Here is a 72089-nt window from a genome sequence, read left to right as displayed (position 1 = left end):
CCATCAACTTTTACATTTCTAACTGTAGCCTCCATGAGGACTTTATCAACAGGTTTTGATTTTACAGTGCTAGGTAGAGGAAGTGTTCCCTGGCCAGATATAATATCCATTCCCATAAAACTTGCAAGTAAAGTTGATACAACCTCTTTATATAATATCTGCTTAAACATTCTGACTTTCATAATGCTATTAACTCCTGCACTTTTACAGTTTCTCATTCTAATTGTAGCCCAAATCAGGGCTGCACAAATGGATTTTGGTACCACTCTTGTTGAGACCCTAAATCAAGAGGAAACTTCCCTAAACCCTGGTCATTTTAGCCACTTTTGGGAAATCCTCAAATCCTTCCCCAGAGGGATTGATGGACCCAAAAAATAATAAAGGAAAAGTTACACTAGAACAAATGGAAATAAAATCATAAATTGGCATATGTAAACCTAAATATATCAGTAACCACAGAAATGTGAACATATTTGTTTTGTTGAACTTGAGTAAATTAAAGGTTCATGAGTGTAACCACTAAAAAAATAGTGAAAGAATGTAAAACTAACAATAAAAGTACTGGACTTATTCAAAAGAAGGGGAAAAAAGGAATTGAATTAAAAGCAATATTGAACATATGGAACAAATTGAAGAAAAAGTGGTATGCAAATATAAATGTATCAGAAATAAAAATACAGAATAAATATTCCAATTAAAAGCTTTCTTATAGTTATGAATATATAAAACCCAACTTATGAGCTTATAAGAGAACCACTTTAAATATAAAATACAAAAAGTTTACAGTACGGTGTTTCCTCAAAAAATTAAAAATGGAATTACCATATGATCCAGTAATTCCACTATTGGGTATTTACCCAAAGAAAATGAAAAGACAGCTATGAAAAGATATATGCACCCCTATGTTTACTGCAACATTATTTACAATAGCCAAGGTATGGAAACAACCCAAGTGTCCATCTATAGGTGAATGGATCAAAAAGATATGAGATACACACATACATACACACACAATGGAATATTACTTAACCATAAAAAAGAATGAAATCTTGCCATTTGTAACAGCATGGATGGATCTAGAGTATATAATGTTAACTAAAATAAGTCAGAGAAAGACAAATACCATATGATTTTACTCATGTGGAATTTAAGAAACAAAACAAATGAGAAAAGAAAATAAAGATACAAAAAAACCCAGACTCTTAAATATGAACCGACTGGTGGTTGCTAGAGAGGAGGCAGGTTGGGGGATAGGTGAAATAGCTGAAGGGGATGAAGTACACTTATCATGATTAGCACTGGAATAAGGTATAACATTGTTGCATCATTATATTGTTCCCCTAAAAGTAAAACACTGTATGTTAATTATACTTGAATCAAAAAAAAATTTTTTTAAAGATATGTAAAGTTTGAAAGTACAATGATATTGTTTCAGTTAGGGTTTATTCAGTGACATAGAACCACTGCAAGAAAAAAGGAGTAAGGGCTTCCATAGGAATTAGAATTTATACAATTAACATGGGAGGAGTTAGGGTAGAATTTTCTGAAAGAACATTACCTCTGTATGTGGTGGTGGCCTAAAGTAGGCTAGCAAGGCAGGCACTTGGGAAGAAAAGCTGAATGTGAAACTGGGGAAAGTGAGGACAAAATGGAAGCCATACAGATAAACTAGAACCCCTGTTTGTGCTTCCCCCACCAACTTTGATCTCACGTATGGCTTGGAGGAGAAGCCAGCATCCTTTACCATGGAGTGACATGCACACGTGGTTCAGGACTTGGAGAAGCTGAAGAAGGACATCTGGAAGAAACTACAGGAGCTACAGTCCTGGCCATGGACCCATAGCAACAAATGAGCCAACAGATTAGTAACAGTGTCTGTAACTTTTGCTTCATTTCTGCTTCCAAATCCCATGGAAATTTCTTTTATGGCTAACCCAAACTGGGAGCCAGTTCTAACAAACATAAATCAGGTTCCGTGGTTAACTTAGTGCTCACATTCTCTGCTAGGGCCTGTGGAAAGCCACAACACACACAATGGAATATTACTTAACCATAAAAAAAAATGTTTAAAAAAAAATGCTCTGCAGAGGATGGGATAGCTTGCTTCAAAATCCTAAAGGCTTGTACTGTTACTGGTTTACAGAGAAGGGACCCATAAAAGATACCAGACAGTGTTCTTATCTGCTACCATCACATCAGGTGCCGTTGAATCTTTGTCATGTGACTTGAGCGGCATAACAGCTTGCAAAGTGGCCTGGACAAGTTACAGAGCCTTTTTATTCGGGACCCACTGAAAACTGGCCAACTTTTGGGTTACTTGGTAAACAGGTATAAGGAGTATGCCCACATTAATTATATACTGCCTCAGAAATCCAGAGAGACTTAGTATGTATGTGTTGTGCCCCTTTTCCAGTGGTAGGATGGACCAGATGCCACCTTGTTTTTCACCTTGGAAGGAATATCATGACATACTCCAGATAACTGGCTTTACAAGTTTCATCAAGGTCGAAAGCTCCTGAATGTTTGGGGGATTTAGGCATACATATGTCTTACAAAGTATCTAAACTAGTTGCTGCTTCCTGCTCATCAGATTCAATTAGAACATTATCATCAATGTAACAGAGCAGAGTGATATCCTGTTTAATGGGGACATGGTCAGGATCCCTACAGACTATATTATGATATAGGACTGGAGAACTGATAGACTCCCTGAGATAAGAAAGTGAGCTCAGTGAACTACAAAAATCCTGCTTCTGATGGTTTTTACCAAGAGATGCAGAGGAAAAAGCATTCGCCAGATCTGCAGCTACATTCCAGGTGCCAGTGTTTGTACTGATTTTACTCCAGCAACGAAACCACATCTGGAATTATTAATAGCTACAGTTGGAGTCACTACCTGATTAAGTTTAAGATAATCTATTGTCTTTCTCTAAGATCTGCATTTGGTCACACAATGCACACAATGGCGGGTGTGGGGATGCTCAAGAGAGAGTGCTTGGGCACCCACATCTTGGGTTGGGTTCCATGCCCAAATCAAGAGTTGTAGACTTAACTGACTGAGTCACCCAGGCACCCCAACACATTACTTTCTATAAGCGCTTAGTTACAGGTGTCTACAAGTGATCATTTGAATGACTGTTCTGCTCCTGCACGCCATATACCATCAGTGTTCCCTTTACCTCTGGACAACATAACCATTGATAACCTTAATTCTCCTCAAATCAGAAAACCATTTCTGGATAAGCCAGAGAACTAAGTTAGAGAAGCCATACTTGTAGTTCTGATCTGCTAGAACTACTTCTGGTACCAATTTCTGTATCAATTAGGAGAGCAGAGCCATACTGAGTGATATGGAATAAATAATTTATTGTAGGAATTATATTGGACACAATAAGGGAGCTGGTGAAGAACCCTGTGGAAGACTGTTATCTCTGCATCTGGAAATTGAGTGTGGAGTCACTGCAGGTCAGCACAGTTGGTCATCAAGAGCATTTCGACATGAAATGGGGAGGGAGGACAAACTGGGATCCATGAGAACACGGTGGGATCTGCACCTGTCTCTTACCATCTCCAATCTGATAATATCATTGGCCTGTAGAAGCAGCTTATCCCTGTTATCATGGATCTACAAAAGCATCTGGTCCAGGACTCAAAACCTGAAGAAGGAAATCCAACAGCTCTTGGAGGGCTGGCTGCTTTTCCACACTGTAAAGTGAGCCAGCAGATCAGTTGCTAAGTAAAAGAAATAGGAACTTATAATTATTAGTAAATAAGAAAACTAAACAAAGGGCACTCATACAGAATATATCAGATCCTATTATTAGTAGTAAGTAAGAATACTAAAGCAAGGACATTCATAGAGAATATATCAGATCAATTGATCTGCTGGCTCATATGCTACAAAGCATCTCATACTGCACACCACCTTTTAGAATATAATGTCAGCTGCCTCACTTTCATTTTCCCAATCTCACACAATTTTCTCCTGTTGCTAATGCAGAACCATGCAGGGAAGGGAATTGTGGGAAATATACTTCCAGTTTAGCTAAACAGAAACTCAACACATATGGTTTGGAACCAGAGATGGTGGTTGAAGAAGGGAGACGCAAGGTGGTGAGACTAGTTAACAAATTTTAACAATTGAGAATAAAAGTAATGAGAACCTATAATTATTAGTAAATAAGAGTACTAAACCAAGGGCACGCACATAGAATATATTATAAAGGAAATACCCAAAAGCTTGTTTAGGGAATGTGCAGAAAAAGAAAGAGTGCCAAAGAAAGTCTTCAATCTGTTAATTAGGAAACTGGAAGAATGATATGGGCAGAGACCAAAACATGAAAGGAAGGAAGAGGGGAGAGTTATGGGATATTATGTTTGCCAGGGTAGAGGTGACTTGTAAATATTTAAAAACAGAATTAAAGAAAGTTGCAAGGTAAATGGCTCTGAGATGGTTAATATATTAATAACAAGTTTCATAACAAGTACTTAAATCCATAATCTAACTCACAAGGGTCATACACACTGATTGGTGTATCTATCTTTGGATAAAGATATAGATATGGACATCTAGATGAGTGTGTAGATATCTTTTATATATGTCCAATGACATGGCATTACCTGAGAGTTACATTAAATTTACTTTAAGCTCCCGTTACCATCAAATGGAAATGCTGATGTACTCTCCAAGGTTTCTTCAAATTCCAGGGAGTTGACATTCTTATGATCAGACCTTACTGTAAGTTCTTATTCTTTCTGAACTCCTCATTTCACTCGTGCCTCATATCCACCTGCTATTCTCTTCCATTGGTATATTCCTGGGATGCAGCTTGCTTTCCTCAATTTCCCCACATCTCTACCCACACAAGTAACATCTGTGTGTAGAGAATTAGCTTAAGTTTGGAATGACAGAGAAGAGGTGTTCACCAATATTTAATGTCATCTGGTTATCCCTGCCCCCAAAAGTCTCTCTCTATGTGATACTGTTCTGGAGGTCCCTCCTGCCATTATGATCTGCCCCTTCTTCTTTTCATTCCCTTCCCACCCCCATTTTTTTGTGCTTGCAAATTCCTTTTTATTTTGTGTTTGTGGAACAGTTTGTTCTCTCTTTATACCTGTCTCCTTCCAAATTGTTATCTGGGTGTCCAACCTAATTGATCAGGGTATTTGACCAAACAAAAAGCCGTCTTCTCCCCTAAGGGTCAATAAAGCCACTGTAACCCAGTTATGGGTTAAATGGCAAATATAAGGTAATGCATAGATAGATAGATAGATTAGATAGATAGATAGATAGATAGATAGATAGATAAAAGAAAGGAGAAAAGAAGGAAAGAAAAAGCCAGAAAGGAAGACAGGGAGGGAAACAGGGAGAAAGAGCTGACTATTCACCTACTCCTTTCACTATTACTCTCCTTCTTAAATATAGAATTCGTCTTTTCTTCCTTTCCAAAAATGTCAGTACTGATAAACATAATAATAAGCCTTTAAAAACAAACCAAAAAATGAAACTTACCCTAGAAACAAGTTTTCAGCTTGCAGCTGATTTATTTGAAATGGGGCAAAGGTCCACTTTACCACTGCCCAGTCTACAGGAAGGCACAAAATGTCCTGAAAGAATTTAAGAGTGAAATTCAGCTCTCAGAGTAAATCCATGGGTCTTGTATCTCCAAGCCTGGAAAGTAAACCAATTTCTTTAGGAAACAGGTTCTTTTAGGTGGGCACAGCTGAGGTCTGTAATGACAAATACAACTTGTATATGGTGGTGGGGATAGAGGGAGTGCTTATCCTACAATGGAATACAGTGTTATTAGTAGAGAATACCATCATTAAACAAGATGAACAAACAATGTTTATTTTAGGTTTGGGTTATTTGGTTATTTTTATTTTATATTTTTATGTATATATTAAATGTTTTGTTTTATTTATTTAATTTTGTCTTTGACTTGGTTATTTTTAGATTTAGATACTCAGTCACTTCCTTGAAAGTCATTCAGCCCTAAACTATGTCTTGTCCCATCCTATCTACTACTTTCCCACTGCTACTTCCCACGCATTCCTATAATAATTAAGGACCACTTACTTGCAGCTCTATACATCCTCTATGCCTGCTTTGGTATAAATTCTCATGCATTTTCACTACCTTTCTTCCTTTTCACTTATCTGTAATCTACTCCTACTTTAAGACCCAGGTGGAGTCCCATCTCTTCCAAGCAGCCTGCTCATTTTAACCCAGAGCACTCTATTAGTCTCATTACCGAAGTCCTGTATTTTCAGTTAGTCTCACACAGATTGGAAAATAATCATTCCCTAGGCCTTGTTTTTCTTTTAGAGACCCTATAATGCTCCCTCCCCGACCACACATACACACAAAGAGGGTCCATAATTTGATGATCAATCTTAACTAATCAGGTTAAGAGACTAATAACAGAATGATCAAGTTCTCATGTGCTTTGACTGTTCTCCAATAAGACTAAAGTTTAGCCATGGCCAACATTAACGCAGTGGAATTTTCCAGTGAAATTCCATTTTCAACCAGTGTTTTTTCAAGGAGTAACAGTTCAGTTTTTAGATGGGAAGGATTCTAGAGAAATAAGCAAAAAGTGATGCAAACTGTGGAACTCCACAAATGTGTTGACATCTCTGTGCTTGGTAGAATGGGCCCTGATTAAACTTATTACCACCATTGTTGTAGAAAGTAACGGTTTTCCCTGTAGCACTGAAAAGGAAAAGAGGGAGGTGGGAAAAGCATGGTCAGCATGGGGTAGTGAAAAAAGAGTTCAAATGGAGGCTAAGGGATATAGGTTCTGTTTCTAGTTTGCCACTTAACTGCTTTGTGACCATGAGCACGCGCCCAAATCTTGGAAGCCTGTTTCCCTCTTCTGTTAATAAAAACGCGGACTTTCACAGTCCTCTAAAAGCAGCCTCCCTGCACCCAATAGAAGATGCCTTTGGTAACGGACCAGAAAGCCTCTCAGACTCTTAGCATCGTCATTCCAAACAACACAAAAAACAATCTAGGGTCAGGATGAGGGAAATTATTTAATTTGATAGCATGAGTATGTATACCTAATGCTTCATGGAAAAATTAATCTTTAAAATCATGGATTCAGAATTGTAAAATATAGATGTTGTTACAGTTTCTACAAAAATGACTTTACAACTGTATAGAATTTTATGTTTTTTCTTTTCCAAATTAATCTTGAGAAGTCTTTTACGTTAGGGACAAGAGAAATTTAAAGCTAAGAGGAATATATAATGGCTTCAATGAAAGTCTCAGTAGATTTGACTGCCATTTGCAGATTTTGATACTTAATGGAGACCTGAATATAATTACACAATTTTTTATGTGTCTATATCCCCATGTATTAAATGGGGAGAGTACTTTATGAAAGACTTAGAGTATCACAAAGTCAAATGTCTATAGAGACCAGACAGTTAAAGGAAATAGATAAAATGAGCTGTAGTAAATGGGAAGAGTACTTTATGAAAGACTTAGAGTATCACAAAGTCAAATGTCTATAGAGACCAGACAGTTAAAGGAAATAGATAAAATGAGCTGTAGTAAGTAATAGGGAGTAGTGGGGAGTGTGGCGCATTAGAGAGTTCAGGCCCAGTTTAACAACTTGACTGACGTCAGGCAAGCAAATTGCTTGGCACAATATTGTAATGTCATTTGATTTTTCATATATATTTGATATGTGATTCTTTAGATTTTTAGCATTTTGTTTAAAAATTTTAATCACTGTGCAGATCAAACAAAACCTATGTATGGGTCACTATGTGAACTCTACCTTAAAGTGTACCATCAACAAAAGGACATTAAGAGAAGATTATACCTGATTCTGTCTTCAGTTCATTTTATAAATGCAGAGACAAAACCCCAAAAGATAACCTGACCAGTAAACATTTTATGTATTCAACAAATATACCAGACATTATGCTAGAGACTGGGAAATATTTAGTGAACAGGAGAGAGGCGTAGCCTCTAATACCATGGAACTGTTCAGCTGGACCAAGGAAATTATATCCTAGATTGTCAAGACTCTTAACAGCCAACTTGGATTCCTTCCAAATCCATTCCCACCTGCCAAATACTGAATCTGATGTTGCCCTAGGCTGGATCAGGCACTCTCAGTCACTGGAGTGTTCAGATAATCTGAAATGTGCAAGAAAATTGGGCTATGTCACAGCCTCTTTCTTCTTTCTTCACTACTTTACCAAGAAAGATGAGTAAATGGTAGTAGAAGAAATGTATTGAAATGACGGAAAAAAAATTTTTTTACATACTTGATAGAAATGGCATTCATAACTTTAGCTTACATGGTAATTTCCTAATGTGATATGGCTTAGATGTTTTTTTTTTAAAGATTTTATTTATTTATTTGACAGACAGAGATCACAAGTAGGCAGAGAGGCAGGCAGAGAGAGAGAGGGGGAAGCAGGCTCTCTGCTGAGCAGAGAGCCCGATGCGGGACCCTGAGATCATGACCTGAGCCGAAGGCAGCGGCTTAACCCACTGAGCCACCCAGGCGCCCCTGGCTTAGATGTTTTAAGGAAGTCTTTGGGAAATAAAAATTTTTTTGGAGATAAGTATTGTGTTACCACTTGGAGAGTAGTTGTAGAGATAGCAGAACAATTAACACCTTGTTTGTACTCACATGGTTGGTCTCAGTCCCTTCCCACTTAATAGCTTTTGCTCATTCTGTTCTCTCTTTACCTCTCTTATGCATGTTTAAATCCTGTCCATTCATCAAGGTATAGCTCAATGGTCTCTTCAGTAAAGTGGGTTATCTCTTCCTCTGCTCAATACCCATTTGTGTTTATTTCTTATTTCAGTAACATCATGAGTTTCTTAAAGGCATAGATATGTGATTTTTTTTGGTCCTAAATTATGGAGTCTATCCTCCTATAATTAGAATAGTAGAATCATCTTAAACTCTGTGTTCACTTATAAATCTATTCTACTGAGGTTCTACTAGTGAAAAGACATAAATACAATAAATCAGGTCATGATCCTGGGGTCCTGGGATAGAGTCCTGCACTGGGCTTCTTGCTCAGTGGGGAGTCTGCTGCTCCCTCTGCCTGCTGCTCCCCCTGCTTATGTGCTCTCTCTCTCTGACAAACAAATAAACATACCAATAAATAAAATCCTTAAAAAATATTTATAAAAAGCAATAAAAATTAAAATAAGTCCCCTATGGCACTAGGAAGGGCATACATAATGCCCCTCTCCCAGCTTGAAAGGAAAACAAAATCTGTTTGGAGTGGAGGAATAGGAAGGGCCAGGAAAGAAAACCACTCTTTTAAAGAAAAACAAACTAACAAACAAAAGCAAACAAAACTAATTGGATATTAGTTACTTCAGTTTAGGCAATTCCAGAAATAAGTCATTTCCTCTTTGTTGCAGAAGGAATATCGTTCTGCTTCTCAGTACTTTTTACATCATTATTCCATTTTCTCTTTCTTTTGTAAAGATCTGCTAGGTTCTATACAAACAGAACTAAGTTTGTATTATGTCCTAATCTAGGTGAGCAGAACATCTGGGGAAAGAGAAAATATTGCCTTATCCATTCTACTCATATCACAATATGCCCACTCCTTCATAATAGCAGAGCAAACATTACATGATGAAAGGACAGAACACAGAGCATGGGAAATAGGGAAAGGAACTTTTGGAAGGAAGCTGTTGGAATAACACAAAATTGGAGGACATAATCAGCTATATAAGTTGTGAAACAGCTCATGGCCCTATTTCTTCTAGGAAGATATAAAAATTAGATTTTTAAAAACTAAGGTCAAAGAAAAAATATGAGCACAAGCTTGCAGAGAAACATGGATTAGCTCTGAGGTTAAATTGATCCAAGACCAGTGTCAATATGTAACTTCTTAGGGCTGTTACAGAATAAAGGACTAATATAAGACCAAAAAATTAGGAACTTCTAGCAGTGGAGAGAACCATGGCATCAGGAACTTCATTTGAAGGAATCTTTAAGGTTCCCTAGTAAACTTTAACCATCAATTGCTATTGGAGTCAGAAAGAGAGCTAGGCTTAAAGACAGAGCCAATGGTGCCTTCCTTTCCTAAGGGACGTAAGGGATCTTTAAGGCCTCAGCTGCTGAAGACAGCTGCAGGTTCAGACTGAGATAAAACACAACTCATTTCTGTAAGGGCCTATTTAGCCAGAGCCAATCCATCTTGGATTAATTGGTCATTTTGTTATTTATGCAGTAAAACTTGAACTGACCCTACCCACCCGCAGGTAACAAAGTCCAAATACAAGGGTGGGTCAGGCCAGATGGAGGTATCCAATCAGTGGGGGCGCATACTGTCTCCCTAGCTACCAAGGAGTGTGGGTCCCACCTTTTGGGTGCCAATTCTGACCAAGGTGACAGGCTAGTTCAAATATCTACTATAGGGTAAATTGTAATTCAGTTGATTCAACTGGCCACCCATGTGTGACCTAGCATGACTGTGCAGCTTTCTCTGTGTGTTACAATCTCATTGGCCACTTGTGTGTGGCCAGGCCCAACCACATGGCCTTTGCTCTATAAAAGTTAGTCTGAAAAAAAAAAAAAAAGTTAGTCTGTAAAGCAGGGAGAGGTTGCCTCTTTGTAAGAGACGGCCCTGACTGGTCAGTTCGATTCTCAATGCTTGGTGCGAAATAAAGCTTTGCTTGGTCTTCGCTTTGTATCAGTCTCGCTCCTTTAATCGCGGACCCATTAGTGGGGGACCTTTCAATTTCCTCAGGAGGCTGCTAGAATATAGCTCGATTTTCTAGAGGTACTGAGCCTCATTTGGAAGATTGTTGACCTAATGATCCTTCAGGAAACTAGCATTCCTATCTTAGCTCCTGTGATTATGGAATGAATCTACCTACAAAAACTGCCAAATGACAGTTTTTTAAATCTTACCTACATTTTGAAGAAAGCATCTGTTGAAAGAAATGGATTCTGTTCTCCCTTGTAGACTCTTCCTCTTACCCCCATTTTCATATTCTTCACCTCTAGATCAGCCAAATGTACTCTGGTAATAATTATTTCCATTTAGTGAGTATCTATTATGCATCAGATCCTGGTGGAAGGTGTCTTACCTGTCTTATTTCATATTTTTTTCATCAACCCTACAAAGTTGAAACAGAGGCTCAGAAAAGTTAATGGAATCGCTCAAGGCTGGTTAGTAAATGACAAAGGAAGAATTTGACCCTAGACGTATTTGCTTCCAAAGCCTGCCATACATAAGCTTGGGAAAAGAGTAGGAGTTAATACACCTTAAATAATTAAAGATATCACTTTAGTCGGCTATCCTCAGCTGCACCAACAAAATATCACAAATAGTGGTCAGGCAGCCGCTTTTTAACCACTGCACGGAAGTTTCAAATGAAATACTGTTGTTATGCAGATTGCCTGGTTTAGGAACAAAAAGCAAACAAAATCCAAAGCTTTAGCAAGGACTTTGAAGATAAGAAGCCTTTAAAAAGGAAAGAATGATTGCTTAAAAATGCTATTGAATGAGTTTCCAGGAGTGGCTATTGTTATGTTTAAAATCAAAACAAAACAACTTTGTGTTCTTTTAAGAAGCTTAGGACTGTTTTTATACCAGTACCATGCTGTCTTGGTGATCACAGCTTAGTAATAAAGCTTGAAATCAGATAACGTGATGCCCCCAGCTTTATTTTTGTTTTTCAACATTTCCTTAGAGATTCGGGGTCTCTTCTGATTCCATACAAATTTTTGGATTATTTGCTCCAGCTCTTTGAAGAATACTGGTGGAATTTTGATCGGAATGGCATTAAAAGTATATATTGCTCTAGGCAGTATAGACATTTAAACAATGTTTATTCTTCCAATCCAAGAGCATGGAATGGTCTTCCATCTTTTTGTGTCCTCTTCAATTTCTTTCATGAGTGTTCTGTAGTTCCTCAAGTACAGATCCTTTACCACTTTTGTTAGGTTTATTCCCAGGTATCTTATGGTTCTTGGGGCTATAGTAAATGGAATCGATTCTCTAATTTCCCTTTCTGTATTTTCATTGTTAGTGTATAAGAAAGCCACTGATTTCTGCTCATTGACTTTGTATTCTGTCACGTTGCTGAATTGCTGTATGAGTTCTAGTAGTTTGGGGGTGGAGTCTTTTGGGTTTTCCATATAAAGAATCATGTCATCTGTGAAGAGAGAGAGTTTGACTTCTTCATTGCCAATTTGGATACCTTTTATTTCTTTTTGTTGTCTGATTGCTGTTGCTAGGACTTCTAATACTATGTTGAACAAGAGTGGTGAAAGTGGGCATCCTTACACCAGTTAGAATGGCCAAAATTAACAAAACAGGAAACCGCATGTGTTGGAGAGGATGTGGAGAAAGGGGAACCCTTTTACACTGTTGGTGGGAATGCATGTTGGTGCAGCCACTTTGGAGAACAGTGTGGAGATTCCTCAAGAAATTAAAAATAGAACTTCCCTATGACCCTGCAATTGCACTCCTGGGTATTTACCCCAAAGATACAGATGTTGTGAAAAGAAGGGCCATCTGTGTCGGAGGCAGGCCTCTGGCCAGGGCGGCCTCCGCCATTAAAAGATGGCGCCTGGCTAGTTGCCAGGTTAGGATTGCCTCGTGAGACTAAGCGGAACGCCCTAAGAGGAAGTAAACAGCATTGGTTGCTAGCGAAGTTGTTCCTTTAGGTGCACAGCCTGATTTGCTCCCTCCTGTACCCTGCTCGCTGATTGGTCATGTAAGCGTATATAAGTGTGTAGACTTGCGGAAATAAAGAGAGAGAAGATGCATCCGAACCGATAATCTGTACCCCAATGTTTATAGAAGCAATGGTCACGGTCACCAAACTATGGAAAGAACCAAGATGCCCTTCGACAGACGAATGGATAAGGAAGATGTGGTCCATATACACTATGGAGTATTATGCCTCCATCAGAAAGGACGAATACCCAACTTTTGTAGCAACATGCACGGGACTGGAAGAGATTATGCTGAGTGAAATAAGTCAAGCAGAGAGAGTCAATTATCATATGGTCTCACTTATTTGTGGAGCATAACAAATAGCATGGAGAACAAGGGGTGTTAGAGAGGAGAAAGGAGTTGGGAGAAATTGGAAGGGGAGGTGAACCATAAGAGACTATAGACTCTGAAAAACAATCTGAGGGGTTTGAAGTGTTTGGGGGCGGGTGGGAGGTCGGGGTACCAGGTGGTGGGTATTATGGAGGGCACGGATTGCATGACGCACAGGGTGTGGTGAAAAAATAATGAATACTGTTTTTCTGAAAATAAATAAATTAATTCATAAAAAAAAGAAAGAAAGAAAGAAAGAAAGATAAAGAAGCCTAGGACTACTAGCAATGTCAAGAGGGACGGTAGGAGTCCGGTTCAACGAACTTTCCCAAAATGTGAGCGGCAATGTCATAGCAAGCCCAGGTTAAGAGCTCTCCTGGAAAAGGCAATTTCCAATCAAATGCCATTGTTCATTGGTTCTTTCATTTACTCATTCAGTGTTCTTTTTCATTTTGAAAGTGTTGAAATACACAAAGGAGCATATTAACCACAATCTTCAATGAATTATTTTAAGTCAAACACCCAAATGATAGAAAGAATATACTCTTAGCAGTTCATGCCCTCTGAGTGCCTTCTCCAATCAGGTCTCATTGAGAAGGTCACTTTTGAGTAATGGAGAGAGTTGTGTATTTCTAAGGGAAGAGCATTGTGGCCAGAGGGAGCAGAACTTCTAAAGGCCCTGAGGCAGTAGCAACTCTGGCGTGTTCAAGGACAGTGGAAGTCCAGATCAACTGGAATAAAGATAATGAAGAGCTTTGTGAAATAAAGCCAGAGACAAAATGGGGGACTCAGTTATGTGGGTCCTGAATACATGGGCCTTGTAGATCTGTAAGGACTTTATCTTTTATTCTAACTGATTTGGGAGCTATTGGAGACTTGAGCAGAGGAGTGTCATGAACTGATTTACATTTTAAACGGATCAGTGTGGCTGAGGGCAGAACCAGAAAGACGCTTTAGAAGGATCATTGCAACAATCCAAGCAAAAGATGATGTTGGTTTGACTTCGGGTAGCAGTAATGGAAGTAGCGAGAAGAGGCCAAAATATCTATGTGGTCTGGTCCATATGTGCTTGCATTTCTATTACTACTTACCTATACTTAAATATGTTCACTTATGTGCGCTCATACTTACCAGTTTCTATGCTTTTTATTCCTTCTTGCATCAAAGATACGTGCTCACTTTACTTCTTCCTTTTAGAATCTCCTTTTGTGGGATGCCTGGGTGGCTCAGTGGGTTAAGCTGCTGCCTTTGGCTCAGGTCATAATCCCAGGGTACGGGGATTGAGTCCCACATTGGTTTCTTGCTTGGTGGGGAGCCTGCTTCTCTCTATCCCTCTGCCTGCCATTCTGCCTGCTTGTGCTCCCTCTCTGTCAAATAAATAAATAAAATATTTCTTTAAAAATTGCCTTTCGTGAGGGTCTGCTTTTCTTCTTTTTTCTGAAAATGAATTTATTTCTCCCTTAACCTTTTTGCCCTCTCTTATCTTGGTTGGCAAGTATTTTCTCTGAAAATTGAAGATTTGCATTCTATTCTCCTATAGCTTCCATGATCTCTGTTAGTTGAAATCGTGCTTCTTTGTGGTGATCATCTTTTTCTCTCTGACTGCCTTGAGTCTCTCAGTGGTCTTTGTTGTTGGGCAGTGTCTCTATGATATGACTAGATATGCATTTTTTTTTTTTTATCTATCCTGCTTGGGATTCCTTAAGATTCCTATGTCTATGAATCAATGTCATTTTTCAGGTATGGAAATGTCAGCCATTATATCTTCAAATGTTGTCCATGTCTCTTTCTTCTTCTCCTCTTTCTGGAACTCCAGTTATACGTATGTTACAACGTCTTACTTCATCTTCTCTGTCTCATAGCTATACATTCAGACTCTGCATCTCTTTTGTCTGTGCCACATGTTGAAGTGTTTTGTTTGGCTTATTTTTCAATTTACAGTGACTTTGTTCAGAGGTATCTGATCTGCTGGTAAATCCATTTAATGTGTTTTCTATTGCAATTACTATATTTAACATTTCTGAAAGTCCTATCTCATTGTCATTCAAATATCTTCATCATATTTTATATTTCATATTTCCTGAAAATATTTTTAATCATGTATTTGATTTATTTTAAATCATGAGTTTTTTTATTTCAACATTTGGAAGTTTTAAGAGCTCAATTTCTGTTGGATTTTACTATGAAGACTTATTTCCTTGGACATTTTTGGGTTTTGACTGTGTGCATGCCCTGACAAAAATATTTGTGGGAATTCTCAAGGCCTAGAGTGTTGATACGTTCTTTCCGAGGGGACTTGAAGAGAGGAACATGAAGCACTTAGAGTCTGGAACCTTTTCAAAGATTGCATTCACTTATTTGAATGATTGAGAGGGAAAGAGAGCAGGGGAAGGGAGAAGGAAGGGGAAAGAATCCCAAGTAGACTCACACTGAGCACAGAGCCCACCTTGGGATTCACTCTCACACCCTTGAGATCATGACTTGAGCTGAAACCAGGAGATGAACACTTAACCAGTTGAGCCACCCATGCACCCCTGGAGAATTTTTAAGGTAAAAACTCAGTTTGGGATTTTCAAGAACTCTTGTAGTTAACTTTTTTTTAATTAACATATCCCCTCTCCTACCATACACAGTCTCCCTTACCATCTATATCCTATACATGTGTGGATTTTTATATTTTCTTAGTGAATTTATTTATTTATTTAAAAGATTTTATTTATTTATTTGACAGAGAGAGACCACAAGTAGACAGAGAAGCAGGCAGAGAGAGAGAGGGAAGCAGGCTCCCTCCCGAGCAGAGAGCCCGATGCGGGATTCGATCCCAGGACCCCGAGATCATGACCTGAGCCAAAGGCAGCGGCTCAATCCACTGAGCCACCCAGGCGCCCCTTCTTAGTGAATTTAAATTTAGCTTGCAAACTATCATAATAGCCAACTTTTTTTTTTTTTTTTAAGATTTATTTGAGGGAGGGGGTGAGGGACTCCATGCTGACTGTAGAGCCTGGCAGGGGACTTGATCTTATGACTCTGAGATCACGATGTAAACTGAAACCAAGTGTCAGACATTCAGTCAGCTGCACCACACAGGTCCCCCAGGCCAACCTTTCTTAAACAACTTTTTAGGGACATTTTCCCTGTCTTTTTTCAGCACCCAAACAACTTTTCTTGAAGTATCCTCATGTTGGGAGAAGGGGTTGTTTGCATCTGGTTCAGATTTAAACTACAAATGGAACTTTATGAAGAGAAGGTCTCCTATTAAAGTCCTCAGCTGGCAGGTTTTGACTTTGGCTTCTGTTCCTGTAACAGTGAGGCTGTGAGAACTGACGTTCAAGTTTGCCAGGTTCAGCAAATCCTCCCAGAGTAAAAGTGATTTCCTCTCATGAGGGAAAAACTGTGTTTTCTCCTACAGATAGAACCTGGCTTGAAGAATCGCCACAGTCTTACAAGGTCTTCAGTGCAATTAATAAGGCTTAACAAGTATTTTCCTCAGTCTTTGTAGTTATTTTCAGTTGGATACCTGACCAAACGTTTGCTCAGAAACACAAGTCCATTCATTTTTTTTCTTTCGGTCAACAAACAATATTCGAACCTCTACTATCATCATGCTGGATATTTGAGGAGGCAGTCATGTGCTGTATGTTGTTCCTGTCCTTAAGGAGGTTTCAGTCAAGTGCAAGAAGAAGTTCATAAAAACTATTTAATGTAAAATTTTGCTGAATTATTGAAAAGTTCAATATTATAATGCAGTGTCCCTGTGCTTTCTCCAAATGCATTTGGAGTAATTAAGAACTCAGCTCTGTGGCAAGAGATCTGTGAATCATTACTCTCTGTACCAGCACCTCATTTTTTTCTGGAGATAACCAAGCTCCAACAGAAGAAAACCCAGGAAAGGGGTGGAAATGGGTTTCTTAAGGATATTGTTACTGGCTAAAACTCTATTGGGTTGGGGCTGTTAAAATGCTGATGTATTTTGCTCTTTCTGTCATCTGCACCTGCTTCTCTTATGTGAAACAGGAGTATAACCTTCCTGGGGAGCCTACTATCATCACCAAAATTGTCAAGGAGATCTTATAGATGTCACTTCCACTGCTAATCATAACAATGGGACCCTTACTTTATGCTTTCATGTGATCAGAAGGTAGTTCTATGGACACTGAAAAAACCTATATCAGACCTGCACCTGCCATAAGATTTGAGTTTACTTGCCACTTCCAGTTGTACTTTTTTAATCCCAGGAAAAATACTCAATGCATTTTTCATGATCAGGATACTAGATTTTATTTATATAGCATAGAAAAAATCCAACGAATCAACTTTAAACAGTGACATATTTGATACCATGTCTTTATTTACACAGCATTCTGAGAACAGCAGATCTGAAAGGCAAACCAAGGTTAATGTTCTGGCAATCAGCTAAAGTTAATTGATGGAGACATTTCAGGGTAAAATAAAATTATCTTGACAGCTTTTCATTAGGATAACAACCTGACAGTCAAGGACTACCTAATTTTTTCCCTAATCACGACAAATTATTATTAATAGCAGCTTACGCGTGTATTACATCTTGAGAGACAGATTCATGCAGACCTTAGAGCATAAACTGAGGAAGTATCCCCCTCCCAATTAGCTAGATCCCGGGCATTCTTTAAATAATGATATAAGACTAGTTTATTCCAAATAAAGTTCAAATGGTTTTAGCTTCTTAAATTTAGACCATAAGGCAAAGATCTAAAAATATGAGGAGTGTTAAGAAGTAATGTTCCAGAAACTTTCACCAAATAATTGTAGCTCACATGAGTAATTTGTCTTTTCTGTTTTGGAGAGAATGACTCACTGATCAGAAAACTTTGCTTTATTCACAGAATATACATTATATACCTGATGTGAATAAATGTTTTATGACTTTGGAATGGGTCATAACGTCATAAGATGAAGGGGAAGAAAGAAACTCTTTATTTGGACACACTTCCTAAGATAGACTTGGAAATATTTCCCCAAATTTTTGGTGAGAATTTGATGGCTTTCATTCCACTAAGCCTTGAGATCATGCCTTTATATATTGATGAGTGCTGGGAGAAAGCAGAACATGAAAGATAAAATCCTGGGTGGAAGCTGGAGAAGCTTCATCATCACTTTGGTCTATCTTTATGTCCGTCTGAGAATCCAAGAAAACTCCATAAGAGTAGTACGTGGAGAGGAGCCTGACAAGAGACCATCCAGGTAAAGTGAAACTGAACACAAATTGGGAATTCCTGACTAAAGGTGAACAGGCCTGCCCCTGGCATTTATGTGGCCTAGGAATTTGTCAGTTAAAAATCAGTTGACAAACTGTTAAATAAAACATGTTTTATCTTCCTATCTTGAAATTATACCATGACAAGTTTCAGAGCAGGGCACCCCAAAATAAGCCACTTTGGAATTCTGATGACTTTGAATTAAAGTTACTTAAGAAACAGCCAGTAAAATAAGAACACTCTGACTGTTCTCTGTCCCCCTGAAAGCAGGAAATAAATTTCCCTTGTGAAGTGTACTCTACCTGTACCCTGACAGCAACAGAAATACTCCTCACCAAGGGAGGGAATTCAGGGCCAAGAAAGCTGGATAAACAAACTTTCTTTGTCTTGCCAAATCTTCACAAATTGTTTCTTTGTTTAAAAGTTATAAAAGCTGCCTGCTTTGGTCCCTTCCTTGAGTCTCATACTTTTATGAGCTCCCAAATGTATGAAATTAAATTTCTTTTTCTCCTGTTAATCCGTCTTATGTCAATTTAATTATTAGATCAGTCGAAGAGCCTGGAAGGGAAGAAAGGACAGCTTGTATAATGACAAATAGAACATTCGTGTAAAGCTTTTGTTTTTATACAGCTTCATAAAACTTAATATTCATAGTTATCAATTAAATTTAAAGGAGAAAATATGTACTGTAATAAATATCACATTTTAAATAAAAATAAATGAAGCTGAAATTTTTAAATATCTCAATATTCAATTTTACTAAATATTCTCATAAAAGTATTTGCAATTATATTATTCATCTTCCAGCTAGTTGCCAGTGTAAAGAAATGGTATCCTGCTTCTAGATGTACAGATCTAAGGGAAAAACGAATTATTTAATATTGCAAAGTATTCCTCGGCCAAGTACAACCGTTGTGAATATTGCACCAATCCATGAATATTTTCCAATCGTGAATTGGAACACAAAGAAGAGCAAGAAAGAAGATGTTTAGCATTACTGGGAAATGATGCTTTATTCTGTAGGAATCTATTGCTATCTGAATCTCATCATGCCTGAGTGGAAAGATTTGACAAATTAATTAAATCATCTTTAAAAATTTTTGACAAAAGCGGTTTAAGAATTCCAGAATCATTGAATCTTTTTAGAAGCCTCTGGGAAGCACACCCATGTTACATAAGGAGCTTTCACGGATGACCCGTGGAGGCAAGCACAAGTGTAGCCCCAGGGCACCCTGGAAGAGAGGTTCAGGAGGGCTCCTTGGCTGATGGTTTGGGTGGGGAAGGGGCTGTAGATGGGATCAGGGATGGGAGCAAGGAGTTATTCGGAGGTGCAACTCTTTTGTGAGGTTTCCACATCAACAAACTTTGAAATAGAATTGTAATTGCTCACGTGACCCTCTCTAGATTTGAAGTGTATGGTATGTTTCATGGAGTGTTTTTCCTTCATCAGAGTCTGTCAAGGATTCTTCAAATAACCCAAGACCCTCCTAGAATCTATTAAGAAGCAGTTTCAGGAAAGCTCTCCAGAGCCCCATTTCAGCTGCCACAATAAGGTAAGATCAAAGGAATGGATGCTAACTACCTCAATCATAGGCTCAGTTTTTAAAGTATGTGTTACATCTGGCCATCTGGCTCCTGTGTTTTTGTGTTTTTTTTGTGTTTTTTGTTTTGTGTTTTTTTTTGGTTTTGTTTTGTGGTTTTTGTTTTGTTTTGTTTTGTTTTTGTTTTCTTTGTTTGGTTTTTTTTTGTTTTTTGTTTTTTTTTTTTGGTAAGAGGACAGAGGTTAAAACTGTGAAAAAGAATAGCATAAAGATACATGATAATGAAAAACTTTTTTTTTAAATATATTCTTTTACTTCCAAAGACATCAGAACTCAGAATGAATTCAATTTTCGCGGGGGTGGGGGGTGTGTCGGTGATTTTTGCAACCAAACAACCAAATAATTAGTACTTAAAAATGATAATACTAAAAATTTAAAGAGAAAGAGTGTTGCTATGGAAATTATTCTATGTGCATGTGATAGGTGAGTGTCTTAATTTGAAATGTGAGGGAGTCTTGTTATATCTAGAGCAGCAAGTTATACAGATGGACACCACATTCAGTAGGCCAAACTGAGGAGTCTTCATTAAAGAGTGGGCAGCTGCAAGGGGCTCATGCACTACAAAATCTTGCAGCCCTGAATGAGCTCAGGGGTAGACTTATAAAGGCATAAACTACATCTTGTTGCCAGTTGCTAAAAATTGCCAAGCATAGTATGGAAGCAAAAATGCTGGGTTAAGCAGATATTTAGGGTAGGGGTACATTTCCTGAAATTGTTGTCTGGAGTATTTTGCAATTTTTTTCGTTAAGATTATAATAACACGTGTATAGATATATGACTGTGTTACAAAAAGCCAACTCTTTACAAAAATGGCAAGACTTATGCCAAGTCCATCTCTTAGGTGTCTCAGTCTCAGAAGAAATACAAGTTTAAACTGCATTAATAATACTTTAAAAATTCACTAACCTACATGAGAAGGACACTATTTGTGTTGAAGAAACTCTCACATTATATTTATTCAACAACGAGTATATAATCCTTTATGATAAAAGAACAAAATTCTTTATGTTAAAAAATCCTTTATGTTAAACTAAAATTGTGAAAATTCCCCTTCTGTTATTTGTGTTTTATTAGTTAGTACATAAACATCAAGTGTGGAAGAAAATGAGCACATGTCCCCTTTTAGGACAGGAGTGGGAATGGTTCACTGATAAATACTCAGTGTAGGGGTGGTGTATGTGCCAAAATATCAGGGTCTAAATCAAAATCACTTTACTGAGCAGATACATAGTCTCTAAGGGGGTCTTTCTAGACAAATTAGAATACCCTCTGCTATGTTGAAAGGATTGGGCATGATGAAATATGCTCTAAGTACAAATACTCCATGATACAAGTGGGCTTATGTAGACATTGGAATTCTCACAACACTGAGAAAGAAGTCAGACAGGTTAGAAAAGGCAGGAATCCTCTTGGAAGGGTGTTGCTTTGACTATTTGTTTAATAACTTTTCACTGAGAAGCTGGTTTCTAGACCCATAATATAACACCCTTCTATAGTCTCTAATAATCTGTAAATTCTAGAGAATTGACTTCTCCTGGTTGGATTCTTGAGGGCTTTGGAGTTCTTAGAATGTGTTTGCTGGAGTTATCAGATTCAAGAGACTCTGACTCACAAGGCCTGTGCCTTTATTATTTAGCAAGAGTCATGGAATTAAGTACAAAAGAACCAGAGTTCCAGCTTGACTATGACTGTGCTGCCAAAACTCTTCAGAAAAAATTAAAATCTTAGCTGCACCCAAGGAGAGGCCCACAGATGGCAAGACTTTTTATTTTTATTTTTTTAAGTAATCTCTACACTCAGTGAGGGGCTTGAACCCACAACCCAAAGATCGAGAGTTGCACGCTCTACCAACTGAGCCAGCCAGGCACCCCAAGGACTATTTTTCACTGTAGCTCAATGCACAGATTAGGATCACTATTCATATCACTATTTTATATTATCACCTGCACTGAGCTCATGGTTTTCTGCTCAACACTGAAAGAGGTAGATTAATTTTTTCTGGACAGCAGGTGTCATTCAGCCTGCTGTTGTTGCTATGCCTTTAATGACACCCTAAAGACTTGAAAGAGTTAACGTTCCTTCCTTTGTATCAGAAAGTAACTTAAGGCTCCACAAAAATTTAGATTCTCATTATTATAATTAGAGATAATGAGGATAAATGTGCAGAGATAATTGGTGCATAGCGACGGCAAAAGGACAACAAGCATGGACAACACTATTTGGCAGGAACACACGTTAATACATGGGGAGCAGCTGACCAGCTCTGAATGCTTTAATTCCTAAATCTACTCTGTTTCAGGTTTATACAGTGCCCATCACCTGGGCCTTATTCTTTATGACTATGTGCTGAACATTGACTGAGTCAAAATTGTTTTGTTATGAGATATTCATATCACCTTAGGGAGGTTGGCTTATATTATGACCCTCAATTTTCCTATAAGCTGTTGAACATGAAAACATATCTTAGAGTAAATGAGTTCCTAAGAGGAGAGTATGACACCATGAAACTGTTAGTGCTTATTCTCCCCCAAGCACTGAACTAGGAAGCAATTTTTAATATTTTAATCCCCTGTCAGTACTATTCCAAGGTAAGAGCACCACCATAGATTCAGTGGTTGGAGGGAGGCTAGGGTGATGTGAGGGGGCTGGCCCGGACTTAAGAGTTAAAAGGACCATGATCTGAATTATTGTATGGTTTCACTCATGTGTGAAATTTAAGGAAGAATGCAGAGGACCACAGGGTAAGGGAGAGAAACCTGAATGGGAGGAAATCAGAGAGGGAGACAAACCATGAGAGACTCTGGACTCAGAGAAACAAACTGAGAGTTACAGAAGGGAGGGGAATGGGAGGCTGGGCTAACCAGGTGCTGGGTATTAAAGAGGGCATGTGTTGTGATGAGCCCTGGGTGTTATAAGCAACTAATGAATTGTTGAACACTACATCAAAAACTAATGATGTTCTGTATGTTGGCTAACTGAACATAATTAAAAAAAAGAAAAGAAAAGAAACCTCCCCCCCCCAATCCTAAAAAAGACCACCACCAGAGAAGGCAGTTGGCTTGAGAGAAAAGGGATGGTAGCACTGTGAGTTAGCACTACAAAAAGACCTCAAGTTGATGGCTCTCAATTACCTGTACACCCTCTTATCATCTCCAAGATACAATAATGGAGACTGCTTCCTTCTCTAGTCACATAACATATCTTCTCTTGTCTATGATTTTCCTTTAACTGTAGGGCGACCCTTGGTGTTCATGTTACTGTGATTTAACTTGAGTAAATTCATGGAGGAAGGAGTAAGGGGAACACATGTGTGTGATATACCTAGAGTCTATATCCCCTTACAATTATACTTGCCCACTAATACTGCTATACTTAAAGACTATGATCCAACAAGCGTTTTGCCTTCTCAAAGAGCCAGTCTAGAATGTCATATTTTTCAAATTTGTTACCATTTTTTCTTTAAACATTTTATCATCCATCATTCAGATGCAAACATCTGAGTTTATAGTATTTTAGCAGCTAGTGTGTCTCTTTTGTATCCCAACAAATCCAAGTACTTTAAGAGAAACCAGAGGAGCAAGAGTTTAATCTTCCATGCTTTTTCCCCTCCCCAGATGATCTTGAAGAAAACTTCAGTTTCAGTTTTCCCAGTTGTCAAATGAGGATGGTTGTGTTTGTAATGATTACTTCAGATATGTGGGAAAATGCTAAGTGCCATATGAACACTGTTACAAAAATGTAGCTCCAACAGATGTATAAGAAGGGAATCCTCTACACTGGAGAGCTATGTCTTGAATTTCATAAAGAGTGAAATTTAGAAAAGGTTTTATATATGTTTGCATGTATGTATGTCTCTTAGTCTTTAAAGTGCTTTTAATCAATTTTATGAAAATAGTAAAAGGATAACTTCTACGTAATGAACACTAGTGATTTAAGGCCAGGGACATATTCTTTATTGAATAAAATAGAATCCAAACCTTAAGTTAAAATATGCCATGAGCAACTCTGTGTGTGTGTGTGTGTGTGTGTGTGTGTGTATGAGAGAGATTGTCAAAAATCAATGTCAGTTTCTTTAACATTTATTTCTTGATTTAAAGCATAAAGCATTTTTCACATGTCAGTCTACAATATAATTTGGCAATTATCATTTGGCCATGTGAATTTCTTCCTATCCCGAATGTCATAGTATTTATGGCCCACCTCCTTCATGGGTTTGTGGGAAGCCCATCTCGCTGCTTCCTGACACTCACACAGGAGACATAATTGAAGTATGAACTCTGATTGCTTCTTGTCTTGATGAATAGGGCTTTGTTTTGTTGTGGTTAACTAGACAATGAGAAATGAAGGTTATGAGTTCTTGGTCTTTCCTGCCTTGATTTCCTTGGGAGACTCACAAGATACCTCATGGCTGTGGACAGTTTACTCCAGATCATGAAAATGGCATATTTAATTCTCTCGTGTCTGATAGGGAACAGGATTTTAATAGCATTATATCCACAAATCACTTATGTCCAAGAATTTGATCCCACTGGTAGTTCCACTACCAACATGAAGAAACAATGGATATTCCTTAGTCATTGAAACAACTATCATCTTGCTTGTGATCTGCAATTGGTTGAAAATTGTCATGTGACTTGCTGTGGGGAACTCTGGCATCTCTTCTCTCCACAACCATTAATGGAGTGGTTCTTAATCAAGGGTGATTTATCTCTCCCACCCTAGGGGACACTTAGAAATGTCTAGACACAGGGGCACCTGGGTGGCTTGGTTGGTTAAGTGTCTGACTCTTGATTTCGGCTCAGGTCATGATCTCAAGAGTCCTAAGATGGAGCCTCGTGTGGGGCTCTGTGCTTAGTGCAGAGTCTGCTTGTTCCTGCCTCTGCTTCTGCCCCCGTGTGTTCTCAATCTCTCTCTCTCTTTTTCTCTCTCAAATAAATAAATAGATGAAATCTTAAAAAAAAAGAAATGTCTGGATATATTTTTGATTGTCGTGACTGGGGAGGTATTGAAGACATCTAGTAGATAGAGGTAAAAAAATGTGGCTAAACATTCTACAATACACAAGATACCTCCTCCTCTCACATATATACACACACACCAAAGAATTACCAGGTCCGAGATATCAATAGTGCTGAGATTGAGAAATTCTCTGTTTAAAGGTTCAGGGTAAAGGGTTTCCATTAGCTGACTTAGGGCAGGGAGAAAGAACCACAAGTTTGGGTAGGATCCACTGCACATTGTCTATGCAAAAGAGTCAGGTTTGGTGATAAGTATGATTCAGAGCATTCCTGTTAGGACAAATACATAAGGCTCCCATTTTCTTCTTGCAACCACATTACTACTGCTTACACTTCACTGCTGATTCTCTAAAATAAAGCATTCAGTGTTTACTTTCCCATTTCTTGATAATCTTTCAGGCAGGAAAGAGATCCAGAGCAATTAATGACATGGCACATTTTCATCATATTCCTCTCTACCCCCAGCCCAGATATACAGGGGATTGTAAATTGTGCATATGTGGTGACTTGAACGTCAGCCCGTATGAGGTGGTTTCTAGGAGCTGCCCATCATCCACACACAAAATATGCAGGTGGTGCGGCAAAGCAGCTGCAGAATAATGGATCGACCTCCTAGGATGATGCCGAGACTCATTCATATTAAGTCAACCTGGGATCTGCAATCTACTATAAACTGAGTGAATTTAATAAGGGCATCTGTTATGTTTCCTTCCACTTTGCCTTCAGCAGGCCTTGCATTTTTTCTGGGGAGTGAGGTTTTCGTTTTCTGTGTCTCATGACAACACCTCTTCCCCTCCATGAAGCACTGAGCTTTTGCCAACTTTCCAGTGACCTTCTGAATAAATCAGCTGTGTTCCGTCAGGTGGCAGAGAGGGCATTTTGAATTTTCTGTGGCAGATGGTTTGACACACCTAATTGAAGTAATATATCTTCTAGATAGTCTTGATATGCTATAAGGAAATGTACAGCATGTCACATTGTGACAAATCTCTGCTGGCTGAAATAGGAAATTTGGAGTGAATGTGCAGCACTCTGCATAGACATTGCATTTTTCAAGGGAGAAAAAACCCCCACCTCTCGACATTCAGCTTTATTAAGGCAGACATTTATGCCAGTTACAGCTAAGAAGGGCATCAAGGGCTCTATTAGCCAATCTGGGAATAGTGTTATAATGAACTGAATAAAAAAGGCCACCTGTTCAAAATTAGGCATAATCCAGGAAAGGGATGGCTTTCAAAAAGCCCAAATAGAGGTATGTAATTTACAGAACTAAACTCCTTTATTGGCTTTCAAGATCCACAAAATGGGACTACATTTTCTTATAATAGAAACTCACTGGGACATAATGGGAAAAAAACAACTGACTTAGAGCTCTAGCTTCTGAGAGAGTTTTCAGGTATGCTCCAAATTATCTGTGGAAAGACATTCCATGAAGAAATTTTCAGCTTTCACTAAGTGGAAGCTTTTATGTATTTAGGTCTGGGTCTTCATGTGGAAGAACTTTTGTGGTGGAGAACAGATGTAAAAAGGCTGTCCTTTTTTAAAAAAAAAAAAAAATGTGTTTTTTTTTATTAACATATAATGTATTATTTGCCCCAGGGGTAAAGGTCTGTGAATCACCAGGTTTACACACTTCACAGCACTCACCATAGCATAAACCTTCCCCAATATCCATAACCCAACCACCCTCTTCCTACGCCCTCCCCCTGGCAGCCCTTAGTTTTGTGAGATTAAGAGTCTCTTATGGTTTGTCTCCCACCCAATCCCATCTTGTTTCATTTATTCCTTTCCTACCCTCCAAACCCCCACATGTTGCCTCTCAACTTCCTCATATCAGGGAGATCATATGGTAATTAAGACCGTCCTTTTATCAGAAGCTGGATCATGACTGTCTTCAGTCTCATAGGTTCTTTTGTGGGGTTGGTGGTTGGTGGTACCATGAGGAAGCCATTGCTGAGAGAATTGCTATCACAGAACTGAAGTGGGACTGTGGTCCCGAGAACCAGCCAGGAGTAAATGTTATAATAATGTATTATAGGGGAAGAAGAAAAAAGAGGTTTCTAAAAGCAGGAATAACCTGGAACCTACAGCCTCCCCACACCCTACAACTTAGCACTGTTTAGACTATAATGATTGATAGCTTGGCCCCTTCATCTTGCCTGGGCCTCACACATTCACCGGTCTCACCCCTGTCCCAGACATTCATAGAAAGACAGAGCCCCAAGCTATTGTCAGTAGGGCTTCCTGCAATTTCTTAGAGGCCTGGTCCTTACTACTTTTAATTTTATTTTTTTTTCAGTGTTCCAAAATTCATTGTTTATGCACCATATCCAGTGCTCCATGCAATATGTGTCTGCCTTAATACCCTCCACCAGGCTTACCCAACCCCACACCTCCCTCCCCTCCAAAAACCCACAGTTTGTTTCTTGGAGTCCACAGTCTCTCTCGGTTTGTCTCGCCCTCTGATTCCGCCCTCCCCCGCTTCACTTTCCCCTTCCTTCTCCTAATGTCCTCCATGTTATTCCTTATGCTCCACAAGTAAGTGAAACCATATGGTAATTGACTCTCTCTGCTTGACTTATTTCACTCAGCATAATTTCTTCCAGTCCCATCCATGTTGATACAAAAGTTGGGTATTCATCCTTTCTGATGGAGGCATAATACTCCATTGTATAAATGGACCGTATCTTCTTTATCCATTTGTTTGTTGAAGGGCATCTTGGTAATTATCAATTTGGAAGACACTTCCCCACATGAGGGCTTGCTGAACATTTTCCAGAATTCCCAACATATCTAGAACAATCTGTATAGGTCCAAAATATAGTGCTTTAAAATAAATCGGTTGCTATTTATCCTACTTCTCTCTTCAAGTGCTCAAATGTCACCACTCCAGAGAGGTCTTCTCAGAATATTTTGTCCAAAACACCAGGACCTATTATTCCTATATCATTACACTGGTCTGGTTTGATTTATGGTACTGTTACTACTTGACATCTTTTTGCGTATCCATTTGTGTATTTTCTGCACCCCTTCCCTGGACATCCTCATTTCCTTGCTCCATCCCCATCATAAGACCACAAAGGCAGGAACCAGATAAGTCTGTCTTGTTCACTGTTGTATCCAGCATCTAGACTAATGCCTGGAAAGTAGTAGCTGAAGAAATAAATTTTTTAGATCATTGTCATGTTGATTGTGACTTTCTGACCTAGTCCCTACCTAAAGGGTGGGTATGCTTGACATTGTCACGTACATTACATGAGTCAAGAGAGGCAGACACAGCAACAGGTGTTTAAGACCTTTAAATGATCTTTTCATGGATGGAGGGTTTATTTTTCTGACCTCTTGTCTTTCAGATCTTGACTCTGACATGATGAGGTTCTCTTTCTTTCTTTCTTTCTTTTTTTAAATTTTTATTTATTTGACAGACAGAGATCACAAGTAGGCAGAGAGGCAAGCAAGGCGGCGGGGCGGGTGGGGGGGGAGCAGGCTCCCTGCTGAGCAGAGAACCCATCTGTGGGGCTCGATCCCAGAACCCTGAGATCATGACCTGAGCAGAAGGCAGAAGCCTAACCTACTGAGCCACCCAGGCACCCCGATGAGGTTCTCTTTCTTCCTCAAACCTCAGTTCTTTCTGACCTTAATGCATCTTTTCGGCTCAAGCCTTCTGCCTCCCTGATTTTGGTTTCCAGAAGCCTGTTCTGCTTTGTCCAAGATTACAGTCAAATTTCTGATTTCATCATCCCCGTCCGTTGGACCTATTGTTTCTCAGTCACCAAGTCCTTCCTGTTGCCAGATCCACTTGATCCTTGTCTAGTTTATTTGCCATTGATGCAACATTGATGCAACTCATAACACTTTTCTTCTTGAAATATTTTCCTCTTTTGGTTTCTGTGCCCTTACTCATTCCCAACCTTTCTCTTTCCTTAATGGCCACACCTCTCCAGTCTCATTTATAGGCTTCTTCACTCTCCAACCATTATGAAGTGGAAATCTCTAAGCCAGTGCTTCTTGGTTTTTTTTAATGTGCATACACTTAATGCAGGGGATTTACTAAAAGGAAGATTGAGATTCAATATGCCTAGGTTGGAGCTTATGGATCTGCATCTTTGATGAGCTCCCAGATGATGATCACACTGCTAATCCAAGGCCATCTATACCTAGCGATCAGAGGGATCTTTTAGAAAGTGAACCCCTCAGAACCCCTCAGTACTTCCCACTACACATTGAATTAGGTCAAGCTATTTATCATAGCCCTTTCATGAGCTGGTCCATCCCTACCTACCTACCATACCTACCTCTCCAAATTCACTTTAGGCCATTCTTCTGGCTCCGTGTACTCTAGCCTCATTACCATCATCCTGTTCCATAAATACTCCAAGTATTGCAGTTAAGAGTGTGGGTGTGAGAGCCAGACTTCCAGGGAGCCAATCCCAGCTCCATCACCACCATCTTTATGACCACTGGTGAAGAACTTAGCTTCTCTGCCTCTGTTTCTTCTTCTGTAAAATAATAATGATAACATCACCTGCCTATAGGAAAATGTGAGGTCTAAAAAAGCTAATACATGTAAACAATTAGAATATAGCATGTGGACAGTGTCTAGTAAATATACACCATTATTAATTCTTCCTCCTCGTTTGTCTTTCTCCTTGCCAGCCTTTAAGAGATAATACTCTTTCTGCCAGGAAATCTTTTCCCTTGCTCTTCGTATTGCTGGCTTCCTCTCATCCTACTGAATGAATGTCTGTTCCTGACCTCAGTTTGTATGCTGGTATGGCCTGACCTGAATTCCTAAAATCAAAGGAATCTAGACTCTAGAATATAGACACTAGAAATTGACTTACAGCCCTGTTAGCTCAACTCTCCTGTTTTATTGATGCAGAAAGTAATAACAACATCCTCACTTTGATGACTGAGCTAATATTCCCAAGTGCCTTGTGCCCTGATGCTGATTAGCTCTGGTATGCTAGTTTAGCAGAAAATATGCAGAACTCCTTGGTGTTTCCAGATTCTTCATTCAGCACCCTGACCCCTTTTTCACCCCAGGAACCTTGTTCTATTCCACATAAAATTGCCTGGAAGGAAAAGAATTAGTCAATGTTTGGATGCTTTTGGAAGGAGCCAGGAAAGAGGCTTTATGGAAAGACAGTTGAGAACAAGGAAGGAAGGAAGACAGGCTCATTTTGATCAGTGGCCAACTTTCTAGAACTTAAGAATGGAGTCAAAGTTTGGTATGCTGTCTTCTTCTTTGTCCTAGCCCAAAGAGTGATTTGCTGCCACCTCTTCTTTCATCCAAACCCACCTCTCTACTTTTCCCTATGCATCATTGCCAAATTAATTTTCCAAGGACTCATCTTTGTATATGTCACCATCCTGTTCAACAATATTCAGTAGACCCTTTCTCCTTATATATTACTAACTATTGGCTTGGAGTTTAAGGCCTTCCATATTATAGTCCTATCCATCTCTCTTATTCTGTGTCATATTCCCATTATGATCCAATCTCTGCTAGAAATTTGCTTCACTTAGTTCTTCAGATGCTCTCTCCTGCCTCCATCCTTTACTCAAAGTGTTGTTCTTATATGCAAGATTGTCTGTTCATCTCAGGGCGTGACCAGTAGTTTCTTCTAACCCTCTGGTGTTAGGTAGTCCACAGGATGGTACAAGGCATGCTATTCTAAGAGCTCCTTCTAAATGTTGAATTTATAAAGATCATCTAAGCTGTAGTATAAGCCATTAGCAGACATTAGCCTGAAAGATAGGATCACAGCAGATCTGGAAGGAAAAAGACTTAGGATCAGGCTAAAACTGCTTAATCTAAGGTACTGAAGAAAGAGCCTTTTAATTAAAAAACGAGAGGTCTGCATGGAACAAAAGTAAGAAGAACTTAAAATTAGTAGAGAGTATCTAGCTCAGCCCAGGAAAAAGAGAACTTTGATGTGATGGACACAGGAAACCAGCATGTTCTGGAAGGGAATGGCCCCTGCTGCAGCAATCTCATCTGAGACTATTTAACTCCTTTGGTATATGACTGTCTAACTCATTTCTCTTTGATCCCACCTCACTAACTACATCTGATTATGAATTCAGGTTCCTCTCTTCCTCTCCTATCCCGTCAGGTATCCTGAGTCCTAGCAGAAGGCTGCCTTCCCTGGTTTAATTGGGTTTTATCACAGGAAATGAATATGCCCTTGTAAATATTTTGATATACTGATTTGTACATTTGCTCTTTTGTGAATACGGTTATTGGGAGTCAGTTCTCCACTTTTGGATCAGCCCTGGCCACCATAACTAAACTGAGCTTCTCAATCTGTACATGTGATGCCAACAGCTTGGAGAAGTGTAGCCCCACTGAGTTCTTCCCTTGTGAGTGAGTGGCATCCAGGGCTCCTTCTCAGGCTTTTCACCTCTATCCTCAACAGTACTCAGCAGTAACATTCACTGGCCTTTAGTAAAGGTACCAGTGTTATGTAACAGCTCAGCCTCCCCAAAGAGACTGGTATCTCTGATAAAGTAGGTCTTTTTGTCTTAATCCCAGGGACTGGCACACTACCTTGACAGACTATGGTCTGTGTGATGTTTATATAGTTACTGCTGATCTTCTACCGCTGGAATATAAGGTCTGTGTCATCATCTGTTGCCTCTTATGCTCACTGCTGTACCTCCAATGCTTAATAAAGATTGCCTGGCCTGTATTTGGTGTTCAGAAATATTTGATGAATGAATTGTCTGAGAGGCCGTGATGTTCCTTTCCTCTTAGGGTCTATTTTATTTTATTTTATTTTAAATTCTGGTTAGTTAATATATAGTGTAATATTAGCTTCAGGAGTGGAATTTAGTGATTCGTCACTTACATATAACACCCAGTGCCCATCACAACAAGGACCCTCCTTAATACCCAGTATCTATTTATTTTAAAACAAGCAAGAAAGCCAGTTAATTTAACCTGATCACGCCCCCGACTTCCTGACACCTCCCTCCAGGCATTGTCAACGTTTTAAAAAGCACTTGCTCTGGTTCCTGGTCAAATGTAGATTTTTGTGCATGTACATGTCATGGACTGCTGTAAGTACTTTGTATATGCTCACTTTTTCGATCTTCACAAGCGCTCTGTGAGGGAGATGTGGTAGTTAATCCTCTTGTTGCATGGAAGTAAATAGGCACAGGTATTGAAATGATGGCATTGCATGTGAACTCAGGCAATCTGGCTTCAGAGTTTGTGTTATTTTTTTTTTCCTCTCTCTTTAAGATTTTACTTATTTATATTTGTCAGAGGAGGGGGGGGGGCCTGCGCAAGCAGGGGCAGAGGCAGGCAGAGGGAGAAGCAGGCTCTCCTCTGAGCAAGAAGCCCGGTGCGGGATTTGACTCCAGAACCCGAAGAGCATGACCTGAGATGAAGGCAGATGCTCAAGCAACCCAGCCACCCAGGTGTCCCAGAGTTTGTGTTCTTAATCACTAGACCAGCTGCCTCTCCGATGGTTATGGCACCTGCCTCTTTATTTGGAAACTATCTAATTCATGAGATTCTAGTGCATGTGTTAAAAGGGAGGCTTGGCCAAAACATGTGGGAAGAAAGACTTCTTGGTTTATGGTTAACAAATCATGTTAATAATGAGCATAGTTTATTTGTTTACAACATCATGATTAAATGAGCAGATTATCAACAGATAGATAGGATTAGATCAGACAAAGAACTCAAGTCCTGCTAACCTAACGGCATAAAATACACTCTGTGGGCTCTGAAAGTAAGACCAACTAGGCTTGGAGAATGACAAAGAATTATCACCGTTCTTCACCAGCAAAGGGCCGTCTCTATCACCCTGCATGATGGAAAGAAAATTGGCCTATAATATGTCCTTCCTATGGTTCTCTCTTTTCAGACCAGAATTGCCCTTGCCAATCGCTGCTGATGAGGTTCAGGATAGTCCAGTATTCTTGGAAGCTGCTATAAGCCTCTCCCCACCCCCACCAAAAGGCTGAAGCCCCTGCTGGCTTGGTCCCTGGGCTCAGGGAGCCACTTGAATTTGTGTTAAGGAGCATACATTTTGGAGTGAGGCACTTCAGAGACTACTTAGTCCTAATTAACCTGCTTAATTAACTACCTATAACCACTGTTCTCTCATCTATAAACTATGTACCTCATAAGTGGGTCTTTAGGTAACTTAGGCCGTTGCCCAGCATGTAGTTAGCACTGTATTATACACTGATATGTATGGGTGTATATGTGTGTGTGTGAGAGAGAGAGAGAGAGAGAGAGAGAAAGAGAGAGAGAGAGAGAGAGAGAGAGAGAGAGAGACAGGGAGAGATAGAGAGGGGAAGAGAGAGAGATCTTCTATTCTCTAGAACAAGGCATCAGGTTCCAGAAGGAGAAGGAATTTGCATTCCTGGCAGATTGTTAGGCTCCAGCCCAGGCACTTAGCTTTTTCACTGTTTTCTTATTTCTATAGTAATACCAGCTTTACAATTACTGAGCAGTTACCCTGTGTCAGATGATGCCTTCCCTATATTTTAGACTTCCCAGCAGAACAGAGATGGCAAGCTCAGATAGAATAAATCATGGAGAATCTACTAAAAGGACATTCACAGAAGTGTGATTAGGGTGTAGGGAACCCACAGAGGAATAGGGCAACACCCTATGGGTTAGTAGGAAAGAATGAGAGAAGCCTATCCAATGCTGTAAGAATCAAGCTTTCCCCCACCCAGCTGGAGGATATTGGACCAGCCTGTGAAGTGACCTTGATGGGAGAGAGTCAGGAAATATAGTACCTCATTCTCCTTTCCCTATGACCTTGTATTGGGGCTCCACAGTGACCATACACAACCTGGTCATGCACTGTTCTATGTGCTTTACAATTATTAACTTGGTAATTCTCATAACAATCTTATGAGGGAGGTACTATCATTATGTCCATGATATAAATGAGAGAGACTAATGACCCTGAATAGCCCAAAGCGATCTTGAAAAAGAAAGGCAAAGCTGGAGGCATCACAATTCCAGACTTCAAGCTGTATACAAAGCTGTAATCATCAAGACTGTATGGTACAGGCACAAAAACAGACGCATAGATCAATGGAACACCATAGAAAACCCAGAAGTGTACCCACAGCTATATGGTCAAATAATCTTTGACAAAGCAGGAAAGAATGTGCAATGGAAAAAAGATAGTCTCTTTAACAGATGGGTATTGGGGGAAACTGGATGGCATGCAGAAGAATGAAACTGGACCACTTTCTTACACCATACACAAAAATAAATTCAAAATAGATGAAAGACCTAAATGTGAGACAGGAAACTATCAAAATTCTAGAGGAGAATACAGGCAGCAACCTCTTTGACCTTGACCATAGCAACTTCTTAGTAGACATGTCTCCAGAATAAGGGAAACAAAAGCAAAAATAAACTATTGGGACTTCAAGATTGAAAGCTTCTTCAAGTGAAGGAAACAATCAACAAAACTAGAAGGCAACCTACAGAATGGGAGAAGATATTTGAAAATGACATATCTTATAAAGGGTTAGTATCCAAAAGCTATAAAGAACTTATCAAACTCAACACCCAAAAAACAATAATCCAGTTAAGAAATGGACAGAAGATAGGAACAGACATTTTCCCAAAGAAAACATACAGATGACTAACAGCCACATGAAAAGATGTTCAACATTACTCATTAGGGATCTACAAACCAAAACCATGATGAGATACCACCTCACACCTGTCAGAATGCCTAAAATTAACAACATAGGAAACAACAAATGTTGGTGAGGATGTGGAGAAAAAGGAATGCAAACTGGTACAGCACTCTGGAAAACAGTAGGTTCCTCAAAAAGTTAAAAATAAAACTATCCTGACCTAGCAATTGCACTATTGGGTATTTACCCAAAGGATACAAAAATACTGATTTGAAGGGATACATGCACCCTGATATTTATAGCAGTATTATTAACAATAGCCAAATTATGGAAAGAGCTCAGATGTCCACCAACTGATGAATGGGTAAAGAAGATGTGGTGTCTGTGTATATGCATGTGTGTGTGTACACATGTGTATACATATACATACAATGGAATATTACTCAGCCATCAAAAAGAATAAAATCTTGCCATTTGCAACAGTGTGGATGGAGTAAAAGTATATTACACTAAGTGAGATAAGTTGGAGAAAGACAAATACCTATGATTTCACTCATTTGTGGAATTTAAGAAACAAAACAGAGGAACATAGGGGAAGGGAAGAAAAAGAGGGAAGCAAACTGTAAGAGACTCCTAATGATAGAGGATAAACTAAGGTTGATGAAGAGAGGTGGGTAGAGGGGATGGATTAAATGAGTGATGGGGATTAAGAAAGGTATTCGCTGGGGCACCTGGGTGGCTCAGTTGGTTAAGCAACTGCCTTCGGCTCAGGTCATGATCCTGGAGTCCCAGGATCGAGTCCCACATCAGGCTCCCTGCTCAGCAGGGAGTCTACTTCTCCCGCTGACCTCTCTCCTCTCATACTCTCTCTCTCAAATAAATAAATAAAATATTAAAAAAAAAAAGAAAGGAACATACTTGCTGTGATGAGCATTGGGTGTTATATATAGGTGATGAATCACAAAACTCTACTCCTGAAACCAATATTACACTATATGCTAACTAATTAGAATTTAAATAAAAACTTGAAAAGATTTTAAAGAATCCCTCCTCCCCCAAAAATCAAGAAACTGAGAGAGGTTAAGTAATTTGTCTAGAGTCAAATATCTAGTGAATGTTGTAGTTCAGATTCAAATTCAGGCATTCTAGTGCCCATTCTTAACCATTCTGCTCTACTGACTCTGATTTATGATAGACACATATATACACACACAGATAGATATAGACAGGGATGATTGCAGAATTGAAATTGTGTTACACGTTCCCATTTCCTACCTTTGTTTTGTTTCTAACTGTTGTCTTCAGCATTCATTTTGTTGCAGTTATTTTTCTTGATTATTTTAACCTCAACTAAGTATGGAAATAAATTTTTCAGCAAGAAATAGAACATACTAGTAACAAGCCATTAAAAAATCAGGTAGAAAAAAAAATGTACTCCCCAACCTATACACATGCACACATGCATGTACACTGAAGAAGCCAAGAGAAAAAGTTCATGATTTTAGTCAAATATTGAATCACTTGACATGTAGTTACCCTCACATGAGTTACTTAAATAAGACTCAGTGTATTTAATTGGTTCTATGTGTTTGATTAATTGAATAGAGGCAGAAATAATTCATTGGCAATTAGTTAACTGATAATTTATTAACTGGCATTTGTTATGTACTAGAGGCTTTGGGGATTTAGGGATATATAGGACAAGTCCACAAAACTCTCATCCTCATGGTCTAGTTGTAGGAGTAAGATATATACCTGTGTAGAGGAATGTTATGGACTGAATGTTTATGTCCCCTCCAAATCCATATGTTGAAGTCCCTAACCCCCAAAGTGCTAGTATTCTGAGATGGGGCCTTTGGGAGATAATTGGCATTAGATGAGGTCATGAAGGTGAAGCCCTCCTGGAGGGATTTGTGCCCTTATAAGAAGAGACGTCAGAGAGATTCCTTGAGCTCACTCGCTTTCCCTTGTGTCTTCAAAGAAGAGGTCGAATAAGCACATGGCAAGAGGTCGAATAAGCCACCTGCAAGCCTAAAGAAGAGACCTCTGAATGAAGCCTACCTGGCCTTGGACTTCCCAGTCTCCAGACCAGTGAGGAATAAATTTCTGTTGTTTAAGGCACCCAGGCTGTGTATTTGGATGTCATGACCATGTAGACTAATACCAGGAAGATAATTTTAAAAAGTAGCTTAAGGCAGTAAGTACTTGGCACTTAGTGAAGGACATAATACGTATTTTAGAGGATAAAGGTATCTAAGGAGCTGTGGTGGTTGGATAAGGCTCCCAGGACTTGGGGGGATTGGGGTAGAGACAGAGGTTGCAGACTCACAAACAAGAGTACTTAGTGACCATGCGGATTCTAAACATGCCTACTTAGGATTCACATGCTTGGTCTGAGCAAACTGAGCTCCCCTCAGGTCTCTGTGTCTGTCTTTCCCTGTGACTGGCATGTTCCCCTCCTCTTTACATGGCTACTGTTAACATCTGCTTAGCCTCAGAAATGTCTCATCCTCAGGAAGCCTGTATTGGCTCCCAGCTTTCATTATGCTCCCAGTTAGAATTCCCTGACCTTCTGCAGGGCACTTTTCATAGTGATATTTAAATTACTAATTTCAGTAATATTTTGTTAGTGCCTGACTGCCTTATTGGACTACAAGCTCTTTAAGTGTCCAGTTTGGATTTTTTTTTTTCTCCCCATCATGGTCCCAAATCCTGGCAGTCTTAGTAGGCATTACATACTTAATAAATGTTTGTTGATTGACTAAATGGATGAATGGCGATCTCCCTCAGGCCCCATGAGAGAGCCCTTACTTGCATAGCAGTAACATATTTTAAAGACTCTCTCTCTCTCTCTCTCTCCATATATATATATATATATATATACACACACACACACACACACACACACACACACACACACATACATATATATTTTCTTAGACCTGAAATAAGAACACATATATAATCAAAAGCAAAATGTTATGGTCTCTGGGGGTGTTTTTTAATAAAAGGAGTTTATTTATTTGTTTGAGAGAGAGGAGAGAGAGCAGGACAAGGGGAGGGGCAGAGGGTAAGGAACAAGCAGACTCCCTGCCGGGCAGGGAGCCGGACACAGGCTCGATTCCAGAACCCTGAGATTATGACCTGAACCACAGTTAGACATTCAACCAACTGAGCCACCCAGGAAACCTCTGAGGCCAAGTTTTAAAAATACATTGGTTTGCTCTGACCTGTCATAGCCCTCTTCAGAGCTTCAATTTGTTTCTGACTTACAGAAATCTGAGAGGATGGGAGCCTTTGATCAGATGACAAAATAGACTTTGGTAGAATTGATGGCCACATAATAGCTAAAGGAGAGCTGGGGTGTGGTTCAGACATCCCTTCAAACTTTTGCAACTTGTCAACTTATCACAGGATGAGAAAAGTTTTTTTTTTTTTTTTTAAGATTTTATTTATTTATTTGACAGGCAGAGATCACAAGTAGGCAGAGAGGTAAGCAGAGAGAGAGGGGGAAGCAGGCTCCCCACTGAGCAGAGAGCCCCATGTGGAGCTTGATCACAGGACCCTGGGAACAACCTGAGCCAAAGGCAGAGGCTTTAAACCACTGAGCCACCCAGGTGCCCCAAGTTTGTTTTGTTTTGTTTTAATTATTATTTTTAATTTTTTTACTCTCTGCTTAAAAATACAAATATAATGGACAAAACTGCAAACATTTTCACTAGAAGCCTTTCCAGGTAGTAGAGGTAAAACAAATGCAATTGCATTTCCTTTTTTTTTTTTTTTTTTAAGTGCTTTAAATGGGGCTTATACTCATAACCCTGAGATCAAGATCTGAGCTGAGATCAAGAGTCAGATGTTTAACCAACTGAACCACCCAAGCACCCTCATTTGTGGGATCTGAGCCCCTTAACTATTTAGTAAGAGAAGTGAGGAGCTAAGCCAAGGGCATTTCTTCCTTTTCTGTTGGGTTTCTCTGTGAGAGTCCTTTGATTGTATTCAGCCACTCCCATTTCCAGATTGCTATGGTATCAGATGTTTGGGAGAGAAAGTAAAATCTGTTTTTAAAGACCTCTAATTAACAGTGAGTTCAGAAACTCCCACCTTAATGGCTTTGAAATAAACTGCTTCTGATATGTTTCAGGACAGGTTTCCATCTTTCTGAGATGACCCTGGTGGTGACAATCTTACCCAGACACTCAAGGCTCTAGTTACTCTTCACATTCTGCCTCCACAGCATACGGCCACTCATGCTCATTCCCTCTAGGTTGTGGAGGTGAGAAAGCTTGTTGTGGTCAAAGCCCCTTTCTCCTTTGGACATTTGTGGAACTATAAGGCCTTCCCTAACCAGGACTCTGTGTAGGAGCTAAAAACAAACAAACAAAAAGTCATGAAAAAAACATGACTCAAAACTATCTCACATGTCTAAATGCCTGAGCATGTCTCTTTCTCACTGGTCACTCATTCTATCAGCTACTTAATAGCCAGAAAGTAATATATTAAAAAAGCCTATAAGCAATCAAATAGATTTCACAATTCCAATATATTAAGTTCATATAGTTTATTTACATAGTTCAGATCTTCACTTTGTCCCTGAGTATTCTTGCTGTGTACAATATTTTAACAAGTGTAGGAGTATGTTTTCCCAATTCATAATATATTAGAAACAGTATATCAGAAAGGGAAAACCCATTAGAATGAGTGAGAAGTCATGATGGCCATATTGTGATGGAGGATCCAGAGAAATGAGGACAGGCATATTCAAGGGGCACCTGAATGGCTCAGACATCAGGCGTCTGCCTTCAGCTCAGGTCATGATCCGAGGGTCCTGGGATCGAGCCCCATCTCAGGCTCCCTACTCAGCAGAAAGCCTGCTTCTCCCTCTCCCACTCCCTCTGCTTGTGTTCTCTCTCTCACTCTCTCCCTCAGTCAAATAAATAAATAAAATCTTTAAAAAAAAAGGCATATTCAAGAACTTCAAAGAAAAAAATAGCAGAGTAGTCTGGGGCCATTTTGTACAGGGACATGTTGGAAAGCATTGCTGTATGACAACCATGCAGGATAACAGGATGTTCATGGTGTTGACCCTGAATTGTCAAGCAAAATAAAGAGACAAAATCATGACAGGTAATCTCTGTTTATGAGGCAGATAAATATTTAATATATGTTAGAAGTATTTTCAAAGAAAATAACCATTCAAAGCCTATAATGGATAAGTTATGGTTAGCTGGAAAATTCATTTATGTGAAACACCATACTTTGTGATAATGTCAAATAAATGAGGTGAGTCATCTTGTAAGAGTTGAAGAGTACAACTAATACAATCTTGATTTCATAAACATACTGAAATACCCATGAGATAAATCTTCCTCAATAAAATTTAATAATAATATATTATCTCTGTTTCTAACATGCCTGGAGTTGGGGCTGGGAGTAGAGAGCAAAACAAAACAAAACAAAACAACAATAACAACAAAACCCAACAAGGTCTCTCTCCTATATACAAAATGTTTGCACATGACTGGTTACCTCCAATTTGTAAGCTCTGGGAAAGATAAATTCTCCAATCTGTGTAAACTTCAGACAGTGCAATTAACAACAGATTGAAATAATTCAGTTAACAAATATTTCAGTAGGGTGCCTGGGTGGCTTATGGGTTAAGCCTCTGCCTTCTTTCAGGTCATGATCTCAGGGTCCTGGGATGGAGCCCTGCATTGGGCTCTCTGCTCAACAGGGGGCCCGCTTCCCCCACCCCCACCTGCCTTTCAGCCTAATTGTGACCTCTCTTTCTCTGTCAAATAAATAAAATCCTAAAAAAAAAAAACAAAAACAAAAACCCCAAACACTATTAAAGAATAGTGTGTGTATATATATGTATACATATATATATTCATATACTCATATATATATATTTATATATATAAAGACCAAAAAACCAAATGTTTCAGTAGAATAGAGGAATTGCATTTAAACCACCAAAACTAGAGGAAGAAAACCTTAGCATCCTAAAGAGTTTGGCTTACATATTTCAGTCTTGCATTTGGGAAACAGAAGGGTACTCAAATGCTGCATGGGGTGGTTCAGATTCACCTGGTTTCTCTGTAGGAGACACCAAGGATATTTTCTCTTTCCTCATTATTAGATTTGTCTTTGTCTGGCCTCTTGGGTACTGTGGAGATAAGTGCTTTGAAATTACCGAGAGAAAAACAGATTCATGGTTTTGTTTTTTCAAATATCTTAGTAAAAGATTAGAAAATTATCATTTGTAAGGTTGTAAGTAAATTCTTAATGAAGCATGCCAAATTGAGTATCCCTCCAGGCACACTGAATTAGCACCATGGACCAAAGACCTACAAAATAACCATATTCTAAGCTAAAGTCAGAAGTTTTTAGGATTCCTCATTTACCTCTGCTTCCCAAATTTCATTCCTGGGAATGATCCCTGTTGTCTGCCAGACACGTTGTTTTGAGTTTGCTGTACCTCACAACCCATGAAGTGGGCTCTACGGTGCTGGTGGAGCACAGGCAATGTCTCATCTATTCAATTTGGGGAGCTTAGCACAAGCTGCTCAGCATCCCAGGGTCTAAATCACTGCACATCTCTTTCATGCACCCTCTACCTGTCCAGCTTGATATGTATCTGTCGTGATGCAAGAATGAGTTACTGATGACAGCTTGAGCTCCTCTAATAAGTCAAGGAAGACTCTAGAGTGCTGTGACAAAAATTTGCTGATGGAAAAAAGATTTTTCCACTCAGAAATATCCCACCTCACTCCTGCCTGTGTGCCACAAATTCAGTGGGCGCTCCTTCATTTGAGGTCCTCCCTTAGTGGCTACCCTCTGTAGCTGTTCTTTTTCTAACTCTGATGCCATCGATGAGAGCCCATTTCTTTTCCCACATCTGGTCCACCTGCTTTGGGAGGGAATAAATAGGCTCTTGGAATCCAGTCTCCATAGGGTTCTCTGTAATAAGAGAGATGACTTCCTCCCACTCCAAGTCAGTGATTACGTTGTCCTAATAGAACCTAAATCATCCCGTACTACCTCAGAATGTACCCCACTGGCTTTTACCCATGATTGATGGGGGAATTGTGGCTCAAAATGGTGCAAGGAAATAACCAAAAGGAGTAATTTTTCCAAGAAAAATGTTTAATGCATTTTCAAATGTTTGATCTACTGTGAACTTCAAAATGGTCCTGTGTGGAAGGTACTACAGGGATTCGTTTTATCATCCTTATTTTACAGATGAAGAAATTGAAAGAAAGTGACTTATCCAGTGTTCATTCCATCAATTGCCCTCCCGAATGCCCAAGCAGTGGGTGTTCTATGCAACTGATGAATCACTAAATTCTACCTCTGAAACTAAAAATATACCCTATGTTAATTGAGTTGAATTCAAACTTTTTAAAAAAGAAATTTTCTAGAATTAAAGCCTTTGGATAAAAAGAAAAAAAGGGACTTATCCGAAGTTACACAATTAAGAATTGGCAAAAAGCGGCTCCTGGGTGGCTCATTAAACATCTGACTCTTGATTTTGGCCTAGGGCATGATCTCAGGATCCTGGGATTGAGCCCTGCGGCCCACTCAGCGGAGGGTCTGCTTGTCTCCCTCTCCCTCTGCTCTCTCTCTCTTTCTCAGATAAATAAATCTTAAAAAAAAAAAAAAAAGAATTGGCAGAAGGAAAAGAGAAAAATGGACAGAGACCTTCTGGGTCAGCCATACTTTCTATTTCTGGCTGCTGGCTCTCTTGGCCATTCTAGAGCATCATGGGGTGTTGCAATATGACAACAACATTAACAACAGCAAGTTAGTGCTTTCCTTCAGATACGAAGGTGATAGTATGGATCCCATGAAAGACAGGTGTGAAACTATTCATCTTCTTGCCCCTCATGTGACAATGGCAGACATTTCCAAGCTGTTTGGGATTCATGAGTAATGAAGCCTTGAAGTGAGGTAAAACTAACTGGTCCTCCTGGCAATGAAGTCTTTGACCTGATTAGCATCAGGCTCTATCTAATCAAGACAGTCATGTGTAATGAAGAGATTGATCAGCGGTTCACATTAAAGGGTAGAGAAAACCCAAAAATGCCTACAAATGTGTGGCATATCAAATTAAAACTGTAAATGTGCCCTTCCTTATTTGAAATCTGTTGAACTAAATGAGCTTGTTTATATATCTCTTCTTTGGAGCAGAAATTCTGGAATGAAACCCAGCGAAGGCAAGGCACAAATGACTCTGTGTTGCTGGGACTCCTGCCTCCCCTGCTTTCCCTCATGTTACAAACACATTTCAAAGAAATCTTAACTCCCACTCTCCTGTGGTCCCGCTAGCTCAATTAGAGGGGCCAGCCTGGCCTTTTTCACCGTGCCCTGTGGGAATACCCTTTGAGATCAGTGGGGATCCTAGGGCTGAATAAGAGAATAGAATGAGAAGCTGGCTTCAGGGGACTATTTGATCTCAGACTTGGGTCATGGTAAGAGCAGACGCTGCCTGTGAGGATAGTTTCATGCCAACTGAGGCGATCAGCCTCTGCCAGACTGACTGCAGTGGAAGGCAGGCGTTTACCTTAGCTAAACCCTGAATGACTGCCTGTGTATCCTCAATGAGCATATGCAGGGAGTCTAGAGTTCCAGACAGTCATAATGCCAGATCTGCTTTCTGAAGCAGGAAGTTTGTTCAGGTTCCATATTCAAGCTTCCTGCTGAAAATGTTACAGAGAACACGTGCGCCATATAACAGACCCCAGAACCCGATCCAGTGGCTGAAGCTACAGGATTGCTTCAACCCCACCCCAACTTTATCCCTACCACGCCTCACCTAGATCCCGAGAGTACTGGCCTTTTCTCCTACTGTCCACATTGACTGGAGAGAAGAAAGAGAAGAAATAAAGATGGAGAGAGATGAAGAAATGAAGAGCCAAACAGGGCACAGAAGCGGAATGAAAGATGGGAAATGAGGCAGGTTTCTGAGTGGCTTGTAAACCTGGGACAAAAACAAATATTAAAACAAGGCCCTAGGCCAAGCAGAAGACTTTCCTTTCCTTGCTATTCTTGACCTCAGACAAGTCTTTCCTTCAGTAAAGACTTTGCCCTCATCCCCCAAAACACACTCAAGATTGATCTCACTACCTCTTGGCCTTGGAACCATAGGACTGAAGGCAATCCTGTTCCAATCCAGGCTATCCAGGAGTTATTGATGGAAAAGCAAAGTGCCCATCCCTTAGTCAGCTTCAATGCATGCTTTCCTCTCCTCCTGTGCTAATAAGTGACCACTACAGTACACATAGTGTCACTGTACATCCGATGCCCACTCGTCAGACAGAGCCAGCCTCTCTTTGAAGTACTTCAGTAGGAGATAATAATAATGGCACAAAATAAGGAAAAATGGAAGGAATGGGCTAGATTAGATGAACCCTCTCCATCTCTATTTGGTTGAAGCAAGAAGATTGAAAGATAAGAGAAGTAAATAGACATTGTTTTGTCATTAAAAAATGAAGGAAACTGTAACATTGGAGCCCATTCTGCTGGGAGGCAAGTGTGCAGAGTCCTTATAAATATGGCATATGGTTCAATGACTGATACCAATAAACCTTATATAAAAACACACTGGAGAAAAACAACAAATTATGGTCCATTTCAAGTTAAATTTATGAAGAATCATGGTGTCTCACTTCCAAAAAATAAAACGGAGCTTCAAAAATATTTTTGGCTCTCCTGGGCTGGGAGGATTAGTTTTGCCCAAATCAAATGACATTAGTGTCAATCAAATGGTGCCATTTAGAACCATTATCAGGAGATGATAAAGACCATCTCCAGTGCGGTCTACAAGATTTTTTGGGAAACATTTGCTTCTGTATTCTGTAGCAAGGCATGCTGCTCCGCATGATCCACATGAGTTGGTTCCATTTTCAAAATGTAGTACTCTGCTGGGACAGAATTGAAGGAATAAATTATTTTCTGTAGTTAATGCCTCAGGTCAGACACCTTCCTGAATCAAGTATTGTTACTGGAAGAATTGCCTAAAAGCATAATGCATGACTCATGAGCACATATGGCGATGATATTTAAAACAAAGCCTGGGTGTGGAGTTCCATTTTTACTTATTGTGCCATTTGCACTAATGAGGGCTTCACAATGAAGACCAATACTGCCTGGGTAGTTCTAGCCATGCCTAAGGGATAAATGAAACATCTATTATCAGGAAGACGTATCACTCAGTTACTCTTATGAAAATGTAAAAAGAAAAATATAGTGTTAGCTTTTTTTCAAGTAGAGAAAAATAGAAAAATATTGATTTATTGTTACTTACTGACTTGATTCCCGCCCCCCCCCCCACCATACTTGTTAGAACCAGGAGGGCCTGAGCACAAGGCTTGAGGACGTGAGCAAAGCCTGGGTTCAGAGAGGACCATCTGGTGTCGTTCAGCTCCAGAATCCACGGGGAGGCATCAGTTCAATTCCAGTGGAGCTGAATGTTCCATCTGAAGGGAGTGCACAGTATTGTGAAAGTCTCCCAGGCTATGCTTGAATACTCAGAGGCAGAGGGGGCATCATCATGGCTCTAGAGATGTGACCATGTGAGGGCAAAAACACTGGTTCTCTGGGGAAGTCCATTAACAAGATCCATGAGGGGCCTCAGAACCTCCATGAGCAGTCAGTGTTCTTTCTAAGGTCTCATCCCAATGACCCTTGCCATATCTCTCTGTGCTTCTATTTGCCATCCCTCAGGATCAGGGCAGGATCAAATCTAAGCCAAAGAAGACTTTTTAATCTAAAGTGACATTGGGGTTGCCTGGGTGGCTCAGTGGGTTAAGCAGTTAAGCATGTACCTTTGGCTCAGGTCATGATCTCAAGGTCCTGGGTTTGAGCCTTGCTCAGCGGGGATCCTGCTTGTCCCTCTGCCTCTGCCGCTTCCCCTGCTTGTGCTCCCACCTCTGTCTCTCTCAAATAAATAAATAATATCTTTTTAAAAAAATTTAAAAAACTAAAATGACATTGGGGCTGGGGATAAAATGAAGTGAGTAAGGTGAATCATACCAGGACAGATTCAGACTTTGTCTTTATGTAAAATTTCAGATTTTATTCATCATGCATTTGAGGCAATTGCTTTTCTAAAAGTATTGCATAAAAATATTATTTAACATTATTCTGATTACTGAGTTTTATTGAACATCATTAATTTTGTACCTGAGCTGAGTGCCTCACTTGCATCCCCCTGGTTTCAAGTTTTGATTCTTGCTTTGTCTTAAGGTATGATTTAAACAGTTAGTAGCCCAAACGGATGCTTCTCCAGTGGATGCTCATGGAGTTTAGGGAACAGTATCTTTAGGTGGCATGGGAAAGACACTTTCTGCCATAAAACATAGAAGAGATGGTAAGAAATCAACAATTTTCTGTGGCTTTGATTTCTGTTAAGCATTAGCCCTCTCTTCAAGGACAGTTTTATATATGAAGTTTAGTTAAAATCAATTGAATTTATTTAAAAGTGGAAACCAAACCCAGTCATGTTCCATGTATGACCCAGGCACGGGCTGATTTAGCATTAAAAAAATATAGGAATCCATTGCTCTTGGATTTAAATGAATCTAGTCATTTTTATTATCCTCTATTTGCTTGGCAATGAAAAACCTTTTTTAAAGCATAAACATAATAATTGGTTCAAAATTAATTTAAGAGTTATGAAATGAGTTTGCATCTAATACAGTAGAAACATAGCAGCAAGGAACACTTTTATGTAGAGAAATAGGAAATCTGTCAGAGGAAGGCAGCTCGGAGTGGCTTCTTACAATATAGTCTGTCTTCAGTCCTCACTGTGGGGCATTCCAAGGGTTGGGCTGGGTCTGCGATAGGTGTGAACATGGTCAAGGTTTTTCTTTTTTTGTAACAACCTTTTTCCTTTTACATTTTTCCTAGCCCTTTTGCACCCTGTCTTGATCAGCCTATATGCTCCAGCCAACAGCTTGTGCTCCCAGTGCTTCCCTTTGCTTGCTCTATCTCCAGCCGTCAGTCAGGACTGCATTTGACTTCGGATAATAGAACTCCAACTGTATTAGCTTGGTCAAATATAGGTCTATTTTCTCACATCCAGAGAAAAGGAGTTCACGACTGATAAGGATTATTTTAATCTAGGCCTATTGGCACCCCAAGCAAAATTGGATCAATTAAAAAAAAAGGAAGGAGAAAAAAATTGGTTAGGCAAATAGTAGCATCTGCCACACACTTCATTAAATTCTGACTGTTCAATGTTCTGTTCTTAAAACAACTAATTTGGTCCTTAAAAGACATCAGAAAATCTGCTCTAAATGCCTTAAAACCTATTATCTCATTTAATCCTTACAGCAATTTTAGAGCAGTTAGGATTATTTCACAGAATAAGTCAGAAGGCTGGTGAAGTCAAGTGGTTTGCTTCAAGTCAGAGTGCCTGGCAAAGCACAGCCTTTGGCTTGATAACACTCTTTCTGTTATCCTAGTGTGATGAACAGGTATGTGCCTTGTATTAATGGTCTTCAGCGTATCTGTTGGAACTTTACCTCTTTCTTTTAGGGGTCAATACTTTATATTAAAGGAATATTTTTAATCACGGGAATTCAGGAACTAGGTAACTTTAGAACGGGCAGGGGGTATAGTCCTCAGCTGATGCTGGAGGTCTTGAAGATACTACTAAACTGGGTTTTACAAGAGAGGCTGACAAATATCTCTGTATTCTTGGTGGCTCAATACTAATCAGGATAAAGTGGTAAAAAGCATTGCTTATTCAATCCTTGGTTAAACCTCAGATTCTGAAAGATCATGAAATCCCACCATTACCACAGAGAAAATGTGTTTATCATGAGCGATCACAAACTTAACAACTTGGAGGGCAAAGGCCAAATGAACAAAGCCAGACAGAGAAAAACAAATACTGGATGGTAGCACTTATATATGGAATCCAAACAAACAAACAAACAAAGTTGAACTCATACAATCAGAGAATAGAGAACCACTTTGTTACCAGAAACTTGGGGGTTGGTGAAATAGGGAGAGGTTTGTAAAAAGGGTACCAACTTCCAGTTATAAGATGAATCAAGTCTGAGGATCTAATGTTTAACATAATGACTATAGTTGATAACATGGTGTTGTATAATTCAAGTTAGCAAAGAGAAAGTAGTAGCTGAATGCTTTCAAACACACACACACACACACACACACGTAAACACGTGAGAGGATAGATGTGTTAATTAACGCCACAGGGAGAATTCTTAAAATGTGTGTGTGTTTGTGTGTGTTTGAGATTTCATCAGGTTGTACACTCTAAATATCTTACCATTGTATTTGTTAATTATAGCTCAATAAAGCTAAAAAAATTAGAAGAAAAAAAGAAAAGAAAACCTTCATTACAATGAGACCAATTATGCAAACATTTATTTTTAGGATATTTATATGCTTTCCTATTACTTGTTTTTTTTTCTTTCTAGTTTTATTTTTTTTTATTTTTTTAAAAATTTTTTATTTTTTACAAACATATATTTTTATCCCCAGGGGTACAGGTCTGTGAATCACCAGGTTTACACACTTCACAGCACTCACCAAAGCACATACCCTCCCCAATGTCCATAATCCCACCCCCTTCTCCCAAACCCCCTCCCCCCAGCAACCCTCAATTTGTTTTGTGATATTAAGAGTCACTTATGGTTTGTCTCCCTCCCAATCCTTCCTATTACTTGTTTTAATTACTTCAGTATGTGGAATAAATGTACTTATTTCTTCAAAATATGTAACCTGCAACTTAGGTGTGTGGCCACCAGATATCAGACTGCATTTGAGTCATGTTTAGGAGTAGAACATGAGCCATCTCAACAAAAATATATTAAGTCCTTCACTGAAAGTGTTAAGCCAAAAAAGAGAAATATTATGTAACCATTAAAGTGTGTACATTTTTAGAGGAATAGGGTTTTGGAAATAATTATTGAGATGGTCTTTCTTTTATTGCTGGAGGATCGTAAGATGGCTTTGCTACATCTCAGAGCATCCTGTCTTCTTCCTGGGTTTACATTTAATTAACATAAAAATCCTTCTACCTGCGTAAGTATGTTTCTCTTCTCTGCAACATGTTTCTGTTTCATGTTTATATGAGATGTAAAATTTCAGCCATGTTTAGATTTTATTTTTCCAAACACGTCTAAATAGCATGTATTCTTAAAACAGACATATTAAGTGGTTTTCAACCCATTGTTTTTTGACTGATTTCATTGCCGTTGACATTTTCAGTTCGGGTTGTTTGAGGAATTTTTTTTTTTTTTTTTTAAGAGGATCGACATTTCTAGGGTAGTACTATCCCTGAAGAACAGAATTCTTTTTAATCACATTTATTTCTGACTGATAAAAAACCAGAATCAGTTTCATATTTTGATGGATTTGATCAAATACTAGATATCTTCACTCAGTTTTTTTAAAAGATGTATTTATTTATTTGAGGGGGAGGGGCAGAGGGAGAGGGAGAAGGAGAGAATCTTGAGCAGACTCCTAGCTGAGTGTGGAGCCCCACTCGGGACTTATCCCATGACCCCGAAATCATGACCTGAGCTGAAATCAAGAGTCAGACACTTAAACCCAGTGAGCCACCCAAGGGTCCTTGACTCAAGTTTTTGAATAAGTTTTTATTATCAGAGGTGTTCAAGTAGTAACCATCACTTTACGATTCTTAGTCTCATTCCCCCCCCCCCTGTTTTGCAACTGCTGTGTTTGTGTATATGTGTGTGTTTCCTAGAGTTCTTGGTTCCTGTTTTACTTCAGTTTTCCAACTCATTCTTCCTTCATCTTCCTATAACCTTCACTGTGTCCCTGCTTTCCTCTACTACACCAAAGACAGGTTCTAGCCAATGCATTTGCAGTGGTCCTCTTCTCACACTCATACTACACATCTTCACTGCACAAGCAGCTCTCTGCATTATTCAGCAGGTTTCTGTGTTTGCCTTTTTCTTGCCTGATGCCCAATAACAAATTGCCATTAAAAGCATCTTGGCTTTTTTCCCTCTCTATCTTTATTGAGACATAATCAATAAAATTATATATATTTAAGGTGGACAATGTGATGATTTGATATACATATGCATGGTGAAATGATTATCACAATCAAGTTAAGTAACACATCCATCCCCTCCCTTACTTACCGTTTGTGTGTAAGTATGTGTGTGTCATGAGAACATTTAAGATTTACTCTCTTAGCAAATTACAAGTATCCAATACAGTATTATTAATTAGAGTCACTATATTGTACATTACATCCCTAGAACATCTTATAGCTGAAAGTTTGTACTCTTTTGCCAAAATTCCCCCCTTCCTCCTAAAACCTACACCTGGAAACTACCATCTGTTCTCTGTTTTGATGAGTTCTACTCTTTTTGCTTCTACATATAAGTGAGATTATATAGTATTTATCTTGTATAATGTCCTCCAGATTCATTCTTGTTACAAATGGCAGGTTTCCTCCTTTTATGGACAAACATATTTTGAGAGATATATATTATATATATAATATTATTATATATTATTTATGTATATTTATACATGTCATATATAAATATATAAATAAAGAGTTATATATTATTTATATATAACTATATATATAACTTTATAATTATGTACATAACATATATAAATTTATACATTTATATATATAATATATATGTTTTTAAAATCTATTTTCTTTATCCGTTCATCCAAGAACAAACACTTTGGTTGTTTCCATACCTTGGTTATTGTGAATAATGCTGCATTGAACATGGGAGTTAAGATATCTCTTCAAGATACTGATTTCATTTCCTTTGGATGGGGTGCAAATATCTCTTCAAGGTTCTGTTTTCATTTCCTTTGGATATATTCCCAGAAGTGGGATTGCTGGGTCACAGGGTAGTTCTAATTTTAATTTTTTGAGGAACCACTATACTCTTTTCCATAGTGGCTGTGCCAATTTACATTTCCACCAAGAGTGCACAAATGTTTCCTTTTCTCCACATCTTTGAAAAAATCTTGGCTTTTGAATCTTTTATTTTTTAAGTGAAATTAAAAAAAATTTGTATGGTCAAAGGATGGCTGCTTTTTGTTTAAATGAGTAAAAAGGAAAAGGGAAAAAAGTAACCAAAAACAGCTCTCTACCTAAGCAATGAATATTTGTCTTGTTCTATAAATACCTAAAACTTGAATCAAAAGGAGTGAGCTGCTCTTTTGGATGCTGATGATCCTCAGAGTGGAAACTTATCGACTGATTGTTCCCAAGATAAGCTGCTCAGATCCTCCAAAAGCAGCTTAAGTGTATGAGGGTTGGGGCAGGTGGGGAGGGGTGGTCTAAGTGTGTGTTTTTACATTAAGCAGCAAATGGCATGGTTTTACTGAGGATATGCTGAGGCCACAACATGTCCCTCTGAAGGGAATTTATTGCCGTTCTTCAGGTTAATATTTTTAATATTAGAGTATTTATTACCAGTGAGGTAATGTTTAAATAAATCAATTTGCCACTTTATTATGTAATTGTAAGAGAGTTCAGGCCTTCACGCGTCCCTTGAGCTTAAGCTTAGCTTTTGGAGTTCATTTTAAGCAATTTCACTACCTTCCTCCTTTATTGGGCTGACTGGGGTGTATAAATAGCATGGTTTCCAGTAGATAGGGTTGTTCTGGTAGCTGTGTGCTTGTCTAATAATGTCCCTTCTCCCATCACTGCCTGGGATTCCTCTTTTTCTCCCAGTGTACCGGCATCTTCGATATACATGCAGGCAAAATTTTCCAAATGACCTAGACCTTTCCAAGTCCAAGTGGAGACAGGGAGCACTTGAGTGGCTCCTTCTGCTCATTTTCCTGGAAGTTGAGATCCACATGTACCTACTTTTCAGTCATTGAAAGTGGATCCCATTTTTTGAGTTTGCATCAAGGCTAGAAGGTTTTCTCCAAGACTGACATGGAAAAGCTAATGGTCAAAGAACTTAAGTATATTTGTCCTGCTTGCTTGGTGAAGGTTGATTGGTTTGGGAGCGAGGGGCACTGATGAAAATAAAACCATAAATTCAGCAGGTATTAGCATGTAAGCAGCGTTTCCATAAAGATCAGTATGTCCTAGAAAGGCCCTTTATGTGAAAGTCCTAAGAACTTTCACCTGCAAAACAGCCTGTGGTACTAGCAAAACCCTGAGCTGAGGTACACCTCCAGTTTAACATAACCAATCAGGAGCCATAGAATGTAAGAATGACACCGACAGTGATCCTATCCTTCCATTCTTTACCCTTGGAGGCTGCTGGGCTCTTTGAAGGTTACAAAGACATTCTAATAGCAAATCTCCTCAATTCCAATTATCTCTAGGAAAAAAATAGGCCCATCCTCTTATTTACATGACAGCTGGGAAGCTTTTACTACTTAACCAATTTTCCTCTCTCCTAAAAAAATGTCACCCTGGCTGTGACCTCTGGATCAGTGATGTCTCAGGCTATTATTTTTCTTACAAGTCCAGTGAACAGCTCCTGAGATAGGATTTCATACTGATAAAGAGTAAGGTAGTTGCGATCTTTATGAATGGTGCACTGATTATTATTTCCTAAGGGTCAGGTTTATGAGATCCCAGCTGTTGGGAACCATGATGGTTAATTTTATGGTCAAACTGACAGCGCCATGGGGTGCCCAGACATTTGGGGAAATATTATTCTTCTGGGTGTGTCTCAGAGGCTGTTTCTAGATGATTAACATTTGAAGTAGTGGATTGAGTAAAGCAGATTGCCTTTCCTAATGTGTGTGTGTGGTGGTGGGGTGCAGTTGGCTCCATCCAATCAGCCAAAGGACTGCACAGAATAAAAACACTGACTCTTCACTGAATAAAAGAAAACTTCTGCTGGTGGCCTTTGAAGTAGGATGTTGGTTTTCCCGCTTTCAGACCTAACTGAAACATTGGCCCTTCCTGAGTCTCAGATCTGCCAGTCTTCAGGCAGGAACTATACCATTGGAGCTTCAGATTGCTGACTTACCCTACAGACCTGGGAACCTTTCAGCTTGCATAATTGCATGAGTTAATGCCTTATAATAAATAAAACTTTCTCTCTCCCTATTTAATGTGTATATATACACATACAGAGTTTCCCCCACTGTCCAAATGTAGAGCATTCCTATGACATCTTTTGTAAGCCAAGATGTTGTAGAGCAAAGAAGCAATTACCATTAATTCATAGGGAAATTTTTTTGGTGTTCCCAAACTCAAAAAGTAAACTCTCTTAGCCTTTTCTGATACTTCAGGATAAATCTTGCTGAAGGATGCACAGAAAAGTTAAGATAAAGCAGAGGTGCTTGAAGACAGTCTGGGGGCTTTCTGCTGGGATGCTGAGTGTAGTCCCTGGGGGATGAACCTGGCCGCACTCTGGCTGCTCAGGGTGCGAGCACTTCCTCTGAAAATGCTCCCCCTCTCTCCTGGCTCCTTACAAAACCCTCGCTGAGCACATTTTCGCTTTTTGCCTTTTCTTCTTCTTTTTTTCTCTTTCTCTCTTTCTTTCTTTCTTCCTTTCTCTTTCTTTCTTTCTTTCTCTCTCTCTCTCTCTCTCTCTCTCTCTCTCTCTCTCTCTCTCTTTCCTTCCTTCCTTCCTTCTTTTGAAATCTACAGATCTCGTTCCGTTAGCCAAACTAGGCACTGACATAGGTCTTTCGTAATAGCGAAGTGGTATAATGGGAACTTTGAGAACTTTGAAAAGCGGAGGATATACACAGGCTGTTGGTTCTGTTTCTCTGGAGGACTGTGATACGGGCGTCAGTCTCGTTTCCCGTGTGGGGAGCGCGGCCAGGCTCGGCCCCCAGCGACTACACTCACTGAAGCCCGATGACCTTCTTTGATCCCTACTTCCGGGTTTCCGATCTACTTACCTGTTTATGTATATAAATATATGTGTAGCTAGAGAGTATATACTTATTCATACTTCCGCGTTTCCGAGTGCTAGAGGTAGACACGGTCTAGTCCCGTACTGGAAGAGAATTCCTACCGTGTGTGGGGCAGGGTCTGCCTCCTGAGCCTGAGGCTCTTCCCTCAGAGGTTCTGAAGCCCGTGATGGCCGCCGGCTGCCGGCGGGCAGATAGGGCGCCACGTGCGTCAGAGGACCTGACGGTGCTCGGGCCCCTGGTGCTGGGACCTAGAAATAGTCCGCTGCTTGGGCTCTGTGGCAGGAACAGGTGGAAAGAGGAGAATGAGGAAGGGAAGGAACACAGGGTTGCTGCAGATGGTTTGTACTTGTTTAGGATTGGCCTCCGGAAAGAGTGAGGGCCCTTTCCTCTGGTCGCCTCCACACCTCCTTCTCACAAACGGTTTCCCTTCCACTCTCAGCCCTGCGGACAGGTAACACAGTCTGCGATTCAGCGAGAAAGATCCAAGTTCTGCAGTGACTGTGCCTCAAACCCTCTCTAGGCCAGAGATGCGAAATGCGGGGGAGGTAAAGGACCTCTGCGAGAGGAAAGTCTTTGTGGATTCTGACTTTTCCACTGTTAATTTTTGTCCTGGTTTCCTGGGAAGGAGGCTGTACCCTGTGGTGCTCCTCCACCACCCCGGCCACGTGCCAGCCTCTCCCACATGCTCACGTGTTATTTGTGTGGCCTCCTCCCCCGCCATCACAGGGGCAGCCCTCCCAGAACAGGCTAACAGTTCCCCTCCTTCCCACACAGTGCAAGCACCAATCAGGAAAACAGGCTTCTTTTTTTTTTTTTTTTTTAAATTCCTTTTAAATGTGCCTCCTTTATATCTACATTCTCTCAGACAGGAAGAAGAGAAACGAGCTACAAGGGAATTTGAATGTATCAGCCTCTGGAAGCCATGTCTGTGGAGGCTGCTGCTCGAGACTTTCCCTACTATTATTCGTTCACAGGGCGGGAAGCTGGTGACCAGTGAGGGAGGCTTCTGCCTGCAGTGGCCTGGGGCAGTGCGGCCAAGGTCAGGGGCACAAGGAGAACAGCAGGAAAGCTCCCTCGTATTCTGGAGATTTGAATAAACACTGCTAGTCAGCAGTAAACAGTGGGGTCTCCATTGGGCAAGACCTTCCTTTTTGTCATGTCTGACTACCCTGTTCCCATGCACCGTCACTTATATTGGCATTTGTAGATATGAACAAAGTGTCAACCAAGAATGAGTAAGAAGCGATCCAGACCCAACTGAAAAGGGCCAGCCCAGGGCACAGGAATCTGGCTATCCCATTGGCTGAGGTCTTCTAGCAGATGTCTATTCAGAGTAACCTTTGCATGTCTTCCCATTGGTTCTTAGGAACACTGTTACCCCCTCTGCTCCTCACCACATACAGGGTGATGTGAACACAGAGGTGTCCTGGGCTGGCTGTGTGAAGCCGCTCATCCACCCCAGAACCGAAGATGGCTCTTTCAGACGTGCTGCTTCCGTGGGACAGTAACCATGATACACCCACTGGGCGGACAGTAACCCAGTGGCATAGTGTTGGAGAACTGTTTTCCAGTCAGCACTGGAGTGTTTTTCAAAGCCAGCTCCGTAGCTCCTTTAAAATGGGCTCAGTATAGCATCTGCTGAGTTGTGGGAAAAGGTCGTTCATGTGACTTTATCTGATTTTTCTTTCGTTTAGTGACAGGAAATTTTCTCTTCTTTCTTTTCTTTCTCCTTCCTACCTACTTCCTGGCCTCCATTCCAATTTAAAATCCAAGAGTTCTCAAAATTTCTGGCGTGAAGAACAACATGGGGTGTTTGGTGACTAACTTGATGCTCAGGACCCACCTTCGGAAGATCTGGAGTAAGTACAGGAATTAGCATTTAATTAAGAGAAAATTAAGATGCACAGGTCTGCAGCCTACGGTCTGCAGCTGAGGGTCGGAGAGAAACCTTTCAGCCTTTGCTGCTCGAATTTGAAGTTATCTGTGATTTTATAATATCCGAATCCATTTTCAGCTTCATTGCTTTGATGTGCTTTATTTTTTCCAATTTCGGGCTTTAAAAAACAAAACGGAAACAAACTAAATGCAGAATGCCAGAAAATCTTGCCACTATCTTATCATTATATTGAGTGAATTTTTAAGAGGTAAAAATATGTATCTAAACCTTTCTTCAAAAAGTCAACTTTAAACCAGAACTTTCAACAAAGATTGGATTTAAGCAAAAATTTAAAGGAAAAGAAAATTTTATCATGTTTACTCTTCTGATATTAAAATTCTACAGAATAAGATATGTTTGATAGTAGTTAACATGTAAATGGAAATCTTATGAACTGAGTAGGACTTTTTTTTAAATCCAGCCTGAGAGGTTTGTCTCTGTCTCTCCGTGCCTGTCTGTGTCTTTCTCTCCTATTTTAATTCAGTGAGAGAGGAAACTATTTTTTTCCCACTGGATCACAATTTCTGCATTCAGAGTGTAAATGATTCCCATGGTGGAGTTTATTTTCAGGGACACATCAAATTATTAGTTGCTCCAACATGTCAGAGGGAAAATTTTGCTTTTTAAAAATATTATTCTGATCAAGAAATTAAGTGATTCCTGGAAAATTAAATATTGATTAGAGTTGATTTCACATAAAAATAAAAGTTTGTTAATCAAGAGGCATTTTAAATACTCTGAGGATTTTGGATATCTTGAGGAAACTTGAAACAAATTTATTGGTTAAGTGAGCACCAATTTTTCATATGACTAACATGCCGTAATTTAGCCTATATATATATATTTGGTCATCCGTACACTGTATCCTATTTAAGTCAGGTGCAATGTGCGGTGTATGAGTAACCATGGTCATGAGCAAATGAGACATCCTGAGATGAACTTGGCTTATCTGGAGAATAGGAAGGAAGTGGATCTTGCTGGAGGAGGTGGGAAAGAAGGAAGGGAAAGGACATGTTGCATATTAAGAACTGAGCTAAGTCTTTATGTCTGATATCTTATTTAATTATCAAAATCTTATCAGATAAACATTATCATTATCCTCATTTATGGATATTAAAAAAGTGAGTTTAATTAACTTACCTAAAGTCACAGAGATGGTAGGTAGCAGAACTGGGATTTTAGTCCAGACTTGATTCAGAACCCCTGGGTCTTTCCATTGCCCAGTGGCTGACTTTCAGCATGATGGTAGATAAACCGTAGGATCTGGAACAAGTACTTTGAGGGTTATCAACTTGTCATTTATTCATAGATTCAGCTATTTCGTACTTTAAATAATGTATAAGCCCCTTTTTAAAAAAAGACTTTATTTATTTATTTGAGAGACAGACAGACTAAGAGAGAGTGAGAGAGCACGAGCAGGGCAGTGGGAGAGAGACAAGCAGACTCCCTGCAGAGTAGGGAGCCCAAAACAGGGCTTAATCCCAGGACCTTGGGGGATCATGACTTGAGCCAAAGGCAGACGCTTAACTGAATGAGGCACTCAGGGGCCCCTGTATAAGCCTCTTTCAACGACATTCATCAGTTATTCTTGTCAACCCTGGAAGTCACCCACTTCTGTCCACCAAAATGCATAGGGGACCAGATCATCTAGGCAAGAAATTGGAAGTGACCTGAAGTGATTATATCTAGTTTATCTATTGCTCTGCCTTAAAACTATCTGGCAAAACAATCAATGGCATATTTGCATACTGCATGTGAATTTATTTTATAATAGCTTTGTGAGGTATAACTGGTATACAATAAGCTTCACGTATTTGAATTGCGCGAGCTGATAGTTTTCACACACACACAGGAATCCATAACCAAACTCAAGATAACGAACATATATATCAACCCTTTGTAATTACTCCCTTTCACCCCCCAACCACCTTGACATCCCTAGACAACCATGGATCTACTTTTTGTTAGTATTGATTAGTTTTATATTTTCTAGAATTTAATATAAAGAAGTTGCATAGTATGTACTCGATTTTGTCTGGCTTCTTTAACTCAGGATATTTTTGAGATTCATCCATATTGCATCAGTCATTCCTTGTATCAGTACTTTATTTCCCTTTTATTGCTGAACAATATTCCATTATATGGCTATATTACAATTTATTTATCCATTCACCTGTTGATGGACATTTCATTTCTTGTTACAAAAGTGGTTATGAACATTTGTGAACAAGTCTTTATATAAACATATGATTTTATTTTACTACCTACATTCCTAGAAGTGGAATCATTGCATCATATGGTGGATATATTTAACTTTTAAGAGACTTCAAGAGTTTTTCCAAAATAGTAGTACTATTTTATATTCCCATTGATTGCATGTGGGAATTCCAATTGCTACATATCCTCAAAAAATCTTGATGTGATCGGTCTTTTTAAATTTTAGACATTTTAATAAATATGTGGCAGTAGTTCACTTGGGGCTTAAATTTGCACCTTCCTGATAGCTAATGAGTTTGAACATCTTTTCATGAATTTATTTGTCATTCAGATATCATCTCTGGAAAAATGCGTGTTCAAAACTTTTGCCCCCTTTTAAAAAATTAGGTCCAAATGTGTTATTATCATAAGAGAATTTTATATATTCTGTCTATAAGTTCCTTGGATATGCAGTATAATATAGTCTCTAGTATGTGACATGTCTTTTAATGAGCAGAAATTCTTAATTTTGATGAAGTTTGATTTATCAGACTCATGCTTTTGGTGTTGTACCTAGGCTATCTTTGTCTAGCTGAAAAATCACAAATTTCTTCCTCCTATTTTCTAAAAGTTACACAGATTCAGATTTTATATTTAGATCTATGATCTCTCTTGAGTTAATTTTTGTATGTGCTATGAATATGGATTCAAATTCTTTTTTCTTTGTTTGCCTTTCTATATCCAGCTGTGCCAATACCATTTGTTAAAAAGAATATTTTTTACCCAGTTGTCTTTGCACATTAAAAAAAAAAAACAATTGATTATAAATGTAAGGGCCTATTTCTGAACTTTCTGTTCTCTCCCACGTATGTATTTATCCATTTTGATACCAAGAACACATGGTCTTTATTGCTGTAGTTTTATAATAAGTCTTGAAATCAAGGTTGTATAGGGGTACCTGGGTGGCTCAGTTGGTGAAGGGTCCTACTCTTGGTCTCAGCTTGGGTCTTGAGCTCAGGATCATGAGTTCAAGCCCTGTATTGAGCCCGTTAAAAAAAATGAGGTTGTATAAGTCCTTAAAATTTCCTTTTTTTTTTTTGTTTTTGTTTTTAAAGTTTTGGCTTTGACAGAGTCTTTGCATTTCCATACAAGTTTTAGAATCAGCTTGTCAATTTCCACAAAAGGCCTTTAAAAATTTTAATTGTATTCACGTTGTATTTATAGATCATCATAAGGAGAAGTGACATCTTCTTTTTCTTTTAAAAGATTTTATTTATTTATTTGACAGACAGAGGTCACAGTAGGCAGAGAGGCAGGCAGAGAGAGAGGGGGAAGTAGGCTCCCCGCTGAGCAGAGATCCCAATGCGGGGCTCAATCCCAGGACCCTAAGAACATGACCTGAGTGGAACGAAGGCAGAGGCTTAATCCACTGAGCCACCCAGGCGCCCCGAGAACTGATATCTTAGCAATATTTTCTTATGATCCGTGAATGTGCTGTGTCTCTTTCCTTTAAATTTTAAGACATTTCTCTTAACAATATTTCGTAATTTTCAATGTAAAGGACTTAAACATCTTTTATCAGATGTGTCCCCAAGTATTTCATATTTTTTTTTAAAGATTTTATTTATTTATTTGTAAGAGACAGAGGGAGAGAGAGCAAGCAAGCACAGGCAGACAAAGAGGCAGGCAGAGGCAGAGGGAGAAGCAGGCTCCCTGCCGAGCAAGGAGCCTGATGTGGGACTCGATCCCAGCACCCTGGGATCATGACCTGAGCCGAAGGCAGCTGCTTAACCAACTGAGCCACCCAGGCATCCCAGTATTTCATATTTTTGATGCTATTATAAATCATATTGTTTTTTAATTTCAATTACAAGTTGTTTTCTGCTAATACATAGAAGTACCATTGGCTTTTGTGTATTGTGAACCTCCCAAACTCACTGATTAATTCTAGTAGATTTGTTGAGTTTCCATAAGCTTTGCTACATAGAAGATCATGCTGTCTATAAACAAGATAGTATTACTTCTTTAACAATCTGAGGAGATTTTATTTATTTATTTTTGTCTCATTGAACTGGCTAGATCCAATAGAATAGAAGTTATTGAATAGAGGTGGTGACAGTAAACATCCTCGATTTGTTCCTGATATTAGAGAGAAGACATTTGGTCTTTCACAATTAAGCACAATATTGGATGTAGAGTTTTTGTGAATGTCCTTTATCAGGTTGGAGAAGGTTGCTTTTATTGCTAGTATGTTGGGAATTTTTATCAGTAATCAATGTCAAATTTTTGTTGAATATTTTTCTGTGTCTACTAGAATGATCACTTGTTTGATTTTTTTAAAAAAATCTATTAATTGTACTTTAAATTATACTGATTTTCTATATGTTAAAACAAACTTGCAACCCTAGGATAAATTTCACTTGGTCATGATTTATTATCTTTTTAAAAAAATTTTATTTTATTTTTTCAGTGTTCCGAGATTCCTTGTTTATGCACCACACTCAGTGCTCCATGCAGTATGTGCCCTCCTTAATACCCACCACCAGGCTCACCCATCCTCCCGATATATTATCTTTTTGATATATTGTTGGATGTTAGTTGCTCACATTTTATTAAGAATTTTTGCATTTGTGTTCATTAAGAATATTAGTCTAGTTTTGTTTACATTTAATGTGATTGATATGGTTGAACTTAAATATACTATCTTGTTATTTCTTTTCTACTCATTCCATCTTTATTTTTTCTCTATTTATGCTTTGTTTTAGATTAACTGAGAATTTTTTAATGGTTCGACTTTATTTTCTTTCTTGACTTATTAGCTATAACTCTCTGTGTTGGTATTTTCGTTTTGTTTCCGTCGGTCATGTGGATCTTGAACCTGTCACAATTTAACCCGCATGTAGTATTTTATATATAGTATAGGGACATTACAGCAAATGCTTCCGTTCACCACTTCCTGATGTTTTTCTATTGTTATCAGACATTTAACTTGTATATATAAGTTCCATGACACGTTGTTATTTATGCTTTCAAAGGACAATTATTTTTCAAAGTGATTTAAATAAGAAAAACATTCTTTTCTTTTTTTCAATGGAGTTACCATTTCCAGTGTTCATTCATTTTACAGAACAGATTTGCATCTGGAATTATCTTTCCTTTTCTTGAATGACCTCCTTTAACATTTCTTGTAACACCGGTCTGTTGGTGATAAATTCTTTCAGCTTTTGAATATCTGAAAAAGTCTTCTTTTCACTTTCATTTTTGAACTCAAGGTTGATAGCTTTTGTTTTCTTTCTTTCTGTACTTCAAGGTGTTGCTCTACTGTTTTCTGGCTTTTCTTATAGAAAATCTGGGATAATTTTCATATTTGTTCCTATGTATATAACATGTATTTTTTCTCTGGTTGCTTTTAAGATTTCTCCTTTATCACTGTTTTAAGCACTTTGATTATGATTGTATCTTGGTTTAGTTTTCTTTATTTTTTTTGCACTTAGGGTTCTTTGAACTTTTGAACTTGTGCTTTTATGGTTTGCATTAAATATAAAAATATTCTTTCACTGTTTCTTTTTTGTCACTTATTTTTCCTCTGCCATGGAGACTCTAATTACGTATAAAGTTTGGGAAGCTTGAAGTTGTCTCAAGGCTTGCTGTGGTCGTTAAGCAGTAAAAATGTGGGTAATATGACTAAGGGACTGGCTTTTAAATTTTATTTAATTTTAATTAACTAATATATAAATTTATGTGGCAATGTGATTAGTGGCTTAAATATTGGATAGTGCCAGTGTAGAGGATAAAAGCAGACAGTAAGCAAATCGACAGAAATTATCTGAGTGTTTTTGTAAATGCTGTGAAGGAAGATAAAGTCTGGTAAGAGGTTGGAAGGAAGGCTGAGATGAAGGTGTGGTGCCTTCTTATGCAAGGGAGCAAGGCCAGTGTTCATACAGAGGAAAAGAAATTCTAGCAGAAGGAACTTTCATTGCAAAATCCCTGATCAGGAGACATGCCTGATGTGCTCAAGAAGCAGCAAGGGGGCCAGAATGAACGGAATAAACTGAAGTGAAGGGAGAGTGGTAAAGACAAGATCAGAGAGGTGTTGGGGCCCCGAGGTAAGCCCTTGATAGGCTGCAGTAAGGACTTGGAATTTCTTCTGATTAAATGGGGAGCTATTTTAGGTATTGAGCAGAGGGGTGACATGAGCTGACTCCCATGCTTCTGCTGCTGTGTGAAGAATAAATTGGGGAGAGCAAGGTGGACGGAGAAAGACCGATTAGGAAGTCCATGTAACAACCCGGGGGGGACAGGATGACTATTCAGGTGTAAGGGGTCAAAGTGTCCTGAAATGGTCACATTCTAGGTATATTTTGAAATAAAGTAGCCAGGATTTGCTGAGAAATTGCATGTGTGGTGGACGATCAAGAGAGAGGTCAGAGATGACCTCTAGGCATTAGACTTAAAAACTGGAAGGATGGAATTTTATTTGCTGAGAAATGAAAGATGGATTGTATGAGGAAGAGGTTTGCAGGGGGAAATAAAGCATTCAGTTTGGGACATAAATTTAATGCACTTTTTATACAAGCAAGTAGAAACTTTGAATTGGTTTTTGTGTATAGGAGACTGCAGTGGAGTCTTGGGACCCAGTGGAGTGTTTAATCCAGAACATAAAAAGTGTGCAAGTGGCTTGTGTGTGGATAGGATTTGAAGCCATGGAACCAAACAGGATCCCCTAGAAAATGTATATTTACAAAAAGGAGAAAAAACTCTAGACAAAGCCTAACTTATCAACTCAATGCTTCTTTACCTCACTTGGACCTCTGATAGCCTTTACTCAATCAACTCTCTTGGCTTCTTTACTTCCTGGAATTGCTTAACAACAGTGGTGGTCTTTTCATGCAGTTTTGTATGTTTTTGTGGCAGCTTTAATGCAGTGACCACCTGGGTAAGATTGAGCCAGAAGAGAGGCCACAGATCACCTTCAAAAAGGAAAAAAACCCATTTACTTCTTAGACAAAGTTAACACTAGGTTAGGGTTACTAGGAGGGCTAGGAGCTCCTGAATAGGATGAGCCTAAAGAAAATCATTGATCACTTTAAGGATCAAATGCTTTCCTGGGTACGGGGTCACTCTCTATGGTGTGCACGGTGTGCATTGTGCAAATCTAGGGGGTGACTTTCCCATCATGCACATAGATTTTATATACACTTTGACAGTTTTCCAGAAGATGGCAGAAAAGAGTCTTGAGGAAGGAAGGGATAATTTTTTTTTTTTTTAATTTTGCCCAAAGAAACCACATTCTCTAAATGAGATCTAGATCCTGGCCCCCATGCCCCCTACCCCCGCCCTCCAATCCTGGAGGATAGCAGCCCTCTTGGAGGTCAAAACTTAAAATGTGAAAAGGGGACCTTCTGATGAAATCTCTTTTAAGTTCCTGTCCTTGTCCTAACATGAAGAATACAGATGTGATTAGTAATAACTCCTCCCCAGTACAGAGGAACACAGTCCAACCTGATAATATTAATTTTGATAATTTGATAACTTGTAACTGTCTTTTTGTAAGCTTCCTGGATCATCTGTTTCTCTTTCCTCTCACAGACCACCAGAATGCAAGTTGAGGGAGGTACTGTGGGAAAGTAGATGAAGGAAGGATTGAAAAGTCACAGATTTGATTTCAGGCCTGCTCTGCCCTTAACTGACAACGGCCTTGGACAAATCACTTGACATCATTTAATCTCATTTTCTGCATTTGTAAAATGAAGGAATTGGATGTGCTAATTATCAAAATCATGTTCGGTTTAAAGATTTCAAGATTCTGAAGTCCTCCATAAGATTTTATTTAGGGTCACCCGAGTTAATAAGATAATGTTATTTTGTACATTTTTCTTCCTGAGTAGTATCAAAGTGGAGAATATGAAGATTTAAATATGAAGATTTGAATAAAAAAGATTTGGGGTGCCTCGGTGGCTCAGTGGGTTAAACCTCTGCTTCCAGCTCAGGTCATGATCTCAGGGTCCTGGGACTGAGCCCCCTCTCTGCCTGCCTCTTTGCCTACTTGTGATCTCTGTCAAATAAATAAATAAAATCTTTAAATAAAAAAGATTTAAGTTAGTAAGATAATGTTAATTTGTACATTTTTTCCCTGAATATTATCAAAGTAGAGAAAATGAAGATTTAAATAAAAAAGATTTAAATGATATCCCAATATTCTGGATTTATAATAGCACAACCTGTGAACTGACAATGTAGGTTTCTGAGGTGTCAGGAAATTCTCTCTCTGTCTGTACTATCCATCATACCACAATAGTTGTGGAGGAGGAGCAGTTGACTTTGAATATCAGTCCCGGGTGGCCACTTACTAACCAAGACCTTGAGCAATTGACTAAACTTCTCTGACCCTCTTCTTAAATATAAAATGCGAGCGCTCACATCCACTTGAAAGCATTAATGGTTAGACTAATCAAGAATCTGTTTGTAAAGTCTCTTGGTAAACTGTAGTATGTTGTACACATTCAAGGGGCTGTTAGTATCATGCTGAGGACAGTTTTCCATCACAGAGAATTATCAACAAGTGAAACACACAAACCCAAGGTATTGTTTGATAAAGAGCCTCCCTGCCACCACAGCAATTTTCTCTATATCATGGCGTGTTATCTTTCCAACATCCCCAGGAGGTGAGTTTTGTTTTGCCAGTTTTAAAGGTAAGGAAGCTGAATTATAGCTAAGTATATTTCAATTTTATGTGTTCTTTAAAAATGGTCCTAAGTCTAGGGGAGGGACACTTGATTTTATTTTTCTTCCTACCATGTCATGCAAGAGAAAGATTCCATTTTGATAATTTAATTGCATGTTTCTATTTCTCTTCTCCTATTCCTCCCAGGTTCTCAGTGTTACATTTCCATTCACATTTTAAAGGAAAGATTTATATGAGCCACACACATGAAGGGTGTTATGAAAGAAGTAGACACAGAATGTGGCTCATTCTTGATTCCCATATAAGGGGAGGAAAGACAGCCCTTCTGCTTCCTGCCTGACTTTGGCAAAGTTGGTGAGGTTTATTTTAGATATTGCCAAATGTTTGAACTTTTTATTAATATCTTCTATGCCTACATAGCAGCCATCCCCCAGAACTTCAAAAGCCATTTGTAGTCATCATTACTTAGCATGCTGGGTGTCCCCAAGAGATAAGCATGGGGCAGGTGGTGTTATCTGCCTTGTTCACGTGAGAACTGGAACTCAATGTGAGGCCTCCAGGCTGTTCTGAGAATGATTAGATGATCGAGGAGCAGATCTCAGTTGTACTCAGAATCAGTATTTTCACCAGCATAATTATTAGCTGGAAAAAAAAATTATTTGGGACCAAGAAGGGAATAGCGGATCTCTATTACCGAAATCCAAACACATTATTTCTTGCTGCTCAATACTAATCCTTCCTTTACTCAAGGCTTTACATATTTTGAAACACTTATTTATCCATACATGCATGTACCCACTCCACCCATCCATCCATCCATCCATCCATCCATCCATCCATCCATGTATCCATTTGCAACATAGCACTTATATTCTCGGGCACTCTCCTAGGTCCTCGAACTCCAAAACTGAAAATGACTTATTCCTTGCCCTCAAGGATCTTACAATCTACTGGAGACAGACATATTCATTAATAAATTCTCCAAAACAAAGCAGATTCTGTGGCAGATGCGTGTATAGGAAGTAGTGTGGTAAATACAAAGGGGGGAAGTTCTGAATTGTATCTGGGGTCAACTTTCAAGAGCAGTTAAGTTGTTTTGCAAACAACAACCCATGAGGTACAAAATCCAACAAGGTGTTTTAAATGATGCTACCATCAAGGTTTAGAGCTGGGCTTCTCAGACTTCAGGGTGCACAACATCACCTGGAGGGCTTGTTGAATCATGAATTCCTTGGCCTCTCTCTCCAGCAGCTCTGCCGACAAGCAGCTCCCTTGTCACGCTGCAGCTGTGGCCCCATGGATCACGTACTGAGAACTGCTGCTACAGAGGAGACTGACCTCGGAAATCACTCTGTTAACCAGGTGATACTCATGGGTCATTTTTCTAGGACCTTAGAATCTCAGGACAACAGAGATAATGAATGAAAGCTCTCATTTCTTTAAAAAGAGGTAAATGTGACCTAGAAATTTTCAGTGATTTGCAGATTACCCAGTTAGTTGTCTCCATACTGCTTTATACACAATGATTCTGGTACATCTGCCTCCTAGAGCTGGTTTTCTCCATCTTCCAGCTGTAGGTTTTGGTCACTTTTACGAGTACTGAGGTGCTGATGGAAAAGTGGCTTGTGTAGGTGGATGTGGGCATCCGTGTCCAGGCCAGCTGCAAAGCAAATACCAGGATGAAGACAAAAGACCCGCCTCCATCGCAACAAATTTGAGAAGGCCATTTCCTCAGTTGCAGAGACTTGACAGGAATCTGTTGGTGCAGCAACTGCACACAGTTCAAGAGCCCCCTTCTGTGCACCTCTGTTCCAATCGGAAGTGACTGCTTCCAAATGTTTATAGATAGAGTGATGCTTCCTGAGACGTTTATAGATAGAGCAACTCTTGTTCATTTCCACCTGGGGTTAGAGAAGTAGGGAAGGCAGCAGGGAAGGACTGAATTAACCGATTTCTGGGTTTCCATCACTTTTATAGTACAAAGTTGTTTTTATTTTGTCCATAAATTGGGAGGAGACCAACTTCATTTCTTAGCTGGAAATTTTGTTCAGCCTCTGATCAGAGGGCTCCTTAAAATCTTGACCTTGTTTTCTTTTTGCATTCCTGGGGCCCACACAGTGCCTGGTGTGGAGTCAAGCCTCAGGAATGCTGGATGTATGAATGTGCCTACTCAGAGTACTGACTTCTCCCCAAAACACCAAAACCAGGCTGAGGGCTGGTTTGAGGCACAACCATGAAATGCAGAAGGTTTCTTCAGCACCCACCCATAAGGAATCACTTAGGGGCCCTTCCAGGCCTTCTTGGTCACCCTTCCAAACCCCTTCAGGCATAGGGTGCTTCCGTCTAGCTCACTGGTGCTCATGGTGTTTCCAGGGAGCTTTCAACTTAATCTTTTTTGTCCTTTTAAGTGCGTACATGTCATATTTATTTATTTATTTATTTATTTATTTTTTCTCAAAACCCCACACAATATAAAATTTACCGTCTTAACCATTTTTCAGTGTAGAGTTCAGTAGTGTTAAGTATATTCACATAGTTGTGAAACATACCCCCAGAGCATTTTCATCTTGCAAATCTGAAACTGTATATCCATTAAACAGCCCCTTTTTTCTCCAACCCCCAGTACTTACCTGGTAAATACAATTACCATTATATTTCTGTTTTATGAATTTGAGTACTTTAAGTATTTGTGTATGTGGACTCACATATTATTTGTCTTTTTTAACTGGCTTATTTTACTTAGCATAATGTCCTCAAAGTTCACCCAGTGAACTTTGTCACCATGTGACAGAATTTCCTTCCTTTTTAGGACTGAATACTGTTCCACTGTATGTATATACCACATATTGTTTATTCATCCATCAGTGGACATCTGGGGTGCTCCCATTTTTTGACTGTTATAAATAGTGCTTCTATGAACATGGGTGTGCAAATACCTCTATGAAATCTTGCTTTCAATTTTTTTGGATATATACCCAGAATTGGGATTAGTGGATCATATGGTATCATACGGTAGTCCTAATTTTTTTTTTTAAGGAACCTCCATACTTTTTTTTTGCCAGCGGCTGCACCAGTTTACATTCTCACCAACAGTGGATGAGGCTTCTCTTTTCTCTAGATCCTTACCAACACTTGCTATTTTCCGTTTTTTTGTTTGTTTGTTTGCTTTTTGTTTTTTGATAGTAGCCATCTTAATGGATATGAGGTTATGATACTGTGATATGTAGTGGGAAATATATATTTGTTGTTCATCCCATTTCTGTCACAGAACTCCTAAAAACCCTGAAATTCCCTAAACGAGAAGAGGAACAAAGGTGTCTTTTGTTATGTTAATTTGGTGACTCTTGGACCCCCACCTAAAAATGGGGGGGTAGTGAGGGGCTGGAGGTTGAACCAATTGCCAATGGCCAACAATTTCATCAATTGTACTTACGTAATGAAGTCTCCCTAAAAATCCAAAAGGACTGGGTTCAGAGAGATTCCAGGTTGGTGAACATGTGGAAGTGCTAGGAGAGCGGAGAGGGCATGGAAGCTTTGCACCCTTTCCCCATGCTTGCCTATCCTTCTCTGGCTGTTCCTGTAATAACTTACAGATATGTGATATATATTATTTATATGTGTTATATATAATAAGTCAATGATGTAAGTAAATGTGTCTCGGAGTCCTGTGAGCCACTCTAGCAATTAACTGAACCCAAGGAAGGGGTCATGGGCACTACTTATATATGGCTAGTTGGGCAGAAGTCACAGGTGCAAACCTGGACTTGCAACTGACATCTGAAGTCCAAGGCTGAGGAACCCCCCCCAATTTATAGCCAGTAGGCCAGAAACACAGGTGAAGGGTTTCTGAAGGGTGCAGGGACTGGTGGACAATTAAAGACTGAAGATTTAGCCTGTTAAACCTGATGATATGTTAATAATAACATTAATTATTATAGTATTAATAATAGTATTAAATAATAGAATATCTACAATACTGCTTATAACAATAATAATATAATAATAATCCTTATTGAGCACTTATATATGTGGATCTCTATTAATTTCTTTTTTTTTTTAAGATTTTAATTATTTATTTGACAGAGAGAGAGAGAGACAGTGAGAGAGGGAACACAAGCAGAGGAAGTGGGAGAGGGAGAAGCAGGCTTCCTGCTGAGCAGGGAGCCTGATGCAGGGCTTGATCCCAGGACCCTGGGATCATGAACTGAGCCAAAGGCAGATGCCCAATGACTGAGCCACCCAAGCGCCTCTATATTAATTTCTATAACAAATACCACAAAATTAGTGGCTTAAACAACAGAGATTTATTTTCTACAGGTCTGGAGGCTAGAAGTCCAAGATCAAGGGGTTGGCATGCTTGGGTTCTTCTGAGGGTCTCTCTCCTTGGCTCATACATGGTCAGTCCTTCTGGCCTTCTGTCTTCACATAGCATTCCCTCTATGTGTGTGTGTCCTAAACTCTTCTTTTAAAGACACTAGTCATACCGGATGAGGGCTCATCCATTTGACTTAATTTTACCTTAATTACCTCTTTAAAAGTGCTATCTCCAAATACAGTCACATTCTGAGGTACAGGGGGTTATCTAACACGTAAAATTTCAAGGGACATAATCCACATATACAAAGTCTTACAAAACTCTGTGAGATACATGCAATTATTATTCCTATTGTACTGATCAGAAACTGGAAACATGAAGCAGTTAACTAACTTGCCCATGACCAAAGCTAGAAATGACTCAATCATGATTTGAACAAGGAAGCCTAGTTCAGAGTCTGTGCTGTTACTCACAAAACTATACTGCTTCTGTTATTTGATCTGTCAGTTCTGTGCATGCTACTTTGAGGACAATAGAAATTAATAAAAATGTGAACAGGGTTTGTTTTTAAATTTTATTCAGAGCCAGTCTTAGGGTTAGAAAAATGCTTTGCTGATTTTATGCTGTAAGGACTATAGACCTCTAACATATGGGGGTGATTTTTGCCCATGCTTCCCTCTGGTGTCAACTTTTTAAAAAAATTTCTTTGGCTGTGATTTCGTCCTCAGGAGATGGTTTCAGTGGGGGCTATTTTTACTTTAATGCCTGGGAGAACTGGGCTTTTTGGGTGGAACATCTTCAGTGTATACATCCTGAGTAGATTATGGGCACCTAGTCTTCACATTGCCTCCTGTTCATGGACGATCCTGAAGAGCCGTAACCATAGTTACCAAGTGGCTTTGAAGTGACTTGCTCCAAAGGAAATTCTGAGCTGAAGCTAGAAGATTGCATTTGGGAGAGAATGGAAAAGAAAATTAAAAAGAAAGGAGGAAGTCAAGAAGTTGCAGGAGGTGGGGAGGATGGGAAGTGAGCTTGGCTAAACTGGAAAAGAGGAGTAGATTAAGTGGGCCTGCCTTCAAGTTGAGGGAAAAAAAAAAATGACCAAATCACCAAAAAAAATTCCATTCTTGTTTTAAGGCTTCTGTATTGTATAATTTCATAGGATTTCTTATTCTAACATTTCTGCTAACATAGGCTTTTTATCCCCTCCCCCAACTTTTGCAAGGTAAGATAATGATTGTTGCTCTATATTGACCTACCCTGTATTTGACAAGTGATCTATCCCTCATTCTTCATGTCTGTCCAGAGGAAAGGAAAGCAGATAAAAGGAAGTGGACCTTTTACCAGCTTTTAATGACTCTAGGAATATTCCAACTTAATCCTTTAAATCTAAGACATAAATAATTATAGAAACAGAGAAAGAACAAACACACTGATAGGAGCTCAAAGGAACAAATGCTGAGGTATAGAACTGCCTAAAATGCCTTTAGACCTTACATCCCTTAGCTATCACCATCTGCTAACATGCGAGGAAATTCAGAGGTCCCTGGGTTATAGCTGCAGGTGTAGAAGTGCCAGATGGAACTGTCTTAGCAGCTGTGGAAGCTAGGGAATAATTATTTCTCCCTGTATTTTGTGGCCTCAAGAGTTCTCAGTAGATGGGGTAAAAATAATCAAAGCCAGATGGTTCTAGGGAGATGTTGCTCATGGCCCTTGTACCCTTTGCCTGTTTTCTGCCCTCTTGCCCCAAGATATGACTAGTAAGCCTCAGATCCACTTAGTGAATATAAACTTAAGGGATAAACCACTTTACTGCAACATCACTGGTACCCTAACAGGGGTGGGGTCCTCTGAGTCCAGAACACTCTATTTCAGAAACTGTCATGCATTGACTCTTTACCATCCATGGACTGGCCTTTATTTGTCATATCTTCAGATATCAGCAGTTTCCGAACTGCTCACAGTCTCTCTTAACTCCAAAGCTAGCTCTGGGCGGTTTCTTGGCCCCATGCAACCTATTTCTTTTCTTAAGTTATGTAACAGTTCCATAGAGTTCTTGTGGATTCTATTTCTAATACTCTTTCTTTAGATTGTGATGGTTGTCCTGTACCTTCAGGAACCCTGAGCAGTCTTGTACCCATCTGTGAAGACAGATGAAAGTTGCCCTGTCAATTAGGTGTAGCCAGCACGGTTCCACTAATATTTCCTTGTTGTTCTTTGTCTTGTTGGAGAAGGCAGCCATAAACACCTTCAGATATGAGAAGACTTCTTATTTGGAGCTTTTATCCTGACTGAACACCAAACACAATGATCCTAATAGAATTCATTTGATTGACAAGCAAGGTGATGCTATGTATACCCATTTATGCTGCAGACTTTAATCGTGTATATATTTTTTTCTAACCTGTATAACTGCATGACATTGAAAAGCCACAAGACAGAGAGCACAGGCTGTGAAGATCTGGTCCCAGCAGCGGTTTGGGAGATGGATGCAATTGGCTCATAAGAGCCAACTTGAAATAGTCAGAAATTCTTCAAATCAGTAGTTAAAGCTTGAAATCACCACTGTGGGAATGTTTACACCATGAAACTGGCAAACAATATAAATCAGAGCTTTCCTCCTCCCTGATCCTGGAGACATGGGTTACCCATAAGAAACCCATAAGACAGGGAGAAGTATGGAAGGATACATAGTCTCCAGTTTCTAGAGGAAAATGTTTGTACATAGGGCTGTCAAAACTGCAAAAAAAGAAAAAAGAAAAAGGAAAAAAATCAGTAATGAAAATTCTGAAACTAGTCATAGTTCAATTGGTTCTCATAGGGTATAAAGTTACCAATATTTAATGAAATTAAATACTTAAATATATATTTATATACAATTATAGATATCTATATAGATAGATATGTTGCAAACTTTAATTGTATATAAATATATGTTTAAGTGTTTAATATAGATATAGATATCTATAGATATCTATCTATCTATCTATATATATATCCACGTGTGTGTGTGTGTGTGTGTAGAGAGAAAACTGCTACAATCCAGTGATCTGTGCTTTTTCAAATTTCTAGACAAAAATACCTAGTAAACCCTGAACTCAGTTTGCTTGCAGTTGAGCCTGAATAGACAGCTATTGCTTAGCTAACAGTATGATCTGAAAGCTGAATTAATCTAGTGCAAATCTTCCCAGCAGAACTCGAGAAGACAGCTTCACTTTCTCTCCCATACTTACAGACCCCTTTGAGGTGTTAGTTTATCATATAAAAACAGGGTTTTGTTTTTCAAGGGGATGACTTCAAAGAAACATTAGTATGTATAACTCCCAGCTCAAAAATGTGTTCTCCAAAGTTTCTTCAGGCCTCAGTCCCAGTGGTTTAATGTTAAGTGTTGATATTTTAAACCCGTAGCAAATTTGAACTTCAGCCTTTTCATTGCCTTGCCATCACGGTAAGGATACATTTCAATTATACTTCTGTGTTTTTAGTACATCAGTCTCTTGAGATTTTGTATTTATGCTTACAGAGTATGTCACTGAGCT

The 72089-nt window shown here is 39.2% G+C and overlaps 1 long non-coding RNA gene across 1 annotated transcript; it reads left to right on the top strand.

The window, feature by feature from the left end:
* The first annotated feature begins 19579 nt into the window (after positions 1–19579).
* Positions 19580–66644, top strand: LOC123391923. The gene is made up of 3 exons (XR_006606604.1): positions 19580–19843; positions 55192–55277; positions 65484–66644. It is a non-coding gene; the product is annotated as an uncharacterized LOC123391923 (long non-coding RNA).
* The last annotated feature ends 5445 nt before the right edge of the window (positions 66645–72089 follow it).

This window comes from Mustela putorius, unplaced genomic scaffold (assembly GCF_011764305.1).
Source record: "Mustela putorius furo isolate JIRA1106 unplaced genomic scaffold, ASM1176430v1.1 tig00000407_pilon_pilon_pilon, whole genome shotgun sequence".
Lineage (NCBI taxonomy): Eukaryota > Metazoa > Chordata > Mammalia > Carnivora > Mustelidae > Mustela > Mustela putorius.
Note: the sequence above shows the minus strand (reverse complement) of the source record. Positions and strands in the feature narration are given on the sequence as shown.